Consider the following 72,089-nt stretch of genomic DNA (forward strand, 5'->3'; position numbering starts at 1 on the left):
CTTCCAAAACTTGTGTGGGGATTAGTCCTACCAAGCATCTTCCCAGTCAACATCCAGCATCAGGGTACAGTCACATCACCATGGAGGTACCAGAGCCAGAATCAGATCAATAACACAAACACATTTTTCTGACCATACCATACTTGCCAAACCCATCTCTACACCAGAAGAATGGGTGGGAGCAGGACCCTTCCACTGCTGTGTCAGTACACATTGGGTTTTAGTGTTTGTCTTATACTCACAGAGCAGAGCATTGCTGTGTGACATTTCAAGCAAAAAGAAAAGGAGATTCACCTAGTACACACACATGCTCAGCACCCTGAGGTTGATTGGTTATTTTAGATACTGAAACCAGTGTGGATTTAACCCACTAAAACAAACTGTCTGGCTTCTGCATATCTTCCAGCCTGTTTTCCAAACAGCATAAAAGAAGAGCTAGCAAAACAAACCTTCTGATACCTGACTTTCCCTCTTTTCATATTAGTCACAGCGTCTCAATAAAAGCAGTGAGATTTATTCACTTTCCATCCCAAGCAAGCAGTATATTAGTCAATGCTGAATTCTCCTGTAAATCTGAATTACGTCTGCCTTTGTTTTGGTTTGCATAAGGAAACTGAAAGTTTAGTTCATTGTAGTGTAATGATCTTCTATCTATACGTTTGGTCTCCAGCAAAATCCTCAGACTTCGACGGCAGTGAAGCAAAGATTTATAGATTAAAACTGATGCCTAAAGTACAATAAATACTGATTTAACTCAGGAGAGTTAATTATTTAGCCTGGAGAAAAGGAGGCTCAGAGGGACTTTATCACTCTCTACAACTAGCTGAAAGGATGTTGCAGCAAGGTGGTGGCCCAGCTCTTCTCCCAAGTAGCAAGTGATAGGACAAGAGGAAATGGCCTCAGGTTGCATCAGAGAATGTTTAGTTTGGATATTAGGAAAGATCTCTTCACTTGAGAAGGTTGTCCAGCATTGGAACTAGCTGTCCAGGGAAATGGTGCAGTCACCACTCTAGGAGGTATCTAAAAGACGTGTAGACATGGTGCTTAGGGATGTCGTTTATTGGTGGACTTAGCAGTGCTGGGTTAATTGTTGGACTCTATGATCTTAAAGGTCTTCTTGAACCTAAACAATTCTATGGTTCTATGATTTGTGTAAGTATCTGTAGAGGCTGGTAATCATCATTAGAGAATATTAGAGAATACAGTAAACCTCTCACCCTAGTCACATCATCAGCATGTCCATTTTCTGATTACAATATATTACAATGTAGTTCATTATTTTCAAATTATAGAGAGAAAGATGACAGTCCCCTGCTGTGTAGCTAATGAACTGCTAAAAGTCCTTACCATTGTGATCAGATAACGCAAATATCCTAAACAGCTGACTTGTTAATGCGCATGGTTTTTCATCTTTTGGGAGCAGTTCATCTAATGTTATGTTATAAGTTATATATTTAAGCCATTAGCAATATTCCAACGTCCAAAATTGCTAATGTTATAAAATTGAAGAGCTGCTTCTCCATCTCCGTAGGTATTTTTTATAGAAATTAAGGCTGTAATACTAGAACAAGTGCTTGGAAACTCTGGACACTCAGGCTCAAATTCCCTGTTTTGGTAAGAATTCCTGCTAGGTGTTCCACTTCTCAAATTTGAAGAAATGCCATTCTGTACAAATTTAGTCCATCTTCAGGAAATACCATTATTATTAAAAAAGAAAGAACCATTTGAGAATATCTAAATAGTAATAGTAAAGACTAAAAGGCAGGTTTTCTAGTATTTTCCCTTCAATTTGCTTCTCACATTCTTCCTCTGGGACTTTGCTTTAACCTGAAAGACCAGTGGTCAAAATCAAGTTGTGTCTGTGAAAACTGTGATGTCTTTGTACAACAATACCCAGAGCAGGTCCCTTGTATGACGCAAAGCCATGTGGATTTAACTCCTGAGAACTACTCCTTTCATGAGTAAATCTCATGAAGAAACTTGCATTCAGCAGTGCCCTCAGAAGAGTTAGTTTAAATTTTAATTTTTTTAATAAACTTTCTGACGTAAAAAGTTAGTGTTCCACAAGGAATTAAAATTTAATTAAAATGATAACATTCTGTCTGTGGGACTATATTTCAGTGCATATTTGAAGGTGCGTAAGAACTTTTTTTCTATTTAATTTAATTTGGGTGTGCAGACCTTTCCCTGCTGGTTTAGGGGAAGGATATAAGACTCTTTGTATTCTTTTTAAAGCTGATGTTTCTTTCCTTCAGAGTTTTAATTCTTGATCTAAAATCCCGGTCTCTGAACTGTGCATTTCTCCACATATAAAGCAGTTCACAACATTTCTATTAAGAAGGTAAGGTTAACTGGGAGCTGCTACATTGAGAAATGGCTCCAAGGACTGATGTGCAGACTGCTTTCAGAAACTCCATAGCAATAAATGAAACAAGCCCATGGGAATCATGGAGCACTGTCCTATGGCAACCCCTTTTCTCATCATTAGCATGCTCCTAAAACAGCATTATCCTCCTTGCAGCCCTCCAGTCAATACACAGGCAACGTTCAGGACACAAGCCCAAGGGGTGAAACTCTTTCCAACAGGCTCCATGGGTGAGGCAAACTCACTTTTGGGGTGACAAGGGAGTTCTGCTCTTTGGATATAAGCTGTGACTTGACACTTGCTAGATTGTCAGCCTAGACAATGGTACTGATGTGATTTATCTGGCTCACTTAGACAGGTCCAGGTAGAGCCAGTGATTCCACAGGCTGTAGCTGTGGTAGAGCTCACACAATTTTAATTTTAAGTCTATTACGGGTAACTCAGTACTCTCATAAAACACTGGAGAGGGATAAGTGTCTCCAAAGAACAATTCACAGAACTTACATTAAATGCTTAAGGATAGACAACATGAATATCGTGTCATCTCATCTACATGAAGGGATGTGAGCATTGATTGCTTTGGAAATCTTGACAATGCAAGAACTACAGCAACAACCATTTGTAATGAATTGAGAGGCATTTTTTTTACCCATGGTCACAAAGTTACTGACAAGGAGAAGCATTGTGCTCACTGCCTACACACCCCAGAAGATTTATCAAATTGTGGATCATATCCCAAAGCACAGCACTAACAGGCTCTAAAACATCCTGATGTCTTATTAATAAGTTAATTGAATTCCATTGTAGCTCTCTCAGTATTAATGCATCTATGCTTGTCATTGACTGATAGACAGAGATGAATATGGAGATATTTTAATAGCTTCTTACATGAAAAGATTAACATCTATATCTACATTACCACAGAAGAAAAATTATTTGGGGAGTGCAACTCAAATTAAGAGGAAGTTGATATGGTAACCATTGCAATCAAAGTTTGTTTTTCTTGATGTCAGGGGGAAAACGTGGATTGACTTTGAGGAGACTGGATTGATAAACTACAACTTATGACAGCAATTACCCTTAAAATAATCCTACTAGGAGCTGTCTTTGGCAGCTGAACATTTCAAAAAGGAGAAAGGAAGTCTGATTGGTTGAAAAATGTACTACTCTGGTGACAGTAGGCTTTCTCCATCTTACTATTTTTGCGGTGGGTTTGTAGCTGCTCAGGGTAATTTTAACCATCTAGTTGGATGTCCTTCACTGTGAAAGCTGTCAGCTGTTCCTCTGGGATTTCTGCTTTAGTCTATAAAATTGTGACTGAGCCAAACCCAAGCTTTGATTGCTCTAGGAAAGCGATGCAAAACACCAGGCACTAAATTAAGATGGCATGACAGGCAATCATTAGACTGTTTCTTATGATGGTGACTGGTGGAATAAGGGGTCCAGAGTGAACTACAGCCAAAGAATGGACACTGATTAGTGTCACCCATCCAAATAATAACAAATTATAATCCTTCTTGCAAGAATGGCACCAAGAGAGAAAAGAACTTTCCCCAGGCAATTCTCCAGGTAACTGCAGAGAATAAATCAAGTTACCAGTAACTTTTTTGTCAAAGTAATTCGAGACACTTGATAAACTCTTTACCTTCCCAAAGCATGTCTATACAGTGTAATGCAGTAACTACATCAAGCTCATGAGCCAGAAGCAATACAATCATGAGAAAACAAGACACAGAAGGATTCACTTAGGTTATTTCCTACAGAGGTTTGTTAAAACCACATAGCCTCCAGATAACCCCTATCTCCCTTCTGAATTCCTAATGTGATGGATGCAGAAGTATAGCATGAGAAGTAAAGTTTGACTTTGCTAAACATTTTCGTAGAGACTTTGGAATCCATGTGCAAACATAACAGCTCCCTGGAATTGAGCACTGTACTCATTTTTCCTTGTTCATTATCCATGTCTCTCTCAAAGCCAATGAACAAATTGTGAGCCCTCCAGTGGTCAAAGTCATGTATTTACAACTGTGTCTATGATTCTGGTCCACCCTTCAGATGCTGCGGTCACTCAGACAGGTTTTTCCATCTGCAGTATAACCATGTGGTGCCTATATGGAGCCAGCAGCCTGATATCCAGAGAATACTATAAGAACACTGGAAGTACATGATGACTCAGAAAGTACATGAAGAGATCAACACTACTGGAGAGAGTAGCAAAGATTTCCATTGTATTTGCACAGTAAATAAGGAGCAGCCTCTGGGGCTGTGTTCCACAATAAGAGACCCTCATAGTAACACCAGTAGGACAACAGAGAAGATCGTGGATAAAAGGCTCTATCTCAGCAAAGCTCTTCCATGTTTCCCCAAAAAAGGCATTGATTATCCATCAAAAATGCGCTCAGTAGCTCACAGGGTATGGAATAGGCTTTGACTTTATCCAGAAGCATTACTACGGAAACTGGACATTCCCAGAGAAGGACTAGAGAAGAAAAGGTGTGGCAACCACATATAGTCACTGTGTGGGTTTTACAAGCCTATTCCTTTCTCAGTTCACAAAACCCCTTCCTCAGACTCACTCCTGACACTCTCTGAGAGAGAGGGAGCATGGCAAAGAAGTTTTCTTGTACCTTTTTTCCTCCTACCCCTGAAAGCTCTGTCATCTTGCTCCCCGTGAAAGGCACCATTATTCCAGTGCCAGGAAAGACCAGGGACTGAGTGACAAAGATGAGGTTTCACAAGTCAGAGGTTACACTTCATTGCTGCAGAGTGGCATTTCAGTCAGCACGTGGATGTGCAATTTAGAGAGAAGGGAGGTTTGCAACAAAAGCACCTACTAATCACAACACGTGGGGAAGGTCACAGTGCTGGTGAGGAAGCTGTGGGGTTTATTTACAGTTGCACCTCTGCCATAAACACAAAAGAATTTAGACATAGGTTCATTAGAATAAAAACATAGGCTAATTATTATTGCTACCACTACTTCTGAGGGTTAATAGCTGTAAGGTAAAGACAAGACTGCAGATGCTACGGGTTAAAAGACTTCCTTTTGATTCAGAGGTATTAACTTACAATCCTTTTAAGGTTGTACTTTAATTGCAGTTTCCACAGTCTTAACTTTTTCTTTTTTTTTTCTACCAGTGCAATTATGGAGTAATTCAGACTATTTTTCTAAAGCAAAAACCAATTACATCTGATTTGAAAATTCTGGGTGGATTTTTTTTTTTTTTTGCAAGTGAAAACTCAAAAAAGAACAGGTAATCTATCTGAAACCATAATACGTATATTTTTAAACCTCATTACAAATGGGGTTAGCCTTTTAATGTGTCACACTTAGATGTAATTAAAGCTGACAGTGTCTGTAGCGCTACATCAGAGTATCTGCAGAGTTACAAACATAACTCTGGGAACACTGCGTGAAAACTGTCATAGAATTATAGAATCACAGACTGGTTTGGGTTGGAAAGGACCTTAGGATCATTTAGTTCCAGCCTCCTGCCATGGACAGGGACACCTCACACTAAACCATATTGCCCAAGGCTTTGTCCAACCTAGATTTGAACACTGCCAGGGATGGGGCGTTCACCACTTCTTTTGGGCAACCTGTTCCAGCACCTCACTACCCTTGCAGTAAAGAACTTCTTCCTTATACCTTATATCAACCTGAACTTACCATTTTTGTTATTGAAGAGCTTACATGTTAAAGTTTTTCCATGGTCAAGGAAAGAAACTAGAAGTCAGTGTTTGGGATTTCCATATCTTTGATAATGATTCATCATGTCAGGTAAGATCAGAGCCAGACCCTATACAAGGCATTTTGTTAGGCTTTCCTTGAAAAGGGCGAGGGATGGCAGCTCCAAGTATGCTCCAATGATCTCCAAAGATGAGGTCCACCAAGCTCAGCAAGGTTTTTGCATACCTCTGAACAAGGAAAAGAAAGATTAAAAAGTTCAGAAAGGCAGTTATTCCATTGTCTCTTCTTTCTATAACTATGTTAGACATGGGACCATACACCTTTTGTGGTAACGACTTTTTGCTTCCACTTGAGCCAAAGACTCCTTCCAAGACTTGCATAATCTTATTCACGAGTGTGAACACACCAAGCACGCCTACCCTGCAGATTAAGCCCAGGGTTATGAAGACCCCACAACTGAGTGACCAGGTTCAGGAGGCCTTGACCACTCCACCAGACTTGTCAACCTAAGGTACTGCTAGCCAACCCTGTGTTGGGTTGTATACCCCAAGTCATTAACCAGGACCTGTTATGCTAGACTCTATGTGCAAAAGCAGACTGAAGTGCAGAATCTGTCTCAGGTAGCTTACAGTCAAATAAGGCAGGGGAACATATGGACCCAGATGTTCTCTGCTGCTCTGAAGCATACAAAGAAACAAAACTCAACAAAAGGTTTAGTAAAAGAGCACCATACAATAGTCCATCTTTTTGATATATCCTTCACTTAAAAATCTTAATGGTCTTTGAGGATTTTCCTGTGATGTATTGTGTTACCAGGTAAAATAGAGACCTAGAATACCACCATAATACTAATGGTATTTCAAATGTAATTTAATTCCATTCAACTATTCAAGTTATTCTGAAGAATTTTGATTGAGCTCTCAAGGTGTGTCTGCAAAAGGAGGGGCACAGAGCATGGAAATTCCACTTTTGTGAAGGACTTCACAAAATCCACAAAAAAAAACCCAACAATTCTAATATCTCTGGCATTATATTTTGCATTACTGGAAATGTTTTGTTCAGATCAGAGCTTTTAAATTCTTTTTGACTGTTTTAACTACATCATAAAATATATACAATGTGTTTACAAACATAATATAGCTTTAAGATGATCAAATCCAACCATTACTCCAGGATTGCCAAGACCACCACTAAACCATGTCACTGAGGGCCTCATCTACATAGGTTTTGAACAATTATTTAGTTTAGCACTGTGTTATGTTCCAACCTAATGCTACCATGGTCAATATTATTCTGTTGATCTAAATTTTGCAAGAATCCACTTTCTGGTGTAATTTTCTGCCATTATTGCTGTCTCATTTCCGAAGTAATTTTACTTCAGCAGTCTCAGATTGATCCCACAATTTCTATGCAGTGTTGTCAGTCTAATAGTCTTTCTTTTAGATTTTCCCCAAGTGGAAAGGACGATGTGTATTATTAAATTTACTATTTTAAAGATCTAAGAGTGATGAAGAATGTATTGCAGAACACAATACGAATGTAAGTTACACTTAACAAAATGTGCAACAATTGCAATATACAGTTTAATCACAGTACCAATCCCATTACTGGTCCCTATAACGTGCTCATTGTAGTGAAACTAGGCATCTCCAAATGTTGGAAAGTAATACGTGGGTTGAAGCCAGCTCAAGCCTGTTGCTCTATTTGAAATTATTTTGTTGTTTAGTTTTAATAGTCTATGTTGTGCTAAATGCCAAATTCATTCTCCCCATGCTGGTCTGGCTATCTCAGGAAGTCATTCACTTTCTTTTTATGAACTCAGAGATAAATATTTATACCACCAGTTGATCCACTCAGCTGCTGATATCTTTATCTGAAACAAAGGCCACCCTCAAGTCCCCCTTTTTGTATGGAGATAAAATTCAGATTCTTTGCAACAGCTGTGGTCAGTTACACCCTGCATTATTCCCTGATCTTCAAGGGCACATCACCTTTACCCAAGTTCCTCTGGGGCTTCATCCATTTTAGAGGTTTGTTGGTCACGCACAAGTGTCAGCATAAGTGCAGTTAAGAGTACAACCCATTTTGCCAGTAGTCAACTACATACTTTCCATCCGGAAGACACTGAAAAGATTTCACCTTCATGAGTTGTGCTGGTGAACAGCACCAAAAAAAAGGAAAAAAAAAAATCAAAGGAGGAAAGAGATTATGGAAGAGCCCTTAATCTATTTAATATGGAATTGTATTAAATCCAAACAGAATTATTTCATTATTACCAGCTTTTATTGGAATATTCTCTTGGTAACAGACTAATTTTAATGCAACTGCATATTAGATTTCAGGCTGGAAAGAAAATGCAGATTCTCTTGAATATATATATTCACCAATAATTGCTACCTAGTGAAGAAAAGGAAGAAAGTGGATATAATTAAAATAGAATGTAATGAGTTTTGTAACTTCAGTGACTTTTGAAAGAGTATGAAACATCTAATGTGTCTATAGGGACTGAATGAGAAATGACTTTGTGTTACGTTACTTTATAGCCCTTGCAGACTTAAGCCAAACAAGAACTGTCAATCATTTTCCACACAGTGCTCAGAAAGGTCAGCTCCAAGTACTGTGCTGTCCTTCTGACCTGTCTCAATACCCAAATTTGGAAGCAGTACTATGTTTAAAAGACCCTCTGCTTGCACTGCTACTTAAAGTACTATTTTGGCTGATGAAAGTGTGACTGGGACAACTTTCCTGTGTGGATTTCAATAAGCATGTGTTCTTCTGCCTTGCATCTGCCCCACTTACTTCTAATTAGATTATTTCTGGTTTTACAGTTCCTCCTCGTAATAATCACAGGGTCCTGCTATATTTTTGTTTCACTCTACTAACTCCAGGTTTTATTTCTTATGAGGTGTTTAAATTATTTTCTTTTCCCAGATGAAAGGAGCACAGTGTGATAAAAGCTATCCAGAAATACTAAAGAGGACTAAAGACGGAGAAGTTCCTCCTGCCATTGCTATGTAGTACCATTTTGCCAGCTATGAGTAAGTATATATTGAAGGCTTCAGCCAGTCAGCAAGGATATCAGACTCACCATGGCGTATCCCACTGCAGGAATGGTGAATGTTACCATTAGGACATGCCTTGTATTTTTCAGTGGATTACTGCCAATTTAAAGTTGGTTACTGGATTATCCTCCAGATCCTATCAGCATCATGGATTCAGAAAGAGATACACATCCATGTGTCATGGCAACTATGAAGAGTGACAGACAGTTCTATGACCTGAAAGTGTGCGTCGCTTTGATCATACATAGCATCTTTGCTATATCCCAGCTGGTATGGTACAGTGGGAAACATCTGGTGTCATTTTATTCACTATGAATTCAGTTTGATCCTTGTGATTTTAGATAGAACTGCTTGGATACAAAAGAAATGCAAACTTTTTGAAGAAAAAGCCCTAAAATGAATAGTATTGAATCAGAAACTTCCCTGAGTATGCTAACATGGTTTTATGTGAAAGAAAACAAATTTAATATTCCATTTATCATCCTCTTCTCTCCTCTCCTTCGCCCCAAAAATATAAAGTTTAGAAAGAGAGAAGGTGCTTTTTTAAAGGATCTGCTTGAATGGTTTGTCTCAGAACCTTCTTTGTATTTTACACAGAGAAAGTAAATAAGAGGAATTGGAATTATTAGAAAGGAAAAGACAAGAAAAAAAGGCTTTTTCCCCCCACATCCCATCAAACACACAAAAAAAGGGAGACAGGTGCCTATCTACTCTAGTAGTACACATTGCAACATGACTAAACACAGGAGTGCTGCTGGCAAGATGGTATCTAGACAAATTGCCCAACAGATGGTACAACCTATTAGTGAAGAAACTTTCTAAAGGATAACAAAGTACAGGAGGAAATGCAGACCTTTTCATATTTCAAGGCAGGTGCTTTGCATGGATGCAGAACCCTCTCAAATATGTGCATCCAATTTTACTTCTCAAATATACCTCAAATTAAAAGAAATGCCAGTCTTTGTGTTCCAGAGGTGCAAAAGGCTGTTCAAGATGTTTTGCCTAGGGTTTAGGCATATTTGAGGTGAAACATGTAAGATAACATGCCTGTGATGTAGATGATTAGAGAAAATATAGCTAAGGATTTGTTGTGCTTGTGTTTTTGTTTTCTTCAGAAGGGACAAATCTGCTTCCCTTTCTCGTGGAAAAAGAAATGATAATAGAAATTCAAGCTCTGAACAGGATTCTCAGCTGTAAACCCTGTTACCCTGAGAAATTCCACTGAGATTAATGAAACTATTTCTGCAGCTGAAACCTCTTTCCACTCAAAAATGAATAGTAAAATTTTGCTTATTCAATATTGTTTCTCTCTTTTTTCTCATAAAAATGTCTAGATTGTACTTAAAAGAGGCACCAGAATGTCACCCTCTAATTGGCCTCATTCATTTCATACAGTAACTATAGGTACAAAGAGACCTAAGTAGGAGTTTCCTCCCTTTCTTGTCTCCACTAACCATTGCATATAAGCCAAAGCCAAGAGTCTGAATTCACTGGGCCAAAAAAAGCATCACTGCTTTGTGAAAATGCATATTTACACTGTGAAATGAGTGAAAGAATCTGCCAGCCCTGAGTACACTAGTACTGTAGCCAGCCAAGCCTAACAATGCACAAACAAAAGTACCAAATACAAGAATACAGCTCAAGTCACAATGTAATATTACAATATAAGCAATAGCAGTCTGGCACAAAATGTTTTGTTGCTGTTGGCAAAGAGCTCTTTAAGTATGTGAGCTTGTTCATCCAAATGAAAAACAAAAATGGAGTGTATGAGAAATCATAGTTGCTTCATTTATTCTCTGGTTATATACTCAGAAAGCTAAAGATTGCTCTGTTATTGGTTCAAACAGTCTAATCCCAAATCTTTTCCTTAGGATAGCAGTCATTACTCACCTAACTGTTCTCATTGAAGCAAATTCTGTTCCAAGCAACATCCAAATAGGATAAAGCAGAAGTAAGTTTTAAAAGTCTCTATATCCCAGTTTTTTTCCACTGACTTCAGTGTTGCCTCTTATGAGCTTGACCTATGATTTGTATGTGTTTAATTTAAAGTGAGATATATATATATAAATCATGCAAACTCTGATTTTATATGTGTTTATATAATGTATGTGTAATGAATATCTGCCAGCAAACTTATATTAACAATCATGAATGGCTCCGACTCTCCTCTCACTAACTGGAGTTTACAGCAGTGGCTCCACTAGGCTTGGTGCTCATCTAAGGTACCTCGTCTGAGAACTATTAAAGTATCACCAGATGAAACCCTAGCCCTTTGCTTTCAGTGGGTACGAACTCAATCTCAGTCAGCAGAGGTGAGGACATGAAGGACAAAACCCCCAAATTGGTACACCTGGAGTGAATGAAATGTTCCCCTGTTCCTTTGCCATTTTAGTCAATCAAGGTATTAGTCTCTTTTCTGAGATGCACCTGGATTTCTCTGAAGAACAAACCATATCTGGTCCTGTGGACAAGTTCCAGCAACAGTTTATATGCACATATATATTCCTCTTTTACAGCCAGGGTATCAGAGAGAGTCTGAGAAGCATAACAATTTACACTGGATTTTTGCTACCATTTAAATGTGAATATATCCTCCTAAAATACAGACTCTTATATTGTACATCTAAGCAAATGTTGCATTCTTAATCCAAAATCCATAGAAATCTATGGAAAAAAATCTACTATACTCAACAAGTTCTGGAGCTGTCATTCTATCCAAGCTAGAAAGAAACAACTTGGCAATCATGCTCAGGTATGATTTGCTGTAAAAAAGAAAATAATTGTGTCTCTGGCCTTGCAGTATATGGATTCAAGGATACAGTTATCACCTCATTAGACTGATAGCTTGAGGTTATAATTAGAAAATCTAAGATAAGGGGGTTTTAAACCCTACAATTAAGTTGGTCATTATGGCAGCATTTAACTTGTGGGAAAGTGTGTTCTGCTATCCTGCTTCCATCCCAGGGATTGCACCACCCTTCTTTACCTGCTCCCACATCTGGATTTCCAGTTTTCAAGCTTCAGTTACAGGAATAACTGAATGGGTAAATCGAAAAGGGGTAATGGAAAGGGGTTGCACACCAGGTCGCATCCCAGCAAGAGGTGAAGATTCATTGGCTACATGTTACTGAACCACACAGGCATAACTTGCTCTAAGAGCAAGATTAACAAACAAAACAATATTTGCTGTCTCTGGTCACATTCAGTGATCCTTTTGGTGTAGTTAAATCTGTCGAGAAGCTATGTCCCATGCAGGTTGCACCACCTGATCTGGGTTTTTATTATGGCTCATCTGCAGGATGTCAGGGTTCAGAAGCACTCCTGCCCTTACTGAATGCAGTAAAAGCAATATGTAAGATCACCAGGGAAGAGTTTACTGTAAATTCAGACAGTAAAGAAGGATGGCATTAATGCTTGCTTGAGCAAAACACAGATTCTGCTTCCGTTCTCTCCTTCTACTTGCAGCCTGTCAGAGCAAAGCATTGGGTATCTGAGATTTACCAAAGCTACAACAGATCCTCTCTTCCCAGTCAGCAAAGCTATAAGTGGAATTTATGTATTCCATGCAGCCTAGTCACAATTTTAGAAAGAAAGGATAATAAAATAACCATAAACATAGAACAAAATCAATAGCAACAAAACCGAAACAATACTCAAGCAAACAAACAAAAAAAAAAGGCAAGAACTGACCCTGTGGAAATAAGAGAGAGACAGGATTACTGCTTGTGAAAGTAGTTTGTGAGACGTCCAAAGGGAAGTTAATCCATGATTGTGGTTGATGTTTCATGTCAGTTCTGACAGCAACAACAATTGTTCCTGTGTACCTTGACAGCTGAAGATGAGTAGCCAAAAAGAAGACATTTTCTAAGCTCAGTTCAGGAAGCACTGTTACTGAATTCATTTGAGAGACAAGTGACTAGGACCTAATTCAGTAATTTCAAACATGAGCCATGTTAAGCATTCAACAAATTGATTCCCAGTTTTTTCTTCCTGACACCTAATATTCAAGGATGAACTTTGCAAGCCATCTGGCCAAATCATAATCTATTTTTGTTTGATTTGACAGATCGATGAGTGAACATTGCATGACAAGAGATATACAAACTAATGAACACGCTCAAAGGCATACTTTTTAATTTACTTGGAACAAAGCACAGAAATTTCTAAGCCAGTCTGAAGCAATTTACTGTCATAGACCTCTATATCTACAAGTTGGTAAACACCTTTATTATTATTCCTGGTTTGTTTTACACTAGCCTTCAAACACATGAAAGACAAATCCAGACACCTGCAGGAAGATGTAATATCTGCTCCCAAATTTTAGTCAGATCCATTATTTCATCCATGCTCTTCAGAACTTTTTTTCCAATTATTCTCCCATTTCTAGATGGCTTCTGTGGCCAAAGTACTCTTTGTAAAGCACATTAATCATGTATAAAGAGTGGACATCAGTCTTGAGACATAAAACTAAGACTCTGCTATGTATGGTCATTAAAGACACATGACAGCCTCTTTACGACATGACATAAACCTAAGGCCTTGCCATTTGCAGTCAGTAAAGAAGCACAGCTTGGTGATGAAGGAAAGGCTGTCCTGGAAACTCATTAATTCTGAGCTGAATAATTGCATTGTTTCCATATGATATACTGTCTTTCTAGATACATTCCCCTTCATACATTCTTTTCTGTGACAATGCTGACAGGTATTACAGGAGCAGGTTGCCTGAGTGTGCTGTTGTTAACTCAGACTTTCTAGGCTCAAGTCCGAAAAGGCAATTTGGGGTAAAGGTGGGAAAAAGGTGTATTTACCAGAACATTGGATCACTGAATAAGCAAGCAGAGCAAGTAGTTTAAACACTATTGACACTATGCATAATCTTCCAAGTTCAGCCCTGAAAACAAACATCATGCCTTATCTTCATGCATTTTTGGTTCACTGTGTATAGCACACCTCGGTGTAATACACAGGATGACTCAAATTATCAGCCTGTCACAATTGTGTCTAAACTTTAATGTTTGACACATTGTACCTCATTTCTGGCTGACAAATTTGCAGCTTTCCTGCAGAAGCATGAGAGTGAGGTGATGTTTAAGACAAGTCTGAGCTTCAACCACACAAGAAGTCAGAAAGCAGAAGATATATGTGTCCTGGCCCCAGAACTGGCAAGCTTTCCATGCACTGATGGCATAGGCATAGCCCAGACACTCAAAGGCAGCAATGGTTTCTTTCATCTCTCTCTCTACCAAGGGCTATGGTAGGGGATTCCCACCTACTTAATCACCTGTGTTCACTGAAATGACACTGAGATTTCCAGGAGGGGAGCAAAATGGTTTGAGGTGCTGCATCCTCTGTTTGCCACAGATGACCTGCATCTCATTCTCTGCACTGTTTAACAGCCAGACAATGTGGTGTTTCCTAGGGTTTGGGTGCAATGTGCTTCAGGGCAACATAGTCATGGAAAGTTTAATCCAGCTGAAGCCATTATGATGCTGGTTAAAGGAAACAACCCAAGGGATGAGTGAGTACAGCATTTTACAGCCACTGCAGAGGGGAGCTGGACAATCTTTAGGAAAGAGATGTGTGGATGATCTGCTCCAATTGCTCCCAGATCTCTGAAAATAATTTCTGCTGTTAAAGTGAAACAACCCAAATATGGAGCAAAAATAGCTCAGATTTTGCCAGAGACATTTCCAAGTTTATTTGTAGCTGAGTTTGTTATGACAGGTATTTATTATTTGCTCATCCCTGGAGGAAAAAGAGATGAGTAAATTTTTAGAACTGCAGAAATTAATAAATATGTCACAGAAATTATTTCTCAAGTTCTGTCAAAAGTATTTGTTCTCATGACTACATTGTTAAAGAGCCATTGCCTTATGCCCATAAGGTGGCAGAGTTCCAGTAGCTCCAGAAGCTTAATAAAGTTTGTAATAGAGGTACGATGGGAGGGATATATGCATGCACACATAGAAGACTATTTTTTTATTGAAGGATTATTGGAACTAAGGTGTTAAGATAATAATATGTCCATACAGATATGTATGCTGGCACAGATACATGCATGTGTCTCAGACTGGTTCCACTAAGCCAATCCAGCCTTTCCTGTGCAAAATTAGCCTTCTCTATTGCAGAGAGGTCGGGGGTGTTTCAGTTTATAAGGAGTCCAGAGGAAAAAAACGTGTGAAGAAAACTACAGCAAAAATGTAAGGATTATTTAAAAATGTAAAGAGTTTGAATCACTTTCTTAATATTAACTTTGGAACTGCTACCAAGATACATTTTAATGCAAAGGTGAGATATAAAATATTAGTGCTATAAAACATATGAATTTTAAATAGACTGGGAAATTAACAGCTCATTTAATGTATAATAATACTAAAAGGAACGGTTACTCATCTCCTCTGGGAGTGTATCATTGTCCAAAGTTATTGCCTTGTATAGACAATGCAACCTAGTATAAAAGCTCTGTCCTCTCTGCCTGGTGTTTTATGGCTGGGGAGTAACACTGCTGGGAATTCTAACACAGAATTGCTTGACTTGGGCACAGAGAAAGATGTTTCTTTAAAAACTTCTGAAAAGAAGTGGCACATAATCTGCCTTTATCATTAATGTGCCCACTATTCAGCATGAATGACTAACCCCCCCTATAACCTAAAGGTCTACAGGAGAGTTAAGTAACTGCTGTAACACAAAGGATGGGTTGAGCCTTGTAGGAAATGAAAGCAAACTTATAAAATTACATTTAATCACTATCAGCTATTCTTCAATGCCTGCCCCTGGGTTACATCTAGTCAGGAAATCACATCATCATGTTATTCACAGGAGTCTGAAAACATGAATAACTCTCGTCAATGATCCTAATTATTCCTACAGGAACTAGAGGTCAGTTACTAAGTAGAAAGTGTTGATAAAAGAACCATTAGTTTCTGGCAGAACACACTTTACTAGCATTCAGCAGATAATGGACAACTACTTACACACCACTGTAATATTTTGGTATAAATAAAATCTTTTTCTTAAGATTAATAATAGGAATCATTAATTTCTATGGTGGGTTTAATCCTGAAGCTTCCCAGAGTGTTTTATGCATTCTTCTACTAGATTTAGAAATTATAAATCTGATCCAATGACCTCTGATGGATTTTTTTTGCTGTGGTCACCAAATTAGTCCTTATTGCAGGAGTTAATAAATAAACCAGTGGCATATCTATATCTCTGTAGAGGAATGCAGAATTCCTCATAAAGGCTCTTACAGTAACATTATCCACTGGCAGAGGACAAGAAGTTAAAAAAAATTGTCTTGCACTGAAGTTATCAATGGTATATATTTAAAGCAGGCAAAATATTACTACAACAGCTGGAATGTACCCGTGGCAACCGTCTTTATATGGAATGACCAAAGGACTTTTCCAGTCACAGCTGTTAACCCAGTTGTTTGCCACGAGGAAACACCACTGCCTTCTTAACACCATGTCAAAGCTTCAGCCTTCTATTATCTTGGGTTCTGGGATGAGTTCTTATCACAGTTAAGTAAGCAAATACCATTTATTCCTTGGCTGTTTCTCATAAGAAGATTTAGTAGTTGAGGCACTGAAATTATAGCTGTTCTGCAGTGTTGTTTGTGAAATCAAGCCTGAGGTAATTTCATTATTGAAGGTTTTGCCCCATTCAAACAGTGAGGCCAGTTGTTAAACATTTGAAACAGAAATTATTATCATAATACATTACACGGACTGTTCCGATTGGGGTTTTTTTTTAATTTTCTTTTCTTGTATGAATATATTCAATATAGATGCTCCTTCCAAAATCTTCTGCATATCTGAAACTTATGGAACAGATCCTAAGAAGAATGTAGGAGCCTCAGGCTAGGCACGTTCAGGGAAAAATGAAGAAAAGCTCTGACTGTACTGCTGAGACACCTCAGAAGTAAAAACCTTCTGTAGGCTCACAAACTTGAATCTTTAGGTACCCCTTTACATTTGCTATGTTTCATGAGCTGACCACAGAAGCACTTCAGACCACCTGAAAACAAAACACTAGAAATCTTTGGGTTTAAGCCCCTTTGACAGTTAAATATGCTGGACATTATCAGATCATAGCCAATCTTTTGGGCTGCTTTCCAGTAATCTTAAAACACTGTTGAAAGCCCTGGTTTCAGAAATGGGACAGGTAGATTCTCAGACCTGTCAGTCTGAAACAGTTTAGAAATACTGACCTTATCATCAGCTAAAAAAACCCCAGTCACTGCAGTATGGGGTTTCTGAGTAAATGTGTTGTTAGAGTCCTTCCTGCAAGCAGCAATGGAAGATCTGGGGATCCATCAAGGTAGACACAACAGGAACCAGATCCCTGATCTAATTACTGAGTTGCTCAACTGATGAAATGGTCATCCTGCTCCCTTGCCTAACTTTACTTCACATCAGTACTGCAAGCAAGATGCGTGTGTGACCACTGGAAAATGTGGAAATCAAAGCCCCATAAGGGAATGTGGCTGGATTAAGCAAACTATGAGAAGAGTACACAAGAACATTAGGTACTTCATAAGTAGGACTCATCTTCCCACATATACATTTTCTTGCTCTTGTTTTTACACAGATTAACAGTCGTCCTTTAATGTAGGCTCTCTTCTCAGACTGCTGGGTGCTCCTCTCACAAGGTCTTCCAGTAAAAATAGTCAGATGGAGTACTGCTGACTTTAGATTTCACCACAGCTGCCAAGACAAGTACTCTGAAGCCACTAATGCTGTTCAGTTCAGCTCAACAAAATAATCATACCATACTTAAGTATTCATCATATTAAAAGTGTTTTTATTAAAATGCATATATAAATCATTAAAAAATCTGGGTTTAGATCGTTTTCTTCCATAGCTAGCATCAAGAAAACAGTCACCCTGTGCTACACTTAAATACCACAAAATTCACTTACATTTCAGAAAACCATGTGATACTTCTGACCACATATGAATGCATATGAAACTCATAGAGAATATAAAGTCTGAAGAGCATACACACTGATGATTGTTCCAAAAGCAGGATCTTATATGACCTGTATTCCTTCAAGACAACCTTTTATTCACTTACTGTGATAAGAGATAACCTGTAGTTTGAAGAGCTTTTTACATGGATCAGGAAAGAGAGGAGCAGATTCCAAGAGGAATTTGTGATGAGTTGGCTGGGATGATACAACCCTGGTCTGTGAGTAGCCTTACTCTCTCATCTAGGTTTAATTTTCATCTCTTTGCTGACAAACCTGTAAGCACTCTCAATTTCAGCCTTCTATCTTTCTCACTCCTCTCAGTAACATTTCCTTTCCTGTGTCTCAGCATCATCCCATTTTGAACAGAAGAAAATTTATAGTCTTCTCCTATCATTCTGTAACTTAGTATCTTTTTGTTTTTATCTACACTAGCAAATCATCAAATTCAGGTCTCTTCACTAATCCAAATTATTACCAAGATTTCTTACCTTTCTCTAAAAGTTTGTTGCTTTCTTGCTGTCCTTATAATGCAATATTTTTTCCCAAGCTGTGAGCTGTACCATCTACCTCAACAACCATTGCAACCTCTACTTGGTCCTCTAACAAATGAAACTGATTCTTCATGTCTCCCCAGAATTCTTTTTTGCAGGCAAAGATTTCGGGTCAGAGAATGCAAGAATTCCCTGGCTACATTTTATCACCCAGTCATTAATGTGGCACAGGCCATAACCCTATTTAAATAAAATGCAATATATTCCTCCCATTAAATACCCAGTCAGGAGAAAATTATTTGAGAACATTGACCATTAAAATAAGCATAAGCTTAAGGGGGTTTAGAGACTCTCTCTTAATGGATATGCTGTTATCCCTCATTTCAAAACCTTAAGATATTATATGGATATCTATTCATTGATTTGAAAAGAAGAGGAAGTGCATTAGTTTTTGGAGAAAGCCTAAAATTAAACAAAACTTGTGCTTTCAGAAAGATCTTATAATCCAATTTACTGTAACCTTGTACAGCAACTGCAAAAGAGATACTGACGGACTCAGATGGTTCAGGTTTCTGTTCATCTTCCTGATAAGCTTAACATATAAAAACTAAGGGACTCTGGATGAGCACGTCAGTGGGTATGAATCAGTATCATACCTTAGGCCAATGGCAAACATGGCCATGTTTCCTCAGTATTACTCCTGTAGATGTAGGCTTTGGGTCTGTGATTGTTCTGAATTGGCTGACAAAAGCAGATATTGGGAGGACTGAATTGTGTGATGAATTTAGGGTTCTTCTTAGTGAATGGGAATTTTTTCTGCTTTTTTCAAGCTGAGAAACATTCCTGCATATCTGCATATTTTTCCTTTTTTCCCCCATCTGCCGCTGTACTGAAAGCAGTTTGTCAGGGATTGGTTCTGATGCTATGCAGCCCTGTGAATGCAAAGACATTTAATAGATATTTGAGCCTGAGATACAGTGTTTATGCAAGGGTGTTCCAAACCGTGAGTTTCTACATTGAACAGCACCACACCATTGCTCCTGCATGAAAAAGCCATATTGCTGATGGCTGTGACAGCTCAGATGAGCCCCTTGTGAGATGGTTTGTATTTGCTGTGGAAGGCAGGAGACTCTGTGAGAGCCAAGCTGCAAGCAACTGCTTGAACCACTGCTGACCTGGGCAGTACTAAGTTGCCATGACAGGTGATAGCCTGCATCTGCTTTTGCTGTGAAACAACAGCTCTGATTGAGCTAGAAACTCACCAAGAAATAAGGCCTCTATCCAGAACATGCCTTTTGACATTCCCATGGAGTTCAGAACTTCTAATGAATCTCAATTCACACAAATTCACTTCTGAGGAGCTATGGAGGAGTTAGCTGTGAGGACACCAACCTCCCTGAGCATATTCTATCTCCTGTCACAGCTCCTATTTGGCACAGAACAGTGCATATGAGTAGCACAATCAAAGCCATCTTTATAAAAGCTAAAGCTATAACTATCCCATGAAGGCCAGTTCCTATGGGTCAGTATGGACCCTTAACCTTCAAGCAGCTGTGTCTGTGGCTTTCAGTTTGTTGCTGAATAAAAACATGTGACTAAGATGCATAAGAATCAAGAGAAAGATTGATTCCAAGGGAAAAGAAACACAAATAAGGACAAGCTGGGAGACTACAACTGTATGAAGGAAACAAGCTTGCTGATCATGAGGACTGCATCTGGAAGCCATAGAGAGAACTAGGGGTGAAGTTCTGTACGTCTCTTTAAAATAGCATTCAGAATAATGCTTAACATAATCTGCAACATAATCTCCTTTATTGCTCCAGTAAAAGGTTGGAATTTGTGTATACATGCTGAACATACATGGAAACAGGCAGGAAAATAAACATAAATTAATAATTACATGGTGCAATATATATGACAAAGTACTCAGAGGCTCATTAAGAATGGAACATGTGCAAAAATAAACTATAGCAAAACCCAAATAAAATGGACCTGGAGTGGTCTTGTAATGTAATATTAACAGATATGGTTAAACAAACATGTGACAAAGTAATAGTAAACACATGCATTCAACTACTGTGGAATTTAGGACTGGCCTCTCAGGCCCAGAAATCACAGTTTCACATAGTTATCTTTTTTAGGAGAAGCTAATGCCAAGTCACTGGTAAAATGTTTTCTTTAGTAACTAATTATTGCTCTGGAAGAGCTGGTTGCTGCAAATCACTCAAAAAAAACCTGTTTCTTCTCCTTTGCAAGGGAATTCAAAACAACATTTTTTTCTTATTAACTATAAAAGCATTTGTCACTGCCACAAAAATGAGACCAAACACATCTCTAAAATGTAAGCAGTGCATATGTACTAGCTACAGAACTGAAACGAAGAAGAGAGAACACATAACTTAGACCGTAAAAGACAATTTTTACTACTTTTGCAACAAATGAGCAAACTTACTGGAATCTGACCAAATATACTCTTTTGAAAACTCATACAGGCATACACTGGCATACCTCCATAGTAGATGCATTGCTTAGGCCACGTGTGTCGCACAGATTCCATCTTCCTCTGACTGCTGCCAGAAGGTGCAGTTTCATACCAAGCAGGTATTATACCTCCTGCAGTTCCCACCTCTCACATCCCCTCACCATTAAACAACACCAATATTGATATATTTATGTAGATTTTGCAAGCCCTTATGCACTGAGGGCGGCATTGAGAAGGTTCTTGCCAACCCCAGGCTGCCAGGGCCCTTTTCATATCGTTGCTCCTCTGCTCTATCAGCTCATGTTCAATGTGTGCTAAGGGAAGTAACATACAGGCAAAGCCTGTCATCACACATCCTCCATTGCACCTTACTGCAAGACCTATCATGGGACAGCAAACATGGGGCATGTATTTTTCATTTTGCTGCAGTCTTTTATTGTAATCTGGAGAAATCAAAATATTCTTCTCAAAAATGAGAAAAAAGAATTAATTTCTCTGTACTTACTACTCATGCAATTCAGTGACTGTGTGCACCCCTGCTGAGCTCCCAGGTATGGGTACACACCTCAACTGCACCTCCTTTCCATGTCATGACGAAACTTAGCACATGCTGCTACCCCTCAACCACATCTACTGCTGTGTTAGTAAAGCCTCCTGTTATTTCAATAATTTACAGCCTATCAACAAACATTTTAGGTTTAAGAGTTCAAAGACCTAGGACAGAAGATGGCAATGGAGAGCAGCACGGATTTCTAAGCACAAATGTTGATGGAAACAGTTGAATAAAAATGTTAGGGCATGATACTGCTTACACAGAAGTCACTGTAAAACTGCCAACCATTCCATTGTGACAAAGTTCAGTTCCAGGTCTAAATTAACTTCTGCTTAAGTGTTTGGAAGTCTCTTTTTTTCATTGCAAATCTCTGTACATGAAATACAAGCTATATTTGGCTTAAAATTCAAGGGGCATATTATTGTTAAACCATGCAGCCAAACTGAATTGAGGCTTGGTATGTTTTGTTAAGAAGAGGAAGGTAAGCTATAAAGTTTATATCAGCTTCTAACCCTGACTACAAACTGGTTTTGCAATTGTTTGGGTTATTTTACTTTTAGCCACATTTTAAAAGTGCTCTTGTCAGTGTGAACACATCCCTCCCATGAACATGCATATTATAGACAATCATGAGAAAAGACTTAATGATGAAGAAAATTTGATCTGTAGCTGCATTACTCCATAAGCTAAGGTAAGGCCAAAGAAGAGAGCATAGTCTGTTAGATCCATATTATATCATATACTAAGCACATGCTAGCTAGTAGTTAGCATAAGAGACTCAGAATAAAGTAATTAGATGGAATTTTAGGCCAGGGCAGTTTTGACTGAAAGTGACCAAATTTCAGCCATCTATTGGCCATTTAGCATAAAAAGAAACAATGGGTTTAATCCTGTTTTTACAAACTGCTACACCTACTTAATAAAAAAAAATAAAGATTGTATTTTATGGATTATCTAAATAACTCCTAAGAGCCAGCTAATGTAAAAATCCATTATCAAAACAAGCTCACCAAAAAGAGATGGAACATTCTAGCAAGAAAGATTTGTAAAGTTATCAAGTTTTCTTTTGTCTCAGATAAACTAGAATATACCTGATAAAACTGCCAGTGCCTTTTCAGGATAAAATTTAATAAAAATAGTACATTTGAATTCTGTGGAAAAGAAACTGGTAGAAAATCACAGGTGTAAAATCTAGCAGGGAAGTTTTGCATTTCGGAATCACCAATCCTAAAATACAATATACATTACTAAAATGTTTATCAATCATTCATATCAGAAAATAACGTGAGCAATAATTTATGTATGTGAGACTTGCACAGGAGCAACACTGGCTCTTTAGAGTCAGACATCAGACCAGCACTCAAGGGAGCACAGTATCAGATGAGCAGGTACATGTATGCACAACCACTCTGCCCTGTGGACTACAGCAACCTGCTCATTTGTGGACTACAGCAACCTGCTCATTTGTGGATCAGCTCATAGACTAGTTTGATGAACAGAGTATTTGTTAAATGTTCATCATATTAAGATGAGTACTGAAAACTTCCTGGCCCTGTGTGATTCAGAATGTCTTTAGAGAGAAGATGCTACCATTGTAGATAAATGTAAACCTCTGAGTTTCTGATTATAGGAAGTGATAAATATATCCACAATTTGCGTCATGCCTATAAGACTGTGAATACTGTGGGATTTGCACAGGCAAAACATGGAATTTAATGAACAGAGTGGTATCAGAGTCTTACATGCTACAAACATGACTAGCATCCTGCTACTTTGACATGAAGGCTTAGAAACAAAATACTTAAGGCCATTTTCCACATTTGCTTCTGAATTTCCTGTCTTCCTTCTTTCTCTCTTTGTAAAAGATCTTGTGAGATCACCCTTTTGCAAGTGAATCCATGTGAGTTCCTGACAAACGTTAATACAGGAGAGCTACCATAATTTCATGCCTCTTCAAACACACAGTGAGAGCAACCAAGGGAAAAAGAAATTAAAAACTAATTCTGCTATTTATTCTCCTCATTTATTTTATCAGCCATCCCACTGTCATGCTGAATAATAATCATCAGGACTTGATACATGCACTTAGTATAGGGCAGACATCTTTGCGGGATTCCAGAGAAAACTGCAAACCCAAGGCAAATACTGTAGGAAAGACTGGATTAATTATGGCAAACATGACTCCAGAATTAACATTTCTGTTCACTCAGCTATCAGGGCAGGCTAAATATGAAGCAAGTTTACCTAGATAATCATGTTAATACACAGGAAAAGAGAGGCTTCAGAGCAGTTTACTACCACAGACAGCTTCTGGTATGAGGAAGGTGAAGTAGACAACATGTCTACAATGAGGTATGAGATTACAGCAGGAGCATTGTCACAGACTACAGATAATTATTGCTTATAATGTCTGGCTGCAATTATACGATTCTGTACCATTTCACATTTAGTCACTTAGTGCTGGAATGAAGAGGCTATGATGACTGTTTAGAGGAATCCCCTTTAAGCCTCAGTCACTTTGTGGGGTTGAATCGGAATGGCTCAGACAAAACTCAAGATCAAAGGAAACCCATCGTTTAGTTTAGATTTGAGATTCACTCTTGCTGAGGATACCGCCCAAGCAATTTTAGCCTTAAAGAATCTTGAAAGCCTGAAGGGTTACATTTGTTTTGCTTTTTTATTAAGTCAGTTATGAAAAGGGTGAATTCAGGGTGGGTTAGAAATGACAGTACAGAAAGTTGGGTGTTGAGTGCTGCCTGGATGTGCATTTAAGCCACAGCTGTAATTTGTGTGAAGTATATCTTTAAGAAAGACAATTGCTCTCCTGCACCTCATGCTAAAGCAGCACAGTTGGCTCCAGAAAGATCATTTAGTTCAGTGCAACAGCAGAACTGCAAGTGGACAAAGCAGAATGGAATGAAATGTCCCCAGCCCTGCAGGGTTAGGATTACAAAGGTCCCTTAAGACACAAAAAGGCATCTGCTGAGACTTCAGTAAGTGCCCAGTTTCTCTAACTCCTTATAAAATGAAAGTTACACAATAAGAAGTTCTTGAAAACCTCTCTAGATATCTTGAAGCCCTCTCTAGATATCTTGCTGCCTTTTATGTCACTAACCACCTTCACAAACCTTTCTCTTACAAATTTTGTTCCTATAAAGGGGTTTGATTTCCTGCTGTACCTTTGTATGATTTTTTTGTTCAGAAACACCTTTTAGAAAATTGACTTAGGCCAGAGACTGTCTGAAGTGAATTTCTTCTCCTCTGCACCAAAAGGGAGCAGATTATTATTTACTGTGCCTCTGAGTGCCATATTTCCTTGAATAGTTCTACAAAAGCGCACCTGTATATGTGATTTAGGAGCTTTGTTTTCATCAGGTGCCAAGGCTGACTTAGAATGAAATACCAAGAAGAAACAGCTTGATCTAGTGAAGCTCCAGACATCAGAGACCTACCTTATTTCCTGACACTTCAGCCATCGGCTCCTCAGCATCCTCTTGGAAAGCTGACAAGAAAGAGAGACCAGTGAGACCAGTAGCTCTTCACCTGTCAGGATTTCTAAGCACGGTGTTAAGGGGATTTCTGTGTATTAGAGCATGGCTTATATACCCCCAGCAGCAGCAACCCCTTTCTTACTGCAAATTTTGTATATAATCAGTATATAAATATTCATTTTTTTACCATTACTTCTCCCTCTTCTACTCCAGGAGAATCCAAGGAGGAGCTGGGTCCTGATTAGGCCTACTACCTCTGCCCAATTGTTACCCATTTCAGTGAAGCCAGGGCTCTTACAGGAACTTACTTGAGCCCGTTCACTCAGATTCAGCAGATCAAAAAAATGCTTGAATTTCATTTCTGTTTGTGCTTCCATTTCCTCCTGGGAAACAGTCTCTGTGCTATCAGATGTTTTCGTCCTTTTCCTTTGGCTCCAGAAATCTCTTTTCCACATCCCTCCCCATCCTTTTCCTCTTCCACACAGCCCAAACACACAAGCTGTCTATATCCCCCATGAAGTGCAACTTACAATGTCTGACTTTGGAGTATCAGATAAAGGGCCACAGGAAGAGCTCTGGAGGACACTTAGCTGCCTAACAACTCAGAAAAGCTGCTAGCACTCATTCAAAAGCACCAAAGCATCCTGGCTTTTACTGCTATTACTTCCAAAGCATTTGCTGCTTTTGAAAACCTCACTAGCTGTCTGCCTAATGCATGACACATAAATACTTTCTTCCAAACATGGCCCCAAATAAGCATACATGGAATAAAAATGTCGACTGCAGACAAAGGCTCTATGCAGGTTTAGTGACAAACAAATATTATTAATGCAATTAATAACGACTTAAATATACTTCAAACATTTCACAAAGCAACAGACTGATCTTCAAAGGAAATTTGCCTTTCCTCCTGGATATAGTTTTCTCCTAGCAGAGGGAAAGAATTATGCTGTCCAAAAGGAGAGTTATAAATTTTACTATTGGGCTAAATACAATGTGTGCGTAAATCTGGCAACTGGACATGTTGTTAAATAGATAAATGTCCAGGGGTTAGCTCTGCCATATATCAAAAGGACGTTCCCCTACACTCCTCATCCTGACAGCTGTGAGCACTTTTAATGGTGAAAGAAAACACATTTTATTGATTGAAAAATACCTGTAGAAAACTAAACTCTCCTAGCTAAAAAAAATACTTGCCGTCATAGTTCAATGTGAGTAAGCAGCAGCCTTCTGGGTCTCCCAGCCTTACAGAAGTTCATGGCTATTTCCAAGTCTCTTCCAAAGCACACATTTTGTTCTCCAATAAAAAACTGTAGAAAAATGCAAAGCAAAAGGCCTTTGGCTCTCTCTGGACCACTACTAGGGAAATCTCCTTCCCACTTTCATGCTTCAGTTTCCATATCCTGAACTTCCCAATTATTTCGCTGCTAATACAGTCATTCCTTGCATCCTTTGCTTACAAGGACACATCCTGTTAGCTAATGGTTATTATCTGTGTATTTCCCAGTAGCTGGCAATACATGTCCAGAGGTGAAATGAAACCCTGTCCCATGGGCTCGTGGTCTATCTACAAGACATGTCGTAATGCACATTCATGCCAACTGCCATGACCTACAGCCTAGAGCCCAGACTTTCTTCTTATCACTTTCCAGCAATGAGGTCTTTCCTGGGCATCAGTCCACACTCATATTTCCCCATGTTACTTGATAAATTATATGTAAGAGTGAGGAAAGAGTCAACATGATCCATACGTTAGTGAATATATATAGCATTTCCTGTTCACCACTATAGCTGTACAAATTTCTTTAGTTTATAGATATTACTAAGCTAAATCAAGTTTAATATCACAGGAACCAGTCATGTCACTTATCCAGAAAACACCATTCACAATTTAGAGCCCTATAAAAATGATAATAAGAAGAGAAATTATATTTCCCATTTGCTGCCACCATTGAAATGAATCTTATTTTTAAGTACTTATATGGTCCTCAAACCCGCTTACCTATTGCCTAAGGCACTCGTTCTCTCCAAGAAAAAATCACTATTAATCCTTGTTTATGCCAAGTCCTTGAAGTACAACACTGAGACCAGAAAAAGGTGCCATTTAATAATAAAGTTTAAGGTTATTGCAGTCAGAATCACTGTGGGCAAGCACAGATCACTTGTGGGTTTTGTGTTGGAATGCCTAGAAAAACATTTTCTAATAAAAAAAAGAACCACAAATATTATGATTTTTATATCAGGGAGGATACAAAAGCAGAGAAATATGGCCAGAATTTGATTACGTGTTTTGGAGATTCTGGTTATCAAGCTGTGACTCTTTACAGTTCATAAATTGGTGCATATTAAATAGATCTTGAATGTATCTGGTGTTTTTAGATTTTCCAGATTCTATCTTGAAGGAAGATATTTATCTCATGAGAGAGATTTTTTTTTAGTGTTTTGTGTGCACTGCAACTGTCCTGTGGAGGGAATCACTCTTCTATGTCAGGAATTTCCATTGTCCTGAAGCACTGAGACCCAAAATCCAACCAAGCAGGGAGAAAGATTCAACATCACTGTTTAGAATCTCTCTTTCTCTGAATGGGAAGGTCTTGTATTGAATGGATACTCATTTATAGAGACAGAATACAAAAAGGTGGTCATGGCAAAGACCCATTCCAAACATATTAATGAGGAAAACTTGAGGAAAATCATAGTGTTAAAATGATGGGAATATCTCTACAAGAATTAGACATTAATGTTGGAGTGGGTTTTTTCCCCTTCTTTCTTTTCTCTCTCCCTTTCTTTTCCCCCCCTTTCCTTCATTCTTTTCTCCTTCTTCCTTTCTTCTTTCTTTCCTTCCTGCCTTCCTCCCTTCCTTATGTGTGTGTGTTCCTGCATACTAAAATTCTCAGTAAAATAAAAAGCCCAGAATAATTTGAGATTTCAGACTGAATTTCCCCAATGCTTCTGGCTTAAAAGTGGAATAAAAACCTGCAGTGGTGAGCCTTTTACAGAACATCATCCCTGGAGCATTCCTTAACAACATTTCCTCAGAAATAGGGGAAATGGTTCAGATTCCTCCTTTTCTCAGGCAATATGAATACACCAACAGTTTAAAAAATGATTTAATCTACATAAAACAGGAAATTCTGTGTGGGATGTTCATTTTTCTTGAAGCTGAATAATTCTGCATAAAATATTCACTTGTGAGGGGAGACAGACAGAAAGACTAATTGTAGTAAAGCTTGTTACTTAGGGAATATATGAAGAATATCAAACTTCCAATTCATATCTCTCAGGGGAATTAGAGGTTTTCTAAAGGTGAAACAACACATGACATTCCTACTCTTGAATGCCACTAAAGTTAGCATTTTCTGAAAGGCAGACAACTGCATTTCAGATCAGTGCACTGAATAACAAAGCAAATTGGCGCTTGGATTTCTTTGTATGCCACATAGTGAATCACACTCTTGTATTTCCTTTTATTTCACGTATTTTATATAAATTAAAACAGCAAAACCGATAGCAGATACATCCCCAAATGCTCTATGATCTATTTAGCTCAAAAAAAGAAATAGACCCTCAAAAGAGCAAACATGCAAATAGTTAATGAGATGAGTGATGGCTAAAAAACATGAACACAGACAATAAACATGATTGAAATTTTGCCCTTTTCTGGAGCCTGGAAATCACAGCATAGGTCCACATCTGTAGTTGGAATCAGCCTTAGCACTACATTCTGGCCAAGTCTGTAAAGCATTTCCACAAAACATTTGCCCAAGAAGTTTCTCATCTCAGGCCCCAGAAGCCCCAGTGAAAGTCGATGCCTTTATCAAACATGTCTTGCCGAAGAGTGCCATACATATCATAAAATATGGGCTATCACATCCTATGCAATGCACAAGAAGCATGCAGGACAAGGTTTTCCCACACTTCTTGTTGGGCCATATCTGCCCATTACAAGACATATCCATGAGAACTCATATATTCCCACATGGCCATGGTGAACTCAGACACAACAAGCCACTGTTTAAGACATCTGTCATGCAACTTGACACAAGGGGTACATCTCTGAGCTCATGAACCAAAGGGGAGAGAAAAAGTACTCTGCATCATTAGACTGTCTGTCCCAGCCCCAGCTCTTCTGAAGTACACAACCAACCCAGTCCAGCAGATCAAGCTGTCAGAAAGACAGCTATTAAACAATCCCAGAGTCCCTGCTTCTGCTATTAGGGTGTTGTCCCCCTTCTTATATAGCCTACAGTCACAGAGCAGGTTGGAAAGAGGTTGATTTCTGGAACTCCCCTGAAGGACCCACACATCATGGGAGCAGCTGCTGTGAAACAAGAGTTATGTGAATGCTTCGACACCTTGTTGAGAGACTTCCATGATGGAGCCCAATATTAACATAGAATAATCCTAAATATCAGACAACATAACTTCTCATTTTAATAGGAGTTTTAATCTCCTTCATTTTCAGTCATTTTGTGTAAATTAGGTAGGCATTCTTGAAATACAGCAAGTGTGAACGCCAGTCACTCACTGTGAAGTGGAGCTTAAGCTCAAGCTGTTATTTTGCAAGTTAAAAGCTCTTTCCTAATGACCTCCAGTATTGTCTGAAGACTGGATAGAGGGAAGGATTTTCCAGTGCACTGCAAGAACTGTGTTTGAGACAGGAGAATTTATCCAGATACTCAGGACTGCCATGGCTGCATCCTCAAAGGCAAAATCCGTGTGCCCTGTGACAGGATGTATGAACCTCAAAAAAGCAGATTTGGACGGAGAGGTGGGAGGGTGTTACAATCTCTTTATTTTCTTCTTTTCTAGTCCCTCAGTGCCTTTGTGTGATGGAGGGAAGTTCACAGCTGCATTACCTAAATACAGGAATTTTCAGGGCCAAAGAGCGAGGCCAGCTGTGGTAAATTAGTTAATTCCTCTGGCTCATTATATCAGAGACATGCTCTGACAAGTTGAGACTGGCTGCTGTTACAAATGTACAGCCTGGGAGGCAAAAAATACCAATGTGAAGGTTTGGACCTTTTCTTCTTAAAGTTGCTTTAATTAGAAAACCAGACTCTAGGAGGCTTTGTACTGTGAAAGTCCAATTGTTAAAGAGGATTGGGAGTGGAATACTAACGTTTGCCCATCAAGATACCAAGCTGTCCATCCCATGTATCTTGGTCTGTGGCCTTTGTCCAAAAGTGGCTCTTATCATCTGGGCCCACAAAGGGTAGAGAGAAGGGACTTTTAATCCACAAGCACAAAGAAACACTTTGAAGATGCAGTCCTTTGTTCACCTTCAAACACTCCTTCTGGTGTCAGGTAAAGAGTATTGAAATTTGTCTGCATTAGTTGCTTTATAAAAAAATATTACACAGGTGGCTGAGAGACAGTAGAAGCCCTTTTCCCGTACTTCTGCAATAGCGTATGTTACAAGAAGTCAGTGGCAAACTGTGGGAACTTGCCCCAGCTGGAAGAGGATAGGTGCCAAAATGGTCATGGTACCAGCCCAGGCTGGAGAAGTTCCTTGTGTACTTACTGGTGCATGTGTTGTTGCAATAGCTATGGATGCCTAAGCTTTAAAATTCATGTATCTCACCTCTTCAGTGCTGAAATGGCCATATTAGCATTTTCCAGCTTTATTCAGTATAAAAAGGTGAGGGACTGTGAGGCATTCTGGGAAAGACCTAAAAAAACATATGGGTGCTTGGAACAGTTCAGCACAATACAGATTTCACTCCAACGCAGAAATGCAAATCTCTGCAAGTCAACAAACTACCTAATGCCAGAGGTATCTAAACCTGCTCTGTGACACATGTAGTACAGCTGATGCTTCCAGAAAATAACAAACCTTGTGCATGTGCATATGTGATTCCTGTTAATGCTTTTGCAACCCCTCAGACTTTGCATGGGCATAGACCAAAGCATGCACAGACAGCTTGGTGCTTCACAGAGACAGCAAACTCTGATACAATGATTAGAAAACAACCAAGCACAAGTAACCAGACAGACACGAGTTATGGGCAGAGTGAGCACAGGTTTGCATTCATTCATGCAATGTCATGAATCTCCCTATACGCAAATTTTTGGGCACGGTACTAATTGTATTTCCTTGGCTTGTTGTTAATAACCCTAGTGACTCACGCCCTTGGAAGCACTCCTGGGAAATTTGCCCATATTTCAAAACTCTCAGGATGTTAAAAATTAATTATTATTTTGAGCAATCTCAGATTAACAACCTGCTTTGGAAAAGGCTGGGGAGAGAGAGGGGAGAATCCAGCTGAGAGAAATTGAAATACTAGCAGGCAAGAGGAGAAGGAACACTGTCGACACAGACATCACATTCCCCTTAAAGTTCCACAGAAGGCAGAATTAATAGAAAACATAGGAAAAAAAAATGTTGATATATTTACAATTTTTTTTCATCTTGTTCAAATCACCAAAGGACTTCGGAGGCAGATGTGAGGGATGGGGAGTGCATGAGGGAGGAGAAAACATCAAACTAGGTTGGCATCTCTCCAAGAACAGTTAGAGATGTTCACAAATCCTCCAGGGCCATAAAACTTGCCCAATTTTAATGATAACACAGTCACAGTAGCTCAATTAGCCTTATTACAGGCAATGATTTCTCTGCCCTAGGATTTTACTCATGAGCCAAAGACTTTGTGCTAGGAAATAGAGGTGTTTTAAACACTACTGTCACCCAGAGGTCTTGTGTCAGCAATCAACATTGCTATGAATAGTTTTGCAAGGACTGCTCAGGAATAAAGCTTCTCTCAGGCACTAACACAATTCCTATAGAGGGTATGACTGAGCTGAAAGGGAAAGAAAATATGAAGGAAGGAATAAGTTTGACTTTTCCATGGAAGACAGATAAAATAGGATGAAGACAGGAGTTAAAAGCAGTGGGCAAAACAAGCTGTGTTCTGATTCTCCAGGAACACATTTAATCTAAGCTATTCCTTGAATGTAACGACACTGCTGTGTTTTGGGAGCCTTGCTAAGGCTTTTCTCAAGAATACAGATGGTGGGATCTTTCTTATTTGCAAGCCTACACCACTGGCAAGTAGCTTTACATGTGAGCACACAAGGATGCACAGGATATCTAAGGGATGTTTGATGTAGCAGTGTGTAGGAATGCGGGATACATCGGGAAACATATGAACAATGTCCATGGACAGTCATGTGGGCAATCTTTGAATCAAGGCTTTTTTTATCAGTGCCATGACAGTGTGTTTCAGAACCCTCTTTTAAGCAGTACTTGGATGGAAATCTTTACAGCTTATTCTTACAGTATATACTGACTAAAATAACAACTCAATAAAGAGCTAAGCTCCTATTTAACAATACAATAGGATAGTTTGGAGTGAATTTATGCCCAAGGAATATTCTAATATTGGCTTAATTAATGTTATTCTTAAAACCACATTAAAAAGTGTTTCAAAAGTATTCTCAGAAGCTTTTCTATAACTCACCTCAAGTTCAGATGCTTTGCTAATACACTTTTATGCCTAATGGTCTGTATTTGGTGAGAAGTTGTGCAAAGAGAAGCTCTCAGTAAAAAAATGTGCCATGACTTTTCCATCCTGACACTCCTGAGTCACGGGTTTAGAGGCAGCCAGGAATTTTGCCACATACAATTAGTATGCCCTGAACAGGCTGGGCTCATTGACCTTTCATCCTTCTCACTCCCAGCCCAGATCAGGTCACTGTCCTGATTTTAACACGTTGTAGCTAATCTTTAAGTGAGCAATGAATCAAACTTTGGCCTACCATCCTAAGAGACATCCCATGTACTTGGGTGCCAAGCCCATTTTTATAAAGACAGGGCAGGCTTTGATGGGTTTTGAAGAAGCTTGCATACTGAATAACTGCCAGTGCACAATGCAGACCAAGGATTCATGTGTGGCACCACCTCGGGAAGGCTTGAATGTGTTGTTATCACCAATACAGCCAGCCAGCTGGAGCCAGCTTCCCTGGGGATCATCAGTTTTAGATCAGGATAAGAAACTGTATTTTACCTGAACTTCCAGGTGATGGGATACTGCCATCACATCTGAACAGACTCTGCGTGGAGGCTGCTGCTTCATTTGATATTTTCACCTTCATTCAAAATTGCCCACACAAATACAGAAAAGGCTGAGACTTCTCCACAGATTGTGTTTGCTGTTTGTCACAGCTTATCAATGGGAAAGAATGCTTGTGTGGCTGCTAGCTTTCAGTAGCTACAAAGGAAGCCTTTTCAAATGGGGAAGGTATAATCTTGTTTTCTTTACATAGCAGTATTTCATTTCGACTCCAGAGCTTACAGCCCTAGCAGAGGGATATCAGCTCAGTTGCTTTGTTCCAAGTAGGTTTGCAGTAGTGGCATTTGACAATGACAATTAATAGTTAACCTGCAAAATTTACACAGAAGTGTCTGACACTGAGTAAACAGGGAGATCCCCATAATTTAGTTTAACATATCCAATTTTGCAATTGCAACCACGTTTGATGGAAAATATTCGCAGTCCTTTCCTGCCAATATCTATAATAAGGATCAGAAGTGTGATGGTGTAGCTTAAGCAGTTTGAGAACTTAACTGATTCCTGAGTGTTCATAAGTGTTCATAACAGCTTCCATTTCAGAGCTACAGCAATTGCCTTTTAGATGGACAAATACATGTGTATTTATATATACATTTAAAAGTTTAAAAGAAAAGTCCTGGGATCAGATTTCTCCATTTTATAGGTTGCTGTGGAAACAGATTAGCCCTCTGGAAATAAAACCCCCTGTTTCACTATAATGCAAAGAACAATCCATAGCATGAAAGGAAAGAACAGCTGGGAGCTGGAACAGTGTAAGCTGACATGTCAGACAGTAGCCAGACAAAGTGAGCCAGGGACTGTCTGAAAAAGGGGGGGGGAAGTAAGAACTAAGCACTGTCAACAAAGTCTGCAAAACAGTCCAGCTGTTCACTCTCATCATAACTAAGAAAATAAGGAGAGAATTCCAGGGCTGAGGCTGAAATTTATGAAGAGTAGAAAACCTGAATGGAAAAAGTGAATACAATTTCAGACAAAACAGACCCAGCATGGAGGTCTTTATTCGGAAATAACTTGGAAAGCAGAACTCTGGGTTCCGGACAAAACACACATCCCTCCACAACCTTGCTTATGAAAAGCCAAAAGGAATCTTAATACACTGCATTAAGCAGACCTTTACAGAAAACATCATTTGTATAATTTCATTGTTTCAGGCTGAGCATTAATGTCCTAAGCAGTTAAATAGATTTAGGGAATTTGAGAAAAGGCATATCCAGAATCTCAGAAAGGGCTAAAAGGAAGACAAGTTTCACCACAAATCCCTGCTGAAACCTGAAATGAAAGCCCCAAAGACTTCTGATATTCTGTAAATAACCAGTCAGCTCCTAGAGCCTTAAGTGATGTCTGGTCTTTTGTTCAGACAATGGACAATTGAATCCAAGATGAACAGTTCCCAGGATTACGTGCACACTGAGCAGCATAGAGGGGAAGAGAAGTGTTAGAGAGGTTAATTCAGAGACATGCTTACCTCCCAAACAAAGGCATTCAGTGGTACGGAACCTGATTAGGGGCTCTTCAAGAAATACAAATAATGTCATTCACGGTGCATAAGCAACTGGGACTATGCGTGGATGCATAGTGAGAAAATAATAATGAACGCACTTTTTTCTCTCTGTTTTGGGTTGGGTTGTTTTTTTTGAGTAATGGCCTCTTCATCCAGTGATCTCTTAGGAGTAAAGCCAGCTAAATAGCTAGCAAGATGATAGAGTAAGTAGATGCTGTGTTTCCATTGTCTGCGTGATCACTCCAGGCATTCAGCAATCTAATCTGTTAACTCCTGTACCAGTAAGTGCATTATAAATCAGGAATAAAAGCCATAAATGCCTAGTGAGAAAAAATCATATTCTTTAGATGAAACTAATTATGAGTGTGGATTTCATTAGTGATAGGACAGCTCAGAAATATCATTCATAGTTATTCATCCATGCTCTGGTACCCAAAGATAACACTTGCAAATACCATGATAATAATAGGATAAACAGGTTGAACTAATATCCAAAATAGCATGTCATCTGGGCTTTCAATATTTACATTTGATACCACTGAAATGAGGAGAGGGTGATGAAGAAGGGCACAAGATATACTAAGCTTTCATAAACATCTCACTATTGTCATTGTCATGGTGCATCTGTGTATATAATCTACTAGTTGTTGCTTTTGTTTATGTCCAGTAGCATCATCACCTTTGCCAAACATGGCTTTAAGTTTCTTAATCTGCTTGCTTTTTGTGCCTTTTTAAATTTATTTTGGTAGATAAGGAAACACTCCATCCATCTCTCCTGACTTTCACAGTGCTTCTGCCTGTTTCCCTTGCCTCTCTCCTAACCTGCAGCATTACAGCTCTAATCATAAAAAGGTCAGGTTTCCATGGAAAATGTGTGACTCTTACAGCATACCCTCCAAATGTGATCCTGGACACTGTGCCTGCTGACAAAAGAAACCCTTGTTAAAACTCCACCACCTCTCACTGCTAAAGTCCTGCGATTTCAGCTTTGTTCCTGTGAAAAGGTGTCCTGACAACCCATCAGAACTGCAGACACTTGGGCATTATCTTTCTTTACATTTACTCAGAGCTGAGGTCAATATGAGCACTAAAGCTAGCAGCCCGCAAGGGCAGGTTGGCAGGTGTTTATGATAAGAGCCCCTGGATTCAGACTGGCAAGCAAAAGCTGAGGTTAGAGGGAGAGTCAAATTGCTCAGACTTTTGCATGTATGTGTAGACTGCAGATCAGAGCAGAAAGTGGAAGGACAGTAGTTTAAATTGTACCGTGTCCTGGGGAATAAAGCTTGAGGTTCTGCTGCACTTCTTCATAGGGGCATTTTTCAACTTCCCTTCCTCAGTGGCAATGGCCTTATCAGACAAGTAACTGCACTGGATGGGAGTTGAACATGTCAACACTGTCCCACAGAACCTTGGCTGACTCATATGTGCCCTGAGGAAAGCAAATCTCAGATACATGCATTGATTTCCACTGCAGCCTGCTGTGCTTTAAATCAGGGCAGAATTTACTGTTTCCACGAGCACTTTGGTAGAGAGTGAGGAGAGACATGGGACCACCTTGTATTCTCTGCAACACTGCACACAGCAGGTCACACATGAGACCCACATACAGGATCCAGGACACCAAAGAAGTGTCGTCCCTGCTGATGCACTGATTTTCCCTCAACGATACTTATTATGATGAGTGTAATGTGTCCTCAGCCAGCTCCAGTGATGAATAGGCATTAATGACTTACAATTATTTATTGATTCAATCAATTGGCCGTGAACTTGCCCTCTTTCTTTCCTTCCTGAGCTGCTTGCAAATATAACCCTAGGTCCAGTGTCTGAGCATCAATGGCAATATTCTTTTTGACTGTTTTTATCTGATACAGTGATTCAAAATTCGAGGTACATTGGCAATATTAGCATAGTAGCTCTCATACTGGTTTTTATATTTTCTTGTTGCTTGAGTACACCAAGGAACTTGCATCTTCTTATGATAAATGTCACACATTTTACATACCTTTATTAGACTGGCTGCTTGAGATTTTGGCATGCTGTCATTTATATGTGTGTCAAAACTCATCTGATGGGTTTCAAGCCCACTCAGTTGGCCTTGCGCAGTGCCTTTGATGCCATAAGATTTTCAAAAGCAGTAGTCATTGTCACAGCAGTAGATTGAGGATCATGGGTTGACAACTGTGCTATAGGTCCAGGAGAGGCCATAATGACAATTTTGTGTAGTACTTCTTGCATGTGGTCATATGAGTCATACACACACCCTCTGGAATATTTTCAGTTTTATTATTGCATTGTCCATTTAGAATTCATCTACAATCTCAGTTCTAGAGGGCACAAGAAATGCCTTCACAGTGCGTATCCATCGGTATCCTTCTCCAGCTCCAGGTGGACAAAAACTGTAGTTCCTCTTTAATGCATACAACCGTGGCCATGTCACCACCTGGGAAACTGTGTAATCTGGGTGTGAATCCTCAGACTCGGTCTGAATGAGCAAGTTGAAGAAGAAAGGGAATTATAGGATGGAGAAGATGCTGCCAAGGACCCATCATCCACATTATAGACATCTAAGGGTCTCCTTAGAGACTATTTCCACTTTGGTTTTCTGGACCCTGGGAGATGGAGTGTGCTACTTGCGCACATTTTCTGTGTCAATGTCATCCAAGAAGAATACAGCTCAAGTTCTCCAAGCTTTTTCTGTGATGTGAACCAAAGCATGGGCAGGGAGATTCAGTTCCAAACTAGGATCCTGATCTATATGAAAATGCTAATGCCAGCACAACATTACCTGAATCCCAGACTGTTTCTTGGCATGGAGTCCAATATGCAGAGTACTGCGCATTTCCTCAATATTATACTTTTTTGCCATTCAGAATATACTGGCTGCATGCACACTGGGAGCAGTGTTTTGCCTGTGTTTGCACCTGAATAATAGCTAGGAGTTGCTTAGGACAACAGTATTTTGACATGAGCTAAAAGCATGCCAAGAACCACTTTTAAAAAGTAACCTTTAAACAATGTAGATGACAGAGCTCAAGTACCTCAAATATGTTACTTGGCAGGGTTTAGTGCTCATACAGATGTAGTCCTGGTTTCACAGTGTCTCTATCAGGGTGCTCCTGAAAGCAGATTGCAGTACTAATGCCCTGATGCAAATCAGATAACAAAATCATGAACAAACCCAAAGCTTTGGAGGGGTGCATATTATGTTCCCCATTTTGTTGGGCTGTGCAACACCAAGAACAGCGTTTGGCCTTTAGTTACAAAGCCATAACTGAATTAAAATTTTAGCTGTGATCTGCACTGAACTTCTTTATGTTAAAACTGCCTGAAGTCTGTATTGTCATTTTAAAGGGATTGTCAGAAGTAATAGCTTGATCACCTTCAACCGAGAACAATCAGATCTTAGAGTGAGTTTGCAAAGTCTTTAGAAAAGTGGTTGGAATTGCTTAGTTTCTGATGCCTCCTTTTTCCTTTAGCTTCCCATGCAGCAGTCATTTCACCAGAATAACTGATGTTAAGAAATACCAGAAAGTGCATCTACTGGGAAAATGACACTTTTCCATAGTGGAAAGGAATGAAGCAACACTCTGTAGCTGCCTTCATGGTAGCAGACATTGGTCCAGTACATAGCAGCACATCTCATCCCCTCCCACATTTCTGTTGACTTCTCTCCCATTGCACTCAGGAAAGCATGATTACTTCCTATTGCCCTGCCTCCTTAGGGTTTGGACCTATAAAAGCAGGAGAAACAAGATGCACAGTCTCAGCCTGCAGTAAGAGAAAATGACCTTGAGATCCCACACCCCCCCCCCCCTTTGCTTCAAAGAAGGGGCTTTGAGGGCAAGAGATGGAAAGTGCAGACTCAGCTGAATATGAATGCATTATGTATTCTTTGTACCGGGGTATGCTAATACCATGATAGCACCTCCCAATCTGTACCATTATCTCAGCTGCTCATGTGAAATAAAGAGGCTTCTTTGCAGAGCAACAGCCTGAGTGTTATATTCTTGCTCTACACGCTACTGTGTTTGGAGGAGAAAAAAATTAAAGAACTTGCAGATAGCAGCCAGGTATCCATAAAATGAGAAATGGAAAGAATGTGGCACAAAATTTGTTTCAAACAGCGTTTTAATTTTCAGGTTCTGTAAATAACACGAAGTAAGAAATCCCACATACTGCATTGGACTGATAGATAAAGTTGGAGCTGTTTCAGGAGATGATGGATGGACCCCATTGTTAGCTACAGTAGGCTAGGACAGAGGAGATATGAATCCTGTTGACAGCACTGCCAAAAATTTCTGTCATGATGTCAGATGTTCTACTTAATCTCTTGCTACCTCAGCTCCCCTTCTCCAAGATGGGGATGCTGATGGGTAATTTTTTTCTCTATGCTGTGAGTGGTCTGTCATGTATTTGTACAGCAGCTGGTGCGATAGACCAAGCCTGGACTGGCTGAGGGTGCACCACAGGAAACCAACACAGAACACAGTCCAAACACCTCAACTCCACATGTACAGCCCAAAGTACTGTATAAATGTAAGTTAGGCAGTTTTTCATTCTTCTTCCTTCATCTTCCACCTAGAATCCTGCAACATTTAGCAAACTTAGCTTTCCACCTAACTCTTAACCCAGAGCCGTTAACACACTGCTGTGCAATTACTGAATCTGTGGGAAGAAAAGCCTCTTGTGTTTTGTTTGTACTGCAATTGCACTGGAACTTCACCTTCTCCTCATCCCAGAGGGGGTTTCAAGGCAGATTTCACCAGAACACCTGAATTTCCTCTGAACAAAAACATTGAGCATCTCTGGACAGCAAGTGACTTTTTAAGGCGTTAGGGTATAGTGAACTTGGTGGTCCCAAGTGTCTCCAAGGATATATTGTTAAAAGGGGAAGATGGAACAGGTGTGTGATGAGATCGTATATTTTGCTGTTTCCTTTGGAATCCTCTATTTTCACAAAAGACAAGGTCATGCCCTGAATTGCTCTTCCCTCTTTGTTACTAATTTCCACAGTTCCTATCATCAGGGAAGCCTGACCTCTCAGTTCCCAAAACTGGAAAAAGCACATCAATTACAGGTACCACCCACCATGGCATTTTCCAGATTAAAATGACTGTTGCCACAACTGTTGCCATCAACCATACCCAGAACAGCTGCTCAAGCTGACAAAATAGAGACACTGACAAAAAAACAAAGCCAAACCAGAACAAAAAGATTAGGCCAAGTGATGGACAAAGCTGAGCATCCCAAAGTCCACGCCATGCTCAAGCTGAAGCCATGCCCAACAGAAGCAAGCATGGATGGCCCTTATCCTCGGTCATGAAATGAGTTGGTAGGATGCACCCTGACATGGGTGCTCTCCCTCCAGCAGGCCCCCCAGACCTTGGAATTCCAGGGATTCCCTTCTTTTCCCCATGGCTGGCCATATTTATACCCTTTTAGAGGAAAAGCATGAATGTGAGAGGGCTGCAGAAGGCAGTAAGGGATGAAGATTCCTAGTAGCGGTATACTTGAAAGATAACAAATACTATCAAGTCTTCCAACACCTATTAAATCTCCTGAAGAAGAAGTTCATGGTCTATATGCTGACAACAGCTTGCTACCACAAGCCTAGTGTGATCGTTACCACTATGACACTAGGATCGTGGTTGCATCACTGTTATGTACATTTGGCATTGAGTAGATGTACAGTATTGACGCATTGCTAATTGTCAGCTACTTGTTTCTTCACCTACGCTTTGTTTTCCATCTTCTCCTAGCAGTTTCTCCCCACTCCTCATTTCCTCATCAGTCAGGGACTCCTGTTACAAACTTGTTTCTGAACCTTGTCTTCTATTGTCCTGTACCTCTTTCTGTCTATTTTAGGTTGAAAAGTCTCCAGACCTTCTCTAATCCCTGATCTTACAGAAGAGCTTTATCCTAGCCCATTCTTCCAGTTATTGCTAGAGCAGGCACAGTAATACATGAGAAGTTTATAATAGAAAACAAAATAATTTGTTGTTGCTGCTATAAAATAATCACCCATTTTTACTCCATAAAAAACAAGAGCTGAAAATGGCAGTATATGGGTCATTGTTATAGCATTTTACGTGTACGCATGAGTACCAGTTTGGGCTTTTTCTTAGTTTTCTAATCTACATGGCATGGTCATTTTTATAATGTCTGTGAATCATAGATTTTCCTTCCAGAAAATCAGCACATCCTTCCAGGCTCCGAGGCAGGTAGCAATTACTGTAATTTAGCTTCAGCCTTAGCAGGGCTTTATGGTTTCTGGGAATAAATGAATTTTTGATACCCATTCCCCTCCCCTCCAAATAAAAAAACAGTAAAGAAGATAATCAATCAAGTTAACTCAGCAAATTCCCTTCTTTTGTCTCATCCTTCCAATCCTCAAAAATGATATAACAGATTTTGGCTCAAATAAGTCAACTCTAAAGAAAGATTTTGGTTAATTTTCAAGTATTTATTTCTAAAGTTGGGTTAGTTTGGGTTCTTTTCAATTTAAACTTAGAAAAACATCACTTCAAAACAGGAATTCTGTTAATTTAGAAAATATTTTTTTAATCTACTTTATTTTCTCAGTCTTCGGAAATGTAATTATTTCCTTGATTTAACCTGAGTTAGCTCATCTTGTTCTTACTTTGGGGAAAAATTATCACTGATCACAAAAACACTATAATATCCTACCCATGCTTAGAAGGGATGTTGAGTGAGACAGATCTGGGTTTCAAAATGCTTGGGGTGCTTCTACAAGGGAAGCTGCTGATAGTCCCTGCACTGACTGTGTTTGAGCTCTGCCATGCTGTGAGCCAGGTATGGTCCAGGAGCAGAGCAGCTACACCAACAAAGCTGCACCTCCGAGCATCTACAAACTTTCATGCCCCCAGATATGATCTTTTCTTACATAGCACAAAGGAAAATGGAAGTGAGCAAGGGATTTAAAAGGAATTTTATATTTCTAATCATCATCCATCTTTCAGCCTGTTCCTTTCAACTCCAGCTAGGCATGGAGGCTGCAGCAGGAGGTGAAAACTGGGGCTGGCACACAGTAGGGTTTGCTCGAGGCAAGGGGCAAGGCCAAGTTAATTCAGCCTAAAAGCTCTGGAGCCTACTCACCTCCTAGCCTACAGCTCCTAGCCTTCTCTGCTGGCCTTTTCCATGTAGAGGTATTCTCTGTAAATCTTTGTGCCACATGCTGCGACCTTTATATCTGTCAAAATCCTCTCAAACCCTTTCTTTTCTGGCATTGCTGTGTGCTAGCTGCCCCCCTAAAAATGAGAAAAAGCAATGGAAACAAGTACAACAAGAAGAAATCAAGAAAAAGGCATCCCAGTAGAAAAAAAATAACGACTGCTGCACAATTAACAAGGAAGAGATTCCTTGTTCAGAAGTTCCCCATGCATATGTCATACAGTCTTAATGATGACATTTGTCACACAGCAGCCTTTGAAGAAGGAAAGTCCAGAAAATAAAGCAATATATTTTGAAGGCAGCTAATCCAATTAATTCATTATTAAACAATACTTCTGGACTATCTAAAACCAGCATGGTTTCTGGCAGTGTCAGGTTTGTTAGAAAGTTTTTTCCATTGCTAAACAGTAGGAGCAGTGCACTGTGGCATTAGCTAGCAACAGTGGTGAGCAATCACCTCTTTTACACAGCTGTGGGTGTGCATAATTAAAAAATAAATAGGGGATCCATTTTCCAGCTGCTTCTAGGACAAAAAAGGGAAATATTGCCAAATTTGGGAAAATTTCTGTTTTGTTCCATTACAGCTAACTTTAATTTAGATTTTTGTAAACCACAAAAATAGAAAGGCGTATCCTTTAGATAGTGCACCAAGTGGGAGACAAACAAAGAAGACTGGAAAGATCCTTAAATGACAAAACATATACTGTGCCCTCAATACAGGTATGAGAGGGCTGTTAGGAGAGGGAAAGAAAGTGTTTGTGGGGCCAGACTGAATGCCTTCACTGGGTCTGATCAGTTTATTCCAGCAGAACAGATTTTCTATTAGCAAATGTGATTACTTCTGTATTGATGTATTCTGTGAAAACAAAGAATTTGATTATGTTTTTGTGGGGAAAACCAAGAAAAGATTTCTAATGTCTCTAAAAGTTTTTTTTTCTTATAGTGAGATACTTGGATCTTGCTTCAACTTTCACACTGTGCTGAAGTTAGTCTCATTCTTGCATATATTCATATTATAATTAATATTGTATAGCATGTTTGCCTTGCATTAGAATGCTGTAAAAAATTAAACACTTGCAACTAATTGAACTTAATTATGCTGGCAACTTTATTCTATATTTCATGTTTTGATTTTGCTTCAGAGCAAAAAAACAAGCATGATCTTAAAAGCAGCCTGATCTGTAATTTAGGCACATTCAGGTGCAGGGGAGCATATACAAGCTGAAAACATATTCCTAGCAAGGAATTTGCCTAAATCCATAACACTTTTTTAAACTCTGGCTCTCCAGATATCCTTAGACATTAAAATTCCTCTGTAAATCTGGACAAGGGAGGCTGCTGCCTGAAGCCATTCAGTGCCCACCTTGTTCTCCCAAGGAAACTAGTGGTGGTGGTGGTGGTGGTGGCTCTACCTGATGGAGAGAAGAGGTTCCATGCTGGTTGTCAACCCCATTCAGTCAGCTGGCTAGAAGGGATGCTGCCTGCCCTGGAGGGACAACCATACCATTGTCCCTGGTGCTCATTTACTCTAGAACATGTGGGTAATGTCTATACACACCACCAGCAGGTAAAACATCTGCTCCACTTTCTGCACTCGTGTACTTCAGAGCTGGATGGTGAGTTTTGCCTCCTGCTTTGCAACAGTGTTGGCACATAATTGAAGACATGAGTGTGGAATTGGGAACTTGCAGGGGTTGCACTTGGAACTCTGGGACTGGGAGCCAGGCTTTGAAGGGATTAGATGGCTAATTCTCACTGAAAACAGTGTGAATTTGACAGGCAAACACCTTTGAAAATGTCAGCCTTCTTCAAGCAGATATCAAAATACAATTTGTGAGTCTTACAACATATCATCAGACTTACAAAAATAACTGGCTTAGGTAAGTAAGTTTTCACTGGAATATTCTCAGACTTCTGAGTGCATTTTTGTATTACATTCACACATATATCTTGTAGATAGCCAAAATGTAAATAACCATCTGGAAATTCATCCAGGGCACTAGCTGCTATTTTTTTTTCCCCTTAATGATACAGAATTGTTGACAATCACACACAGCTGTAAGTCTTCAATGGCAGCTTACCCCTTACCAGACTGAAGGGGAGCTGACAGGTCTCTTTACTCCCCAGTTAAACATGTCATGGTAGCATTTACAAGAGTACCAAAGTCTCATTGTGGCCTTTAAAGTCTATCCTCTGGGCTGCTGGATGGAATTACAGCACCTGAGATATTAGCACATAGCAATGTTCAGACAACAGAATCTTACCTGTGTTAACATGAATGTCTTCTCTCTACTTACCTCATCTGGCACTCATTGTTGGATGCTACTATCAAAACAAATTATCACTTTCCTGGATGGAGCCATCTGTGTTTCTTGGCTCTTATTGAATGAAGAAGGTCCTGAAAAGAATTGGTGAAGCTATGAGAATCACAAGTTGTAACTTCTACCACTGATCAGTGGCAGAATGCATCTGTCCTTGCTCACCTCTGAGCTGTAGTCCCAGGTATGATTTCTGCTTAAAAACTTGTGCTGGAGTACAAACAGCAAGATATTTCTGGCAGCAGGGACAGTAGCCTCAGCTAATCCTGTGAGTACTGCAGCTACTAGTAGCACTCAGAGCTACTGGTGTTAGCTACTAACACATCTATGCACACCTACGTGTACACATCTAAATATAGGTGTCTGAATTTGTAGCTAGAACCACCCCTGTATTGTAGACACCTCTCAGGGAATCTAGTTGCCTATATAGGTCTCATAACCTGTGTTTAAGCGGCTAACACCCATCCCAAAGCTACATGAGATGAACTCTAAACAGAAACTGTACTAGGACAGAGAATGTTGGTTCAGTACATCTTTCATTGCAGTCTATAGCATAACACACAGATTTATGTTTTTTAATATCTTTTTCTTCTTGCACTTTCCATTTTGTTGATGAAAATAAATACAGATAAATACATAATAACATCTTCTAGATAAAATGTAAGGCAGTCTTCCTCCATCAGGCTTTGCTAGAGTTTTAATTTTAAAAAAACCCTTCATATACTGTATATGTCACTTCTTGTGAAGTCCACTTTGATTTTAATTTGAGTGGCATTTAATCATTGTTTCATTGAATCGAATTCATCAGTACTTTTGGAAAACATTATCTGTCTTTTCCAATATAAAAGTACCTCCTTTAATGTTCTATTATTTAATTTAACCCACTATAGACATCTGTCTGTTCTTTCCTACTAAATGTACTGTGGTTTGGTTACACCAAGGAAAGTGAGCAAAAAATCTCAACTCATAATACTGGAGACAGTCAGATGCTTTCATTTTGGTCTGTGTTTTTGTTGGGTTTTGTTTGTTTTTTCTCTCTTAAACAATCATAAAATAATTCCCAGCAAGCTTGCTGAAGAGAAGAAATTAGATAAATGGCCAGAGTTCAGAAAAAACAGCTTTGAAATGTGGTGGGGCTGTGTTATTACACAATGCTCCTGCTTACAGTTGGCGTATTTCCTCTTTATTGTGAGGCAGAGTTCAGGCTGTGTGTATTTCCTATTGAGTCAGACACTGCTCCTTTTCCATTTAACTCTTCTTTATATGACAGCATTTTACCTGCCAGTGGGTTTATTATTGAGACATCTTCCTCATGGTTTGAAGTATTTGTTTATTTGTGGTTTTTAAAGACTGTTCCAAATTTTATCTTCCTTGCTTGCAGTGAAGGAAATCAAATCTAGGTGAAATCACCCTTGTGTGGTAGAGTTGCATCACCTCTTGTGACTCTATAGATCCATTCGTGTTACCTATGCATCTTAGATGTGCCCGCCATACCTATTGAGTATCTGCAAGGTGGTGGATTTGCGAGGCAGTCATGTCTAAGAGATCCAATCCTCATTCAGAGTGAGGGAATCCTGAACTAGGAAAGACTAAAGTCCATAAACCCCATACTATTTCAGGGGTTTACAACACGTGGAGTGTGAAGAATGTAGAAGGGGGTAATGACAGCATTAAACTAAACAACTCTCAGTAGTCATCAGCATAGCTCTGGTGCAGCTCTGCCCCATGCCAGTGTGCGTGCTCCCATCCAGCCACCACTCTTTGGGGAGAAAAAGCGCAGGCGCAGGCATGTGAGCTGCAATCTGCCATGCCATTCCTCAGCGAGCCCTGAGAGAATAGTCACTTACCCTTTTTGCTTACTGGTGTGAACATCACCCTAGCAACTAAATCAATTTTCTGCAAAGATCCAGCGAAGCCTCTAAGCGATAGCTTCATCTGGATGAGTTCCTACTCACAGCTTCTGGTGGGACTTTTTTTACATGATTTACTGGCCTAAAGGCTTTGTTATACTGAGACCTAAGCAAATATTGAGTCCAGAGCTGGGGATAACCTTTCTAGACAGAAATAACTACCACCGTTTCTTAAAACCCCAGTTTTTTATTCTTTAACCCAACATAAAACTATTTCTCGTATTTCTTCCCCCTGTTCCTGATATTTTCTCATGTTTTACTGAAGGAGGCTTCTGCTCTGCTCAGAGTAGCTTTTCAGAAACTTCCGTTCTTCATTTTTCTTTCCAGATCAAAGCTGTAGCCGTATCAAAGCCCGAAGGGTCTAGATGTACTAACCTCAGGTGTAACCCAGCCTAAATGCATAGTTCTGTGTTACTGCTGAAAAGTTTCTTTATTGCATGACATGTAGAAAGTTTATATGACCACTTGCAGTCCGAGCAATTAAAACAGCCATCAGATGTCCATGGTGTGAGAACAACACAGCTAAAGTTAATGAACCACCTCATTCACTTATCACAGGTTATCAGTTTGGGATCCCTTCACCTTGGGACTGCCCATGTTTTGGCTTTTCCCTGAGTCTATTTTCTAAAATGGGGATTCATTTCGTCAAGCTCAACTAAAAATCTCAGACAGAACAAGCCATTCTACTTTATTTGCCTAACTTGACCTTACCCTAACTTATGTGGCTCAGCCCAGTGATATTTTACACCATCCCCCTTACCTGGCCTTGTACCCCATCCCTCTTGCTCATTCTATTCCACTTCACCTTCTTCACCTCCTCCGTGTATCAGGGTTTGTATCCCAGCTATGCTGCTGTACCCTCTTTCCTGACCCCCTCCATACCACCAAGTCCTCTTTAAAATGTCATCTTAAAGCTTTCATGTTCACTTTAGCTTATGATTAATGTTAAGCACCATTTCTGTTCTTTGTATTTCCCATGATTTGCAGCAAGTCTGTGAGAATGCTTGCTGGCACTTTTACTGCTTTTAAATTCCAACTTTTTCTTCCTTCATCTCCGTCTCTGTCTTTCTACATTACTTTACTTGTCTAGCAGCACAAGTGCCTTTGTTACCCACTCATTTCTCATCTCTGTCCTACCAATTTCTGTAAAGTATTTTCACATAGCATGTACCAGGGATCTGAAGTAAAAAGGAATTGTGTTCTACATGGAAGGTATTTTTGAAGTAAGTACTACACTGGTTGTTTCTTGTATTTGATGTTATTTTCTAGCCTTGGAAAACCTTATGTAAACAGGAAAAAGCATATTAAATGAAAAAAGGAGAATAAGAATAGGCTTTTTGACCAGAAATTATGGTGCACAGTAAAGAGGAAGGCAGAGAGAGTTTAAGTCACCTCAATAATTGCTATTTCTTGACAGTCTTTGCACGGGGCAAAGACCCAAGTCCTGTTCCTGTTTGCTGCAGTTCTCCATAGCAGCATCAGCCATAATTGGATGTTATTGTGCTAGAGAAGTGGCACAAAGCAAAAGATTCAGGAAGCAGAGAATAACTCCCTTGTTAAATCTCTGTATTCACAATTATAATTGTGGTAAAAACCCAAACAAAAGGTAAACTCTGCTAATAAACCTTCCAAGAGCCTCAGACTGGCTTCCTGAAGACACAATGACAAACTGTACCCCCACTTCCCACACCCAGCTCTACTGATCTGCTTGCAGAAATTACCAGATGCACTGGTAATTATGCAAATACATCAGGAGTGTTACCAGCACATACCTCCCACATAGCTTTAAGCTATCTGTCCTCTGGACCAAAAGGAAAAATCCCCCAATATTGTGATGATGGCATATCCTTATAATAGCATATATTTTTGTGAGATCCCACTGACTGTTGATTAAACATTAATTCATTAACATAAATTGATTTATATCTGCTATGAATATAGGAATATATCAGTGAAACTGTGATTCATATTGGGGCTTCTATAGAAAATTAATAAATGTGAGAAGCAGAGAGCTTGCACTGTCAAACCTTCTTTTACATGTGTTTTCTGTGCCTTGGACTCTGTGCTAATCCTCAAAACTCTCAGAAGTCTGCAAAGGTGTTTGTATGAATTGAAGTTATTTTCTTCAAGAAATGAGCAACTTCAGAACTCTATAATCATTGCTGGTCCTCATCATGGTATGAAACAAGAAATTGGACCACCCTATGTCTTGAAAAACTGAAGAGTTGCACAGGGAACTTTACATTATTCATAAAACATAAAATACACCTTTCCAGTACAAGCAAAAGCTATTTTCTTTGTCACAGGAAAATAAGGCAGCCTGAAAAACTGGCAGCAGTATGCCATTTGGGTAGAGACCTGAGTTTAACAGCACTCTCCACCTGTCAGGACCCGCATTTCACACTCCTGCTACTGGAATGAACAGGGATTTGTTTTGAGGAAAGACTTCAGGTTCATCCACCATAATACAATTAGCTTAATTTTGTATGGATGTTCTGTAATTACAGAAGTGAAAGAGATGGCAGCAGTATGCCATAAACCTTTTGTACAGGAAAACTGTAGTGTGAAAAAGTAAAAAGTCCTTTGGAAATAAAACCTGAAAAAAAATAAATCTTAGGTGAGCGCAAAGCTTTCAGACTCAAGTTACATGTTATATCAGATCTATTACTTATGCCTAAGTACTTAGGCATTCACAAGCAGTTAGAAAAGTTTAGATTAAGATGTCCTTATGCACATATGTACTTGAATGTATCCTGAATTTTTGGCTAATAGCTATCTGAAGATCCCAGTGCTGTACGTCTAGGATATTGAAATTTGTACTGTGAGCCAATGAAATAAGTTGGGATTAATCTGAAGTAACTTCATTCAAAGTTAGGCATCTAGTTGAAATTAATCTTTTAGTTTCTTTCTGGAGTCAAGGGATAAAGAGAGGCATTGGCAGAGAATGGTTCATCTCTCCCATATTATGTATGCTGTCCCAGGAAGGGATGAGGGGCAGTTTGAATATGCCTCCGCATAGACTGTGGCTGGATTTAGATATCTAGCTCACATTAAGCACTAAATTTGTACAAACTGAAGGTAAACGAGTTGAATCATTCCTAAAGGCATGAGACTGTGAAATAAAGTTTAGGTGAGGTCCAGACTAGTTTTTCGCCTGGTTTGCTCAGTGAAGGTAGTCAAGTAATTTCATACATTCAGGTTTCTCTTCCTCCTTCCCTCCTCCATCTATCTAAACTGTAGCAATCTAATGCAACAGGGTCCTTTCCTTCTGTCTGTGTTGTCTGGACACTGTTATAATAACAATGATGTCTGGGTAAGACTGTGCATCAAGAGTACTGCGCAGCTTTAGCCTTTAACGCGTGCAGCATTTTACTTATGGCAGTGATTTGCAGCATATGCTCTTGCTACACCGGTTTCTGTTTCTTCATTATGGTGCAGCTTTTTACAATCAAATGCAGCATCTAAATATGTCATAAATATGAGCAAAGTCAGAAAGAGCTGCACATGTCTCAGCCAGATATTTTGTCATAGGTCACAAATATTGAAAAAATACCAACAACAAAGAAGACAGAAAAATATGGCAATAGGCTTGTGCAGCCTCATACTAATATTTTCAGCATGCTTTTACCCTGAGTCCTGCTCTTGAGCAACAACAGTTAATGGAAGTCCTGTGTCTCTGTTAGAGGAATTATATGAATAATGCAACATGATATTCATTTGCTTTTTTCATCCCCCCGTTCTTTCACTAAGCCGGCTGCCAGCTTTAACTGTCATTTCCAAGGACTGAAAGATCAGGTGGGATTATATACTCAGGCTTTTCTGATTAATAACTGTGTGAATCAATAAGAGGTAAGCCATTTCGCATAATATTCCTATGAAATACAAAGTTCCCAAGTTTCTAACAGCTCAAGTTTTAGTTCCTGTTTCTTCTTCATCTTGATAGAGATGTGTTTGTTGAAGTGGAATAAATTGTCAAGTCTAGGGAGTAGATAGGTTTCTTGTATTATGCTGAATACTTTCTTCTTGCTTTGACAAAACACATATACCCCTCAGGAGCTGGAAGATTTTAGATGTGTTATTTACAAGCTTTTTATTTTGCAAGTGTGCTGGTACATTTTTGAATGAAGTTATGAGAGAAGGGTTCATTAGCATGGAATTAGGTGTTACACTTTTTTTCAGTCAGCTTTTTTCAGTTTCAATTTCCTTTGGATCTTTTCAACACCATTTTTACCTCTTAAGCTTCATAAGTTAAAATTAAAAAGAAATCATAAAAGCAGGAACTTTAAAACAGGTAGCACTGCACCACTCAGCAGGTGGGGAGTGGAAATCCTACCTTACTTATCTGACTGCTGTTCTATCTGTTATCTCACCTAAACAGCTAAGAACTGGGAAACTAAATAGGGGTAAAACAGATCCACTGAAAGGACTTCAAGCATCTATAGGGAGCAAAATATTCTGAATAAATAATTTGATGACTAATAGACTAGTTGCTCCTTTCTGCATCCGAGATGTCGGGTTTGGAGGTGGCAGTGACATCTCCCCAGCCTGCACAGCAAACGCACTTGAAGTTACTGCTGCAGAGGCAGACACAGATAAGTAAAGATCCCTGCTGCCACGGTTCTTATCAAAGTCTGAGACTGATATCATTTTCCAAGAGCTTATGTGATGTCTAAAGGAAAGAGGTGCAAGAAAGGCAGGTGCATTTGACAAGACCAAGGACTGGTCAGTTCTGCTGTGATTTTCTCTTTCCATCCCTTTATTCCTATTCTTCCCACTTCACCACTTAACATCTTTGTACTCTGCTGCTCAGTGATTTAATGTACCGTCACTAATGATGATTCAACCCCCAGATTTCAAAAGTTACACCACAGTTCTATGACTGTACTTATGAAATGGGCAGGGGGAAAAAAAAAACAACCAAGGGTTATTAACTAGAGTTCTCGTTAAAAATATTGTTCCTAATTGGAGACCAGCATTAATGAACTAACTGGGACAAAGGAAAAAAAGACAGTATTTGGAAGAGACAGTTCAGTAATGAACTGACAAGGCCTACTCTCTTCTCACCTAATTGAAATGTTGCTGTTTCTGCTGCCTTTTTTATTGAGTTGCCTTTGGCTTTCAAAATACTTCCCACAGACAGATTGACATGTGGATTTTATATTAACTTCTGCATTTGCTGCACTTCATTTTTATAGTGTTGTTTAGGTTGAGTGTTTCTGCCTGAATAAAAGAAAGTACATTTTGACCTTATTAATAACAATGAAAACACACAATTTTTCAACTTATTTTCAGGCCCAAGCAGCTCGGCCCACACAAACCTATTCACATACAAGTACAGACTGTGCATAGTCAGGGATCTGATCAGGTTTTTTCCATCTATGATGGTGATTACACTAGCTGATGACATTAAGAAATGGGTTAGCTTGTTTTGCCTCTCATTTTCAATTTTTTTTTTAATGTTTATCTGCTTACATGTTTTAAGTTTCTAAGTGGCAATTTAGGGATTGCTGTTCTGTGTCTATAAAAGTAAAGTCTTGGTACCAAAAGGAGGAACTAAAAAGACAGACTCACCCAAACTCCTCAGACTACCTAATGCTACTTACTAACATTTGTGTTTCATTAATGAAAATTAAAATTAGTTGTCTAAATTTGGTTGCCCTGCAATAGGCATGACTTTAGGATGGTTGCTGGTGAGAGAAAACATTTTTTATTGGCATTTTCAGTCCCCATAGTCATTCTGCAGTGTTTGGTCTAAAACAATGGGACGATGCTTTCATCTCCTAAGGTAACCATATTGTCTTAGATCTACAGGACAGTTTGCTGGGAAGAGAAAGTGCCTTTAGGCAGAGCTGCAGCCTCTTCTGCAGGTCCCCCCTTACCCCTTGCTGCAGCTGCCCTGTGGGGCCAAGGGAGAAAGACCTTTGGAGCTTCCTTGGCTTTTGTAACATACCACAACCCTGTAAAAGGTATTACTCCTAGCAAAGACAACAAAAGTTTTACTCTAGGTTTCAACAGGATTCACATTTCCTTACTTGCTGGCTCCACATTTGATGTTCCCTACAAGTGGGCTGCAGGGTCTTCACCCCCATATACTGGGATGGAGGTTTCTCTATCTAAGATCAGAAGACATCTGGTGTGTGCCACAAGGCTGATATTTCCTTCATGTGAAAACCTGGGATGAGGAAGAGCAGAAGTAGCACTGACTTAAGTCTCAGGCCAGAGTGGGATCCAGAGAGATCAAGAGTTCTTAAGAGTCCTAAGATTCTTATTCTCCTCTAAGATGGATATTTCTGAAACTAGAGGTCTTTCTACATATAGAGAGATCACATTTTCATTGGAATGTAATAATTAAATGCATTTATTGGGGGCAATTTACCCAAAATAATAAAATAAAATATAGGAAAAAATACAAAATAGATAATAACAGTATAAGCAGCTCTTATTCTTTCCTGGAACTGCCTAAATAAAGCTGGCTGAATTAATCCAAGATAGAATCTTCCCTGCATTAATTACCATTATATCTGATCCTCTTTCTTAAGCCTCGGTGTTAATTGTATTATACTAGAAGATTTTCTGTGTATTTTGTACTTATCACCACTTAACTACAAGTCTGAAAATTACTAACAACACAAGTTTATCATAGTTTAATGTCATTCTGCTTGTATCATAATTATTTTTTATGTGTCATTAAGTTTTTATGTGTTTTTAGATATTCTCACAAATCGTTTACTTCATATATGTTAATTTGTTTTATTTGCATTTTTTGTGACCCCTTTACAGCTAACTGGCAATTACTGTAGAATCAGATTTTAATTCCATCATAAACTATATTTATTGCATATACTTTAGAGTAAATAATAGATTATGCACATTTAAATGACTAATTTGTTCTTTAATATTGTCCACAGATACATCGCAAAATGCTCTAAACATCTTGATGTAATTATTAGCTGTCCCCATGTGAACACATAAACAAAGAGGCTCAGAGAGATGAAGTGACTTGCTTATTGATACTAAATTTAATGACCTAATTCAAAGCCCTATTGAGTCTACCCATTGCCTCCAATAGGACTTAAATCAATCCCCAGAAGTCAGCAGGAAGCAGAAAGCAGTCTCCTGTATCCTGTAGCTCTGTTAAGGCCAGGTTTTCTAATTAACAATCCTGAAAAAGATTTATCAAAACAAGAATAATTTAATTTTATTTGTTGTAGCAAGAAGTAAGCTATTAACTTCCAAGGTCACTTTGGTGTCCCAAAGCATCATTAGCTGCCAAGGCCATGGAAAGAGATCACACTTATCATTCTTACTAATCAGTTTTGCTGCTGAGATTTTGTGTCATTTATTGTCTGATAGATCATAAATTCTTTCTATCACCAGATGAGTACTTTCTTCCAGCCAGAAACTGTCTCTTGGAGACTGAAAAACAGTTTCATGTTCTGTTATCCCCTTCATCAGGGTGGTTTTATATCTGCAGTAGAAGATGTATTACCTGTGTATAGCTGATGAAGTGCAGATGTACCATAAAGCACCCCTCGTTTATCTTTACTTGCTAATGATTGCTATTAGCTGAAAATTGATGGATTTGAAACCAAAGCTCCATCACTCAGGTCATCAGTAATAATATAACTAATGGCATTTGGTGACCCTTTAATATTCTTGAATGAACTACATGAGACTGAACCCATGTCAGAGTGATCATTTGGTAGCAAAAGGGCATCAAGGGGCAATTATTTCTTGCTGAAGTGGGAAAAAAAAGTCAAGGTTCTTAACCAATTCCTTAGGATTCTCGAGGAGAATTTCCCATTTTAAATACTGTTATCACACAGGGGTGAAAAAAGGACATTTCCATATCTACATAAAAACACTTAGGCCAAAAACCATAGCAGAGCCCATTACAGACTCCAGGAGTGCTCTGGCAGACCTGAGACAGCCAAGCATCTTCCTTCAGGAGCCACAGGAAAGCTTTGGCAATGCTGTACCTTTCTGCACAGCCCACATTTCCCTGCACAGAAAGGCAGACTTCTTTTGTGAATACTGTCAAGACTTTTGACAATATTAGCATTTACTCTGTTTGGGATGTGATGATCTTCCTCAGTTCCTTTTTTAGTGCAGAAGCAGTGTCAGAGATAGTTCTATCTCTCTCCAGAATACCCACCCAAGGATTATGATAAATTATGTTTTTTGAGAGATTTAGCTCAAACTGTCATCTCCAGTTTATTTTCTCAGGAGCAAATGTGCAGCTGTATTTCAATCCACTGACAGTAAACATTATTCCACAAACAACATGATCTCTACTCTCTTTGCAGTGTCTAACTAACGAATAGCAACCCTAAATCCATCAGTATGTATGGCCTTCCCTAAATAGGCTTTCTGAAAAATCCTGGGAATGTAATAAGCCCTCAGCAACTGAATTACTTTATTGCCTACTACTTCACATGGTGTTGAAAGTTATTTAAGACGGAGGATAACACTGAAACAGAGAAAAGCACAGGAATATAAGAACTGAGGCAACATGGACTTCTGTGGACCTGCTCCAGATCTGTTGTATCTTCACGGAGAAGTTCCTTTTTCTATATAACACATTGCCTGATTTATCTGTCAGCCCTTGTTCATCTTCTGTCACATAAACATGCAGGAAGAGCCCAGTACAAAGGGCCTTTGGCTGACACTGAAGAAATGTATTTTTATAACAGATCCTCTGTCCAGTTTTGATATACACGTAGCAGATAACTGTACAATGTGTCTACGTTTTGAGGAGCAAAGTCCAAGCTGATCAACAATAAACTTAATTTGAGCAGTTTAACAATTTAGTAACTCCTTGTTGTCACCCCACAGCCTATCCTTCATAGCAGAGTTACTGAAGCAGGAGTGTACACATGTAACTCAGCACAAAGTGTGCCAAGGCTGAGACTGCACATTTTCACCTGCAGTTAATTTAAGCTACTGGAGTTCACACTGAAGCAGCAGAGATTCACACATCTATCCTGTTCTGCTGTGTGTGCCTGTTGCTCTGAGAGGTGCTGGGAATACTGCACAGTCCTGAGGAGATGAGCCAGGGGCTCCTGAGGAGTTGGAAGCCACTATGCTACTAGAAAGCTATGGCATAGTTGCCATTACCAAAATTTGATGGTGCGCAAGGAATTGGGAGGGGACACAGCCAGGACAGCTGACCCCAACTGACCCAAGGGATGTTCCATATCATACGGCATCATGCTCAACATGTAAAGCTGGGAGAACAAGAAGGAAGGAAGAATGTTCAGAGTGATGGCGTTTATCTTCCCAAGTAACCATTACATGTGGTAGAGCACTGATTTCCTGGAGGTGGCTGAACACTTGCTTACCAAACTGAAGTGATGAATTAATTCCTTGCTTTGCTTTGCTCATTCAAGCAGTTTTGATTTACCTATTAAACTGTCTTTATCTCAGCCCGTGCGTTTTACCACTTTTAACTCTCTGATTCTCTTCCTGTCCCAGTGGAGAGAGCGGATAACCGGCTGTGTGGGGCTGAGCTGACAGTTGACAGTCTTTTAACAAACAAAAACCCAAACAAAGAGCATGCAGTTATCAACAAACTCACTGCCAAAATTGTGCTTCTGAAATCTCTTGATATCTATTCCATGGGGGTAGCTGCTTTGAGTCTTACTCTGGAGTATGTCACAGACAATGTAGTCATGGCTGAGCTAGTCTTTTCTTCCTCATACAGTAAGAGCATGTATATGAGACCACTGGTTGGGATTACTACAAGGCACCAACCAGGACTTTTAAACAAAATCTTTCCATTTTTACCCGTACAACTTTTCTTATTTTTTTTTCCTGTCAATTCCATCCATTTTTGTTAAAACTTTCTGCTTCCAGAAGAAAATAATCCAACTGATGTCAAAAAAACCATTTTTGACAGAAAATTCTTGGTGAGTTACAATATCTAATTATCATTTAGAAAGTATTTTGAGGGTGGAAAGGATTACAGCAATGCTAAGTACAGTAGCAGTTATCTTCTGGTCAGTAACAATTATCGTGTATCAGTATTTTTAAATGACATATCATCCCTACACTTCCCCCACTGACAGATAGAGACATACATATCGACAGCATAAATAACTCATATATCGTTCGCCAGTCTTAACATTAGTGGCATATGCAGAAATTGACTTTTACAGAGCTACGGAGAGAAGTCTACATCAAAACATAGATATAATTAAAGTGGTATTTAAAAAGCTTCAGTCAAGCACACTTCTCTGTCCCTTTCCTCCTCTGTTGGTTCTCTTTAACACATTTGTTTTATTGATCAGATGAGTCTGTGGTATAGAAAATAGAGTGGCAACCTACTGTTTAACACATTTTTATCACATGGCCCCTCTGTGTTCCTTGACTGCTTGGTGGGGTTTCAGAGCCTGATTTTCATCATTTCGTTTGTTTGAGAATAGTGTCAAGTGACCTGTACAACAATTTACTTTCTGTCAGACCTCTTTTATTCATAATTAAATGTTACACTGCAGCGTGTTTGGATTTATTCACTGAGCTGTAAAAAGTTAAAAACAAAAAGGTGTATTCAATGAATGGTTTTTCCAGAATAGATCCCCTCAATGATAAAGTTTTCATATTTCCTGTCATTTATTGCAATATGTGACTGTAGCATTAAGTGGTGAGAACTCGTTAGGTCTCTCAAGGCCAGTCTGTGCTTGTGTTCAGAGAGAGATATCTAATATAGACTGAGATATCCAGGAAAATCTTAAAGCATTTGGTTCAGTTTTCAAAATCTAAGTCACAGCACATACCACATCATGGTCACATCCCACAGAAAGGGATCTCTCCTCTACAGTCACCTTCCACAAGTCCTCCTGCTCCCTTCCTTGCTTGCTGCTGCTCTGTCCTCTTCCCTTCCAACACTTGCACCAGATTTGATGTCAAAAAGACATCACTATCCACAAACAAAATCAATCTAACTCTTTTAGCTCTATATGAATGAATTAAGTAAATATAGTTTTGTGCACTAGAGCTGGCACAATGCAAGTGGTGGGGACATACAACCAGAAGTAAAGAGGAAAGTTATAGATAACACGATCTAGTGGGAACTCTCCCATTTAGCTGCAGTGATCTTTTATCCAGGCCCACCACATTTCATACCAACATGCCAGGATGCATCTCACTTAACTGCAGCCAGATGGAAACAGAATCAATGTTAGGCTATTTCCTCCCCTCTGTAATCAAAGGAAAGAGAATGGCACTTCTGCAGAATGATTCATCTCATCTCATCCCTCTCCACTGACTACAGAGGAGACCTTGATGGCAGAATTAAATTGGACCTCTAAAGAGCAATCCAAGTGTCTAAACAAGAGTGTCTAAGTGCCAGATGAGACACCCTAGAGTGTCATATCTATCAGCCCTGTGAAGACATTTTGGATATCTCAGAGTATCCATAATGGCACTAATTCCTAAATGCAGGCACCTGTATCACTCTCCCCCCATCTCACTTTTCAAAGTGCAGTTACTTCTGAAATAAGGGCATGACTCTACAATTCCCCTTCCTTCCACACTGACATCACCCTGTGGACCCAAAGACAGTTGAAAATATAAAGGAAAATCAAATCTGATCACACTTTCCATCTCTGTTCCAGGATCCTAATCTGACAGGATTAGTCCAAGAGAGCTGCTGATCAGGACACTGCACATTCTTCTTCTGGTTGTGAATGCTCCATCCCTGGCAGTGTTCAAGGCCAGATTGGATGAAGCCTTGGGTGATATGGTTTAGTGTGAGGTGTCCCTGCCCATGGCAGGGGGGTTGGAACTAGATGATCTTAAGGTCCTTTCCAACCCTAACTATTCTATGATTCTATGATTCTTGGGGATTTTTTGCTGTTTTTCTGAATCCTTATTAAAAGCCATCCACCCATACTGAAATCTGTCCACTCCAGAAAATCTCTCCATGGAAGTTAAATGATCTAAACCAGCTATTTTTGTGTTTCCCCAGTGTCTCTTATTATAATGGTATCTGTTTCCTACCGTACATTCAGCCTCTCACATCTGTGTTCAGAATGTTTCAGGGTCTGTAGTCCTCACTCACTTGCACTTTAATATGTGGCCATTTAGCTGCATATACTTTAGAATGTCTGCCTACTCTGCCCAGACTTTCTGTCTAGGATATTTAGCCTTTGTAATAATACTTCTCAGAAGCACAACCTCTCTCTGAAGGCAAAACCTCCAGTACCTTAATCCCACATCAATACAGTTCCAAACACAAAAAGATGGATATTTTTAGCAAATATGTTCTTGGCCAAACAGCCCAATACCTTCATGCCATGACCGTACACAACTCAGGTCAAAACCACCAAATAGGTTTGAGTAGGGAAAACCAGAAAAACAACAAAGTAGTAAAACAACTTGCATAGAGACATTTTTACCCCAATGCATGTGATACATCTACCAAACACAGAAGTCCAAGTTAATTTCTTTGGCTAAAGAAGGTCTGAACACATTTTCCAGGTTAAAAAACAGATTCGTAAACATGAATACTGTTGAGACAACTTTCAATATCTCCAGCTAATACAATGTGCTCAGATAGTAATTAAGGTAGCTATTGATTTTCAACACAAAGTATGTCCTAAAAACTATAGATCTATTATTTATATCATCCAGGCAAGGTCTTTAACCAGCTTCTACCTCTTAGGGTATTGCCTTAACACTCAGGCTAGTGAGTCACTCCCTCCCTGATCCCATTACTTTCTTTTATCATGGTGTGTTACTGTAGCACTCAGAATAATTCTTGTCAAACTAGGCAACTTCTGAATATTTTTATCTTTGCAGTATCTCCTGCCTGTAGACACAGATTGTATAAATATTTCTCGTTTGTCCTCTGCAGTCTCCCAAGACCTTCAGCTAGATTAAATTGGAGAGAAACCAACACAAACCAAGATTACACCTGGCAATTGGAAAATCCAGAAGGAATTCCGTCACTTTGCAAATATGTGCAAGTAGGAACTGGTATTCCAGTGGCAACTTTTGTTCATGTATCTCAAATTTCTGGAGTGATGAGATAAAGGGTGGCCATGAAGTAGGAGTATTTGTATAACTTTTCAACTGTCTCTGCAGGAACAGCAGACTGAATGTTTAAGTCCCAGTCTGTCAGGAAACTTGGCAGTTAAAAAGGCACCATGTATACATGCTATACATGGCATATATAGCAGAATGATCATAGAAACATAGAATAGTTCAGATTAGAAAAGTTTATCTTGTGTAGTCCAGCCCCTTGCTTGTAGCTGGGTCCAGTTTGATCAGATTTCTCAGGAAATCATCCAGCTGATCTCTGAGAAGCTCCAGGAATGAAGATTTGACAACCCCTCTGGGTGACATCTTCCGACATGTTTCCTTATATCTAATCAGAATTTCCTATATTCCAATTTGTATCTATCTACTGACTTTTGTCCTAAGCACCTCTGTATCTGTGCACCTCTGAGAAGAGTTTGGATCCATCTTCCAGACAGCCTCCTATTAGGTAGTTCTAGACAGCAACAGGGTCTCCCCTGGTCTTGTCTTAAGGCTGAAAAATATCCCACATGGTTTCAGCTGGTTGCTTAGGACATGAACTGCACTCAATTCCTATGCATTGCAGAACTCACTAGCAATATTCAGACAAATAACTATAGGAGCAAATATGGCTGGTTTTAGCAATATTTTCAATAGAAAACAATTTGAATGACTTGAAAATGCAACTTGATATGTCCATGAGCAGGGCACTGCATAGGATTCTTCAACATAAACGTATTCATAAACATGTTCATAAACATTAAGCTGTTCCCAGCACAGTTTATCAAGAACAATCAATTTTGTTCCTCTGGACAAGCTGTTCGTTGATCATCAGTGTCACTTCAAACAGTAAAGAAAGACAGTCTCTCTGTCTTCTTTACCACCAAGACATTAAGAGAGGCAAGGTAGGAAAGGCTCTGCTTCACTAAGAAACCTGTATAACAAAAGCAGCACAATAAAGAAATCAGGTCACTGCAGATAACTCTGAACCAAGTGGGCTCTTGTGCTAAACCAGGGTTCAACGAGACGTATAATCTTACTCCAAGCACAGACTCTTTGGAGTTTTCTCTATAAAAACATCATGAAGTACCATGTTCACCCACCCAGAACAAACTGGTCACATTCCCATGGGGTTAAATAGCCTGAGAATACCTACAATTGAACCAAGGATATTTATTCTCTTTCTAAGGACTGGCATTCACTGCAAAATGCACAGCTTTGTTTTATTGTTCTTACTGCTGGCCCCTTTTTCAGATACTTAATTGCTTCCTGGTGGTTTTGTAAAGCATTTGTTTTGTTTTATCATATCGCTACACCATACATAAAAGATAAAGCAAACCTCTAAACAACTCTAGCAGTCATCCCAGCAAATGTTCTCCTCTCTCTTAATGCTGATTTAAGACAGGACTCATTCCAAGACAGCCCAGGGCTTCATGGTGCAAAAGTGGCTCATCTGGAGATAGTAAGCCAAGGACTAGATTGGAATAGCTTCCAGACTCACCCTTTTTTAGTTTAAAAAAAGGACCTCCAGAAAGTCCTCAGTGGCATTTGTGGGTTGTGATTTAGTGAACTGAGTAACTTACTGCAGGTAGTGCACTGCACTTTACCTTTGCTGTCTCTGCTCTATAAGAGTTTAACCTCCATGGCTGTCAGTCGCTTATCTTTCCCTGTTCATGTCTTCACTTCTTCCAAGTAGTATAAGCAGTTTTTAAAGTGTGTGCTGGCATGGCTGCATTTTTAAGGAATTTTCAGAGCTAAACTTACTGTAAACATCTTCTAGCTTCTCTTAAAAATCCAAATATTTGTTAATTGGTATTTTTTACAGTATTCTTAATGGTACAAATATGTTCATGATAAGAAAAAAAGACAGAAGTATAATTCATCAGGCAGCAAAGATGTGAATGAAAGGCTACATGCCCACCAATACAATAAACGTAAATCTCCATCAATATAAGCTCTTAAACACAGTAATACAACTTGGAAATGCAATCCTGTTTTATTAGCAGACTATGGGAAACCTGAATAATGACAGCTAAAGGAGGTATCTACCACAGTACAACAGAAGAGGTCAAAAAGGGCACCAGGCATGTCATCTGCTACAAAGCTCAAGAGGTTTTGCTGTAGTTAGCCCCCTCTTCTTCTCCTGTCTCTCTCTTCTGCTCTTGGGCAGAGTGCAGCCAAGAGTTCACTCACATCCATTTGCACATTGCAGGAATGATATATGCACTGGGTATGAACAGTCAAAACTATTGCTGTAAGTTGAGCTGGTAAAATAACAGATATATTAGGTCACACTGAGGCCCTGTCAATGGCAGCGGCAGAGAAGATGCCTGTGAAATAGTTAAAAGTTAAAGCAATCATCATCACAGCTTCTCAGAATATTCTTCTAGCACTCTACAATCTGTAACACAGGAAGGCCCTGAGCCAAAACTGGTGTTTTTATAATAGCTTTGCATATGTTTTTCTTCCATGAATATATCCATGCAACCTATTGAAACATTTAGCATTTATGTAAATGTTTAGCATCTGCACAAGCCTTCAGCGATACATTATATACCTTAACTTCACACTGTGTGACTATAACCACCTCCTTTTATTTGTTTTCAAGATGTTAAATGCAAGTATCATTTTATAATCCTAGTCCATGTGTTAGAAAAAGGCAGAAGGACCACCACTAAAACCAGCGCCACTCACTAGCAAGATAGCCAAGGGAGGGAATACTTTCAGCCCATTCACTGGCCTGTTCTTGGGCCAGAAAAACTCTACAGTGAAGACAAATAGGTATTCTGGCTTATCCTAGCACTTCAAAGCACAAATGGAGTGACATACAGTCAGCTAGGGTGTAGCTTTATTGTCAACAACATCAAAATGTATCAAATCAACTCTAGTAGTACAAATTACCAGATCTACTGATAAGCAAGATTTCATCTACTTTTATACTTTTTATACTTCTTTGTATTGGAGTCCAGTTTCTTAAGGGTTTTTTTTCAGATCCTGATGTTACTTGGACAGGAATTTCTGCATTTTGAGGCTGCTTGTCTGTTTGGGTTGGGTTTTGTTTTTGGAGGAGGAGGTTGTCCTAGTCACTCATTCCTGAGTGTTGTTAGTCAGCTCAGTCTATCGTCATATTTGCAAAGCTGGTATCTACCTCTCCCTCACGTATGTATCTAAACTGAATTTCATTTGCTGTTTCTTCACCTGGTCATTCAGGAATGCCAGATCTCTCCTCAATATTTCAGCAGAGTCAACTTTGCATAACTCGGTACTGCCAGCAAACTGTCACCTCATTGCTCAATTGGTTTACCAGACCTTTTACAACTGTGGAACATCACTGGATGCAGCAGAGGTCCTTGTTGGATTAGTGGCAGGGGGGTTGGAACTAGATGATCTTAAGGTCCTTTCCAACCCTAACTATTCTATGATTCTATGATTCTATTTTGGTAGTTTTCCTTCCCCGTGAGAAAAGAACATTTATTCCTACTTTGTTTCCTATTTTTAGTGAATTATTTATCCTATTCCTTTATCCTTTCACATCCTAGATTCTTTATGAGTCTTCAATGAGAAATGTTCTTGAATGCCTTTTGCAAATGCTAGTCTGTTACACTGAAGTTGTCCATGGCAAGTTTCTGTTTCCTGCTATCACACACCACAGTAGATAAGTGATCTGTAGTATATTTTTCTTGGTCAGCTACAGAAGTTATTAGTAAAATGGTTCACATACGCAGTTTAAATGCTGCTTAATCTGAAATAATACTCCCTACCAAAACCTTGAGTAACATCTTTTTCTATTAGCCAAATGTTAATTGTTAATTCTTACTGAACTCTAGACAATGTTGAGCTTGTTTGGTAATAACCAATCTCACCAGGTAGGATGTCAAATTAGACATTAACATCTTCTGTCATGATCACAACAGCCCAAAAATCTACTGGTAAAACTCATTTGTCATATGAAATAAATAAAAACCACTCTTGAATTAGTCTGTGTTGTTGACTGATAAAGAGCACAGCTGCCTTAATGACCCCTCTTACTACTTTTTTTGGTCACCTTTCTGAGGTATCGCTCTAAGAGCACTTGAGAACATTAGTCCATGCATACAGAGGAGCACAAGGACAAAAAAAAAGCTTGAACTGACACTGAAAATGCCATAGCACTTAGATTTTCATAGAGCAGACCTAACTCATTTCCCTCTGTCTATTCTATCTTTTTAGAAAAACAGATGTTTGTTATCAAAACCTATTTTCCTGCTTGTAGCAGCTGTGGGACATGGAAGAGCCTTAACTTTCCTGGTTCACTTGGCCACTTAGGATGAGGGTTTGTGATGGCAATATCCGAAAAGGATATCACAGGTAAGATTTGAGGGAAATTACCTTGAAGAGGACATTACTGGAAACGAAAATGTAGTTTCATTGTGTTTCTGTTTTTCTTTGCTGTACAGCCTGATGCCACTGAAGTACCATTCTTTTAACATACATAGCTCTTAATTTTGCCCCACGGCTTAATGGAGGAGTCAGTGAATAATAATGAAGCTGAAAACATGATTCACCACTTTTGCACATTATGCAACTCTTATTAGTCTGATGAGAAAACGTTGGATTTGAGAATTCCTTTCCCCCATAATAAGTAAAATAAATATTTTAAAATATATTTCAATATTGTGATAGCTTCACTAGATATTTTAAAAGAAATAACTCTCCAAACCTAGATAAATAAACAAAAACATCAAGATGAAAATCAAGATTTATTAAGTAGAGAAATTTCAATCCATACTTCAATCCATAAACACGTATATTCCATGGTCCTAAAACTGAGCTTTTTTTGTATTAATAGTCAAAGTTCACTGTGAACGAACACCAGGTGTGAGATGAAATTCAGACTTGGAAAATATTGATCCTGAAGGTTCACTGATGAGAAGTAGCATGAAAAATATTGTAAAGTTCTTAAAAGAATGAATAGCAGAAATACTTCTGGATAACAATGTATGTTAGAGGCCACATAGTTCAGAAGGGATATGGCAGTACTAAAAGAGCTTCAGAGCAGAATAATGAGCCCAAATCTAAAAACTGAGTTTAAAAGAGATTAGAAAAAACATTACTTGTGAAAATATTTAATATTATTATGAAATAATGAAAAATCTGTAAAGAGCAGAAGGGGAAGAAAAGGCCGTGGAAATTAACTGTTAGAAACTGAAAAACCATGCGCAGAAATACATGTCTAATACATGCCTTGTGATTGCTCATGTCCATGAGAAGCTTTTGTATTTATAAATTAACACAGTCTAAAAAGGAGTTGATATTTTATACATACCAATCAATATCAAACAAAAAACCTCTCCAATTATGCTCATTAATATGCATGGAAACAGTAGAAGTCTATTCATTCTTGTAATTCTTGAGCAAAAAGAGATTTTCTCTTGATTGTATGAAATTTAACATTTAGAAACCAGGAAGACAGATTGATGTATGTGTCTGCTGGATGGTTCCTTCTTTTAAATTTCTAGTTGCAGGCTCAGAGACATTGTAGAACTGCAAAATGTCACGCTGGAGAGTACTTGAACTCTAATTTGAAGACCTACACTTATCTTTGTTTATTTGTTTGTATGCCAGTAAGCCAGACACATCTATAAAACTTCCAATGCCTGTATAGTCCTGTAGGTCAGACAGATAATATGAAAATGCTTTTATGGTGAATACTTCTTCCCTATATTCCAAAACCTGCTATGCCAAATATGCTTTTTCAATTGACATCAATGAATGGACTGCGTCCTTTGTGGATATGAATCAATGTAGCTTCATTAATTTCATTTTACTTGTCAGATTCATGCCAGCTGAGAATCTGGCTTAAGAATGTAATTTGCTCTAAACAGCAAGGAAAAATGAAAAACTAAAATTAATCAAAGTAACACAGGCATATTCAGTCCTTATTTTATACACTAAAACTTATACTCTTTCACCTGCAGTTCTCTGCACCAGACAGCTCAATGTATTTTGGATGTATTTCGGATGTATTTCAGTAAATTAGGTAATGCAAAAATGTATGATATTCAGGTGGAGTTAAAGTCCTGGAGAGTGAGGGAAGACAAAGGAAAAGAGGTAATCATCTGTCCCCCCAAAAAAGCTACTTCTGTGAGTCATTAATTTTAATTTCCTAATCCTCTTTACTTAAACTAGCACACAGAGAAGTCAAACACTGCCTTTTAATAAAATTCCTTATGACACTAGTTTTCATGGCCATGAGATGCTTTAGCTCAAAAAAGCAATCCTTATTTTGTTTGTGCTTGTTATTATGTGCTCCTGAGTGGAAAGTAGGATACAGTCCCTGTTACACAGGTGCTGTGCTTTGCAGCCCAAGGTAAGATTAGAGTTCAGCTAAGCCAAGCATTGAGTACAACACAAAGAGAAGACTTTAGGGACTATGGAGTGGAACACACAAGGAAAGAATGAGCAGCAGCCATCTGTACAAAATCCATGAGCACAGAGAGAGGCTGCAAGCATGGCTCAAAGTCCTCATTGAAGATTCCCTCGCATTATGACTTGGCTATTGTCACTAGGAAAGGCTCCAACAGAGCTAAGAGCAACACTTCAAGTCAAAAAGCCAGTTAGAGTCTAAAAGGAGAAGTAGTACAAGGGGGGGTATAGACAAAAAGATAGAAGTTGAAGACCTAAGCCTTTAATTTTTATGTATAAAAGAGGGAGACCAAGGATCGCAATCCCCTATGCATACATAGTCCTGCAGCTGGTAAAGAATACGGTTGTGCAACCCCATTGCTGTAGCTGCATGACAGCTCTTGTTCTCCATTGAAGAACAGAAGACATTTAAGGATTTTTGTATACTCTTTTCAAAACACCTATTTTGCAATTCTGATCCTTCCAAAAGCAGAATATGGTGCCTTTCCAGGAGCTCAGGTCCCTATCAGATATTTATGTTAGAGAATTCACTAGAAAAACACAGATGTGGGACAATCATCCAGGCAAAACATTTATTTCCAAAAAGATGTTTTCCCTGTAAACCAATCAAAGCTATTGAAGTTTAAAAACATGGTGTTGTCCCAATAAACAAGTGTCATCATGGCAGGTTCTTGTTTAATACAACCTCCAAACCCCTATGTGTATAGGATGAAAACCCATTTAAGATGAGTCACAAACCCCAACAATTAGTTATAATGTTTATTCAAGAGAATTCAGATAAAGACTGTTTTATAGAGAGCAAAAATAACAATCCATTTATCAAATCTATAAAATTTCTGAAACTTACTCCATCTTCACATGACTGACCAATGAATTTCTGGTGAATACAACAAAAAGAGGAAGATATTAATACTGACATTTTGCTTCCATATACCTCAGTGGGCAAAATTTTCTATTGCTGAAAATAGTCTTTGTACCAGCCATGGTTTCAGCTTTTTATCCTTCCTTGAGGTTTGATTCAAACTGGCTGCTGGAGCTTCTTTAATATATTTAACTCATTTTTGCAATGGATTTAATGCAAGCCAGACACTTTTCTCCAGCTGATGTTGGTGAATGGAACAAAACCCAGTGGAACAAAACTGGGTCAGAACAAATGGCAGCTTCTGCTGCTTTCTTTCCTCTTACCAGTATTTCAGCTTCTTTCCATGACTACAGGAAAGCTTGCTAACCTGTAGCTACAATACTTGGTCAATAAAGCCAAGCATACATGAGTTGGTTGTTGATCTGTCCCTACATTCTCAGTCCTTGGCAACTGCAGGATTTTTCAAAGCCTATGCCATAGGCCAGGCACAACATGACCATGAATACCAAACCAATCTTTACCCTTGCTAACCAACTTCTTTTCAGGAGACAACAATTCAAGAAACACATTGAGTGCTGTACTGATACCTAAATATTTATTCAAGCATGTTATTCTGACCCCTAGGCAGGTCACTGCTTGCTTCACAACTGTAGACTAATCTTACATACTAATACTGAAATTTCATAAATCCTGTCTTAGAGAGGACCAGATGTGCCTGGCTGTTTTCAGGCTAAATTAGGAATTTGTTTACTTGATTTATTTCAGTGTGCTGTCTTTGTATTTTACACCCACTCTCTTGTCTGGAGAGTACCTAGGATCATTATCTTATAGAATGCACTTTAATTGTCTGGGGAAAAAGTTTTCAGTCCTCACTTGTAAAATTCTGTTGTGTAATAGGAAAGACTACACAAGACATATAAATGGTTTCATCATCTGATGGAGAAGTCAGTTAGTTAACTGTCACTCTGTTTGGAAGGAGGCAAAAATGATATTTACTCAGTTGTCAGAACCTGATGATACCCTCTGATTTAATGGAACGTATTCAGTTTATGTTTGGTCCATTGATGTTTAGGATCATAAGTTCAGTACTCACACTGGAAGGGAATTTCCAAATTATTATGCCCAATCCTCTCCAGTTGCAGGTACAATGGGTAGCACCTGGAGGGGCCTTAAAGAAAATGTACTCAGTCTTTAAAATGTCAGAGATGTCCCTGTTCACATGATGCTATACTTCTAATTTAGATTCCACTTTGAAGTGGTTTATAAAGGGTTAATAAATGACAAGTGGAGCTTTAAAGAAATGGGCAAAGGACAGATGTACATTTTATGCAGTCCAACAATTTGATTGATTAGCTCTTATAACATTCAGTATTGTCATCCATTGATGTGCTTATAACTAAGATATTGCCCAAATCTATAAAGAATTTAAAGGCACTATCAATCATTTATTAACCCCTTATACGTGTTTTATTAATAGAAACTTAATATAAAGCCATACAAAATTTGAGGGAGAGTGTGATATCAATCAAATGTTATGGAGTAAATCAGAAATACTGATTTCATCTTGCATGGGACTACTTCTGAAGGAATATTGAGATTCCTTTAATATATTTAACTTCTTAAAATATTGAAGGATTAAGGAAGATGGAAGCACTTAATTTATACGACAATATATATTAAAATTCCATTATGTTGCCCTCCGTATTATTTTCAGAAAAGTAAAATTCCTATTTTATTTTTTTTTTAATCTTCTGTTTACATCAATGAAGCTCTCAGAGGCAAGCTACATGGTTAAAGGTCTTAGATACTGAAATCAAACGAAAGAGAGGATTCATAGACCCTCTCTGGACCATATCTAAGGCTTTTCATTCTAAGCTGATGAGCTCTACAAAGCACTTTTGGGATTCAAGTGCTATTAAAAATAGCATTGCACATAGAAGGGCCAGCATTTGTAACTGGTGAATAAATTCCCCTTACCACTGAAGTACAGAATGATGGAGGTGGGAAAAGACCTGCAGGAGCAGCTTGCTAAGGTATCCAATATCTCCAGTCAGATATTGAATATCTCCAAGGATGAAGACTACCCAGTCTCTTTGAGCAGACTGTTTCAGTGCTTAGGCATCCTCACAATGAAAAAGCTTTTTTTCTTACATTTGTATTGAAGTTCTGTATTTCAAATTGTTCTCATTCTCTCTTGACTTCTCACTGGACACCACGGAACAGACCATGGCTCCATCCTCTTTGTACCCTCCCTTAGGGTATTTATAGACTTGAATAAGATCCCCCTGAGTCTTCTCTTCTAAAGACTAAGCAGCCCCTGCTCTATCAGACACTTCTTGTTCAGCACATGCTCCGATTCCTTAATTACTTTAGCAGTCTTTTGCTGGAAATGTGTGTTGATGTCATTTCTGCAGCACACAGCCCAGCACCAGATACAGCACTCCAGATGAGTCTCACCAGTAATAAGCAGAGGGGAAGGATCACCCCACTCATGCTGATGGCAACAATTTTTGTTTCTGAAAGGGACCATACCTATTCTCATAGTTTTACTCACAGCCTTCATGCCAAAGATGAGCAGATTTACCTGTCTAGACTTTATTTATTTTCTTCATTCCCTTCTGCCCTCTCTGCTTTTCACTGCTGCTTCCATGTATTTTATAACCCATCTAAACAAAGGACAAAGCCAAAGTCTCCTTCCTAACACTAAATCTCCCTAAGGAGCTTTCTCAGTCAGATCTTCCATGTCTCCCACTTCATGCATGAAACAGTCACATCTCAGCCACATTTCACACTGCCTCACTGACCATTCATGGTGCCCACATTTCATTCCTAGTGTCACTGTCTCTGGAGACAGGATAGACTCTTTCTCCCGTGATGCAGCTGGGCAGTTAGGTCACCTTTGCTTGGAGCAGGAGGAAAACTCATGTGCTGCCAGCTCTCAGGTCAAAACACTTCAGTATAAATAGATGATACCAGGGAAGGAAGTTTGTCTCTCCATGGAATGGTTCCTTCTTTGATGCAATAACTTGTTTCCACAGAAATCAGTGACTATAGTACAACTGTCTTCCATTTCTAAGAACTGCAGAAATATAACTATAGATGATCTGCCTAAATTTCCCCTTCTTTTCTTTTTCCCTTGAGTTCAGCTATGAATGAATAATGTATTTCAACCAAGAAGTTGCTGATTTATATTTTTTCCAAGTATTTACTAACCTCAGAAATGCATTTGACAGGAGATTTCTAAGGAAAGTTTTCAACATTTCCAAAATACATTTTAAGACCTTCTGCTTCAGTAATTGCTAGAGGAGAATAACAATAAAAAGATGTTTTTATTTACCTTAGAACTGATGTTCGAAGGCTGTGGCCATCCCATATTAACACAATTAATTCTGATTGCCATGGCACCCACAACTGAAATCCCACATATTCAAATCAGGGCTTCTTGTACCACACCTTTTGAAAAGCAACTGTGCACGTGTGGAGGCTGAGCATGAAAGCCTAAAAGAGGACAGGTGATTTTGGAAGTGGTATTAGGCATTAGGTAGCACAGCAGAAAAACAAGAGTCATAGGCCAAGCAGTGATAATGATGACAAATTTATCTGAGACTCTCACATTTTTCCCCCTTATAAATTAACATACAGATGCAGCTGAGTAGTAGACCATCATTAGGCATGTAAATTCCCAGCCCCATACGCTGCTTCATGTCACTGGAAATACAGAATCACAGAATCACAGAATCCCAAGGGTTGGAAGGGACCTCAAAAGATCATCCAGTCCAACCCCCTGCAAGAGCAGGGTAACCTAGAGTACATCACACAGGAACTTGTCCAGGTGGGCCTTGAATATCTCCAACGTAAGAGACTCCACAACCTCCCTGGGAAACCTGTTCCAGTGCTCTGTCACTCTTACAGTAAAGAAGTTCTTCCTGATGTTAACATGGAACCTCCTATGCTCCAGTTTACACCCATTGCCCCTTGTCCTACCACTGGATATCACTGAAAAAAGCCTAGCTCCATCATCCTGACACCCACCCTTTACATATTTGTAAACACTGATGAGGTCACCCCTCAGTCTCCTCTTCTCCAAGCTAAAGAGACCCAGCTCCCTCAGCCTCTCCTCATAAAGGAGGTGTTCCACTCCCTTCATCATCTTCGGGGCTCTGCGCTGGACTCTTTCAAGCAATTCCCTGTCCTTCTTGAACTGAGGGGCCCAGAACTGGATGCAATATTCCAGATACGGCCTCACCAAGGCAGAGTAGAGGGGGAGGAGAACCTCTCTTGCCCTACTAACCACAGCCTTTCTAATGCACCCTAGGATGCCATTTGCCTTCTTGGCCACAGGGGCACATTGCTGGCTCATCCTCCTATCCACCAGGACCCCCAGGTCCCTTTCCCTTTCACTACTTTCAGTACAAACCAGTAAGAGTTCTTACTGCTCTGTTTGAGGATCCAGTTGAGCTTGAACCAGAGCCTGAGGACTATCTCAGTTTTGCAATAGTTGTGCAAACTGAACTAAACCTTTCAAAATTGACCCACCATTCATCACGCTGGCCTGGCCAGATGTCACAACTTCAAGGGACCAAAGAAAAACACAGCAATGAGGACAATATTGCTGTAAATTTAAAACCTTAAGGGGCAGACCGAATGTGCTGGGCACCGAAAACCATGTCACCTGCTGTATCTTCCTGTTGACTGGTTCCCCAAGAGAGGACAGGATTTTAGTTAATGCCAAATGAGTTCTGAAAATCTTCAGTGGTTTTTGCAGCTTCCTTTTTTCCAGAATTACTTTCCCAAAGTCTATTTTTAATTCCTCACCAATATATGTGACCATTTCACTAGTTCCAATGGAAAGTCAATTGCAAGGGTCAAAGGTGGAAACAGACAGAGCAATGTAGACAGAAGTTCTGCACAGGTCCAAACACAGCCTATCTTTCCTTTTTCACACCAACACATGGACATGTGAAACACTAATGAGTCAAACAGCCATGTGAATCTTTAAGCTTTTGGTTGTGTGGCCTGCCAAGACAGTGCTATAGAATGGGAACTGTTAGTTTACCATTAGTTTATGAATACGTGCAAAATTAGTTGACTGGGTAGCATGATATTTGCAAAAAAAAATCTGGTTTTAGAAGACCCAAAGATTACGAAAGTCATGTTTATGGACAGAATCCCATTAGCCCAGTGATTGGTCTGCAGCAGTTTTTCATGCACCATGCAGTAGAAAAGGCTGAGCTGAGCTTTGAAAACACCCAGGATTACCTGTGTGAATGTGCTAAGCACAAAGCAAAAATAAGCACTAAATGCTGCCTGCATCTAGCCTATGTAATGCATTGAGATTACCTGATCAGTGTTTCTCTGTGCCCAGCAGACTTCCTACTGGACTGCTGTTAAGAATTCAGGGTAAAGCTTGGAGTTTTTTAATGCATATTGAACTAAAATTGGCTTAAAATCAGCAGTCCTAAGCCAGTATGCAAGTCTCTCTTTTCCCTGATGTGCCTGTGCTGACAGTAATGCCAAGTGAGAACAATCATAACCCTGGTAAAACATCAGTGAGCTGTTTGCACCATGCTGACAACTTTAATAATAGCCAAACAGTCCATAGATTGTCACAGTAAGAAAAGGGTAGACAGTATTTCAGATTTTGCTTTGTCCCAGTGCTGCTGGCTAGATGTAACATGACAGCAGTTCAAATACATACACG

Source organism: Melopsittacus undulatus, chromosome 2 (genome assembly GCF_012275295.1).
Source record: "Melopsittacus undulatus isolate bMelUnd1 chromosome 2, bMelUnd1.mat.Z, whole genome shotgun sequence".
NCBI lineage: Eukaryota > Metazoa > Chordata > Aves > Psittaciformes > Psittaculidae > Melopsittacus > Melopsittacus undulatus.